General features: G+C 36.3%; 1 protein-coding gene across 3 annotated transcripts; it reads left to right on the top strand.

Annotated features, from left to right (window-relative positions):
- Positions 1 to 21,598: 21,598 nt before the first annotated feature.
- Positions 21,599 to 68,762, top strand: LOC129261274 (carbohydrate sulfotransferase 15-like). 3 transcript variants are annotated; one of them, XM_064099241.1, is made up of 9 exons: positions 21,599 to 21,712; positions 39,992 to 40,115; positions 40,997 to 41,145; positions 42,651 to 42,876; positions 46,890 to 46,985; positions 51,979 to 52,132; positions 63,057 to 63,210; positions 65,348 to 65,492; positions 67,531 to 68,762. In XM_064099241.1, the coding sequence occupies exons 2-9, from the start codon at positions 39,995 to 39,997 to the stop codon at positions 67,713 to 67,715; spliced, it is 1,230 nt and encodes a 409-aa protein (XP_063955311.1). In that variant the 5' UTR covers positions 21,599 to 21,712; positions 39,992 to 39,994; the 3' UTR covers positions 67,716 to 68,762. The 3 variants fall into 3 exon arrangements, with proteins under 3 accessions (XP_063955311.1, XP_063955312.1, XP_063955313.1); XM_064099242.1 differs by lacking the exons at positions 21,599 to 21,712; positions 63,057 to 63,210; positions 65,348 to 65,492; positions 67,531 to 68,762 and adding exons at positions 32,992 to 33,077; positions 57,306 to 57,517; XM_064099243.1 differs by lacking the exons at positions 21,599 to 21,712; positions 63,057 to 63,210; positions 65,348 to 65,492; positions 67,531 to 68,762 and adding an exon at positions 32,992 to 33,077 and having other exon boundaries at positions 51,979 to 52,261.
- The last annotated feature ends 3,327 nt before the right edge of the window (positions 68,763 to 72,089 follow it).

Below are 72,089 nucleotides of genomic sequence, written 5' to 3'. Positions count from 1 at the left end.
TGGCCAAGTTTTTCCATTTTAAAGATGAAAAATTTCTCACTCGGCCGCTCTGCCCCGCGCTTAATCTAATTTGGCCTTGACAATCACTACGTTTAGCTTATTGCAGAGGTTAATTTATATCCACTGCGTAATGGGAATATGTTTATAATAATTCAATTTTTTAATATAAGATTCCAATGACTTTTAAATATGATGATAACTATGGACCTTAAACGAATCAAACATCCTTTAAATATACACTTTCGTGAATATGGGGGAGGGGCTGTCATAACTTGGAATCTCTGTGGAAGCGCAGGAATTTTTCACCAAAATATAGGCTCAGTCTTCTTCGTTTCTTCCGAAGAAATGGCGAAGCATAGCTGGTCACTTTCACTTTCCTCCCCAGGTAAACATTGATTCTACTAATTTTCTTTAATTTGGATTTATTTTCAATTACATTTGAATTGCTTTCAGATAATTTTGAAATTATTCTGCAACATCTGTCGCAAATGAATTTTTTTGATTTTTGATCTGGTGTCACTTTAATTCCCAATGATTCGACAGCGTCAGCAGTGGTGTAATCACGGTGATCCAATTTTGCATTCAAAGATCTTCTTTTATTAGGATGATTATTCAAATTACGGTCACAATTACAACACCAGTAGTCAGCCATAATTACTAAAATGAATTAATGAATCAAATAAAATTACCACCAGCAATCAGCACACCTAACGTTATACATGGCAATATACGAATAAAATAATACGATACGATACACTACACGAAGATAAACGATACTAGTTATAATCGCGATAAATCGAGACATGAAAAAGTTAATAACGATAATGACGTCATTCAAGATGGCAACTTGCAAGAAAAACCGTCAGGTCAGGTGAAAATGTCTTAGATGACAGATTTCTCAATCATCCAGAGGATTTTTTTCAATAACTCCGGCCCAAGGTATGCAATTAGCTTAAGTTATCTATATTACACTGATAATGGAAACCATGAAAATGTCAATTTTGCCTAAAAAAAGTTTTAAATCGCGATCTATAAAACGCTAGTTCACTATACGTTGGCTGTAGCCAGGGGCCCCCTCCGCTTCAGTCTATGTATGGTGAGTGAGCCAACGCAGTTCAGCGGAACAACCAAAATACAGAGACTGAAGCTTTTGGTCTAGGTTATGATATGCTGTTGTCCCCGATTCGATTCGAGGCCTGCCCTGGCTACCGATGAACGAACACGATTTTATTATAATTATAAAGGCCTAGGCCTACCCAGTTGTTGTGTGTCCGGACCACTCCTAGTACCAATGAGGTCCAACATTACATGTATGGACCTCATAGGCGACATCAGTAGTATTTTTGGTTAGAAATCTCTGAGAACAGGATATTTATATATTATATCACAAGTACAAGCTATATTCCTTTCTCTTATTTAAATTATAATTTTATAGTGTAAATGCATCGTTAGCAACAACAAAAAAATGAAAGAAATGAAGGGGAACTTACATTTTCACGGCTTTTTCCTGATTTTCTGGGCAGCTGCTCTTCTCTTCTGACTCGCGATCGTAGCTGATATGAAGATCACGTGATTCGCGTTCTCGTCAGCTGATCGGTTGGTTATTCTTTTCGTCAGACGTTAATAATATATATTTTATAATGCTAGCATTCATCGCTAATTTAGGTGAAAGAGATTGAAGTTAAACAGCGCCAGGTCGGAATCATAATTATTTTGGAAGAGTGTATTTATACACTCGATCTCATACCTGACGTAGACGGCGCTATTCAACAAATGCACAATCTTCAATATAAAAAATAAAACAGAAAGAACGCCTTGAACACAGGCCAAAATGCCTAACGATTTCTCCGCGGCATTAACAACTATCGTAAAGGGCGCTCCATTTATCAATAAAGATGGATGCTAAGCTGTCTATGGCGACAAAATTTGCCGCAAATATTTACGAAGAATTGTGAGAAATGGTCTGAAAATGCAACAAAAGAACCGGTGAGTACCGATTAAACATTATCAATTTATTTAATAGAACATATTTAATGACTACAATGTAACAATTTCTAGATAATATTGCTTAGTTCTAAGCTAGGGCGGCCCAAATGCGCGTGAGTGGAGTCCCAGTTTATTAGCACGGGTAAGTATTGGGGTGTCGCCTAGAGTGGTCCGGACAGGTTGTGTGTCCGGACGATCAATTTTAGAAAGTCATTTGGAAAAAATTACAAGCGAAGTTTCATCAAATTTTAGTACAAAATTTTAGAAAATATTATAGAGAACAAAATAGAAGATGATTACAACTATTGAATTCATATTTTTAGTGTAATCTTAAGACAAAAAAGAAGGCTTCAAAAATATAAAGTGTCCGGACACCCGATCCCCCATCCTAATAATATGTGTGGGACTGAACTCGGTCTGAAATACACTGTGACTGTGAGTAGATTCTATTCTAACTTAGACTAGAGTCTTAGTTCTAAGTAATTTAACACTTTCTCACCATTTTCTACAGAACTTCTCCGCCTCTTCCGGCCACCAGAATGACCAGACCTTGTAAGACATGGCTCCATCTCAACTTTATATACGGTACGTGGGCTAGATTTTTCAATAGCTAGTTAGTAGTTGGGAAAATGCAAGCTAACAATAACATTCTAGGCCTATTTGAAAGTTTGAAATTTGTTTCGGATCGATCGCGAGCTCCGTATGACGTCAAACGGTCTAGATGGCGCTCTTCGTATCTCTGTGTCTCTCCAACATGAAGATTGTTTGTGGAAAGGGCAATTGAGGTTGGTTGGATCATGATGGTTGGTGTTCATTTTTTCAAAAATGTATATGTAATGTCATTTTTTAAACATTATATGTATTATATACATTTACATATATATATATTCAAATATATTCATCTTCTCTACATTTTTTTCTCGTTTCGCTTATTTGTAGTTTGTTTTATTTTATTTCTTTTTAAATGAGAATTTATCTCCCTATTTCTTCCGTGCATGTCGCGGGGCATGTCGTGGGTTCGAATTTTCCCCGTTAAGCTGGCTTGGCATGGTACGTAGGCCCTATTTTATTATTCAAAAGCTAAATTAATTTATGCTGCTCCTAGAATAGCTGAGTAACTGACGAACTAGATCGAAAAAGATGCTTTCATCGGTTTATCCTAAGCCTGAACTTAATCCAACTCCTCTTCAGTCGTGTCTCTGGTGGTACTTCTAATCCCCTCCCAGTAGTAAATGAACCCGTGACTGTGGGGGGGGGGGGGGCCGGGTGGGGGCGGGGGCGTGCATACAAAATATACAATCCCTGAGTGGTATCAATAAGATTTCCTAATTGATGAAATAAAGTAAACTACATCGGTATATTGCCTAGAGGATGTAATGGACTTGTACCTTCGATTTATATTATCAATATCAACTAATGGAGCTATTTCCATGATTGACCCCTGATCCCCTGATAGTTTATATCTCTCCTCCCTAGCTCTTCTATATTTAGTTCATGGGTTTTGTAGTTTTGATAGATTCTGCATTTTATATCTTTAAAAAGTACATTTTCCTTACACACTTTATACAGTGAATGTGATGATGACAAACATCTAGATATAAGCAAATTTCTGTTTGTTTCATATTAAACAGTAAACATGCATTCTCTGTATTCATAGCATTTATAAGGAACAGTTTAACTTTGCCTATTCAATGGCGCACTATTATGCAAGTATTGTTATAATTCACATATACTATTCATAGTTTTAATCGCATACATTCGTAATTCCAAAGCTTCGTTATTCCGAAGGTTCGGATATTCCGAAGGTTTGTATTTCCGAAGGTTCGTAATTCTGCAGGTTCGTTAGTCCGAAAACGAAAATGATGATCGTAATTCCGAAGGTTCGTTAATCCGAAAACGAAATGAGGTTCGTAATTCCGCAGGTTCGGAAAACGAAATGATGTTCGTAATTCCGAAGGTTCATAATTAGTCCGAAGACAAAATGAGGTTCGTAATTCCGAAGGTTCGTTAGTCCGAAAACGAAATGAGTTTCGTAATTCCGAAGGTTCGTTAATCCGAAAAAGAAATGAGGTTCGTAATTCCGAAGGTTCGTTAGTCCGAAAACGAAATAAGGTTCGTTAATCCGAAAATTAAATAAGGTTCGTATTTCGAAAAATGAAATTAATTCACTTTGGTAACAAGAACAGTACAAGATAACAGGATATTATGCAATAATAGTAACAAACGATGATACATGTGTGTGTTGTGGCCAAAGCATGTATTGCATTAAGAATAGACGCCCGGATCAAGCATATAGGCTTAATTTCGATTTTATCTGAGCAATAACATTGCCGCCTACATGCATTTGGTTTGTTATATACCATGGTCAGTGAAATGTGATGGAAAAGATGGTTAGTAAATTAATCTTTCTGCTGTTATTTTAAATGTGATATATAAAATTACACATTTTTATTGTGAATTAGTTCACACACTTATTTAGAAAGTTTTTAAACAACAATGAGTGCCATTGCAAGGATATTCTATTCTAAATCCTGATTTTTCTGTTAAAAATAGGAAATATGCAAATGAGGTAAATCATGTGATCAGCATCATCAGAATTACTGGTATTACTGGTCTTGACCAGTTCAATTTCAAACAATGCATTACTTTAGACCAGTTGACTATATCAGGGGAATATATCTTGCTTTGATCTTAATCATAATTAAAGGAAATAATTATTTTAATGATAATGTTAATACTTGATAAGTATGATAATATTAATAATAATTACAATATCAATAACAATGATAACAATATTAAGAATGATAACAATAATCATAATAATAATAATAATTATAATAATAATAATGATAATTATAAGAATGATGATAACAATGATAAATGATAACGATAATAACTTTCTCTGAATTGCAAGATTCATTTTCCATAATTCCTCAAATGATCTAACTTGAAATAAAGTCATTTATTGGACCAGTAACACCAGTTTGATGAAAAACAATTTAAATGGTATTATACTACTTTGCTTCAACTGGAATGCAATTGTTTGAACTGGTCTCCAGTTGATTTTTACTGGTCCAGTTAAAAATCAACTGGTCCAGTAAACATATACTGGAAACCAGTAAAAATCTACTGGAAACCATTTATTGGACCAGTAACACCAGTTTGATGAAAAACAATTTAACTGGTATTACTACTTTGTTTCAACTGGAATGCAATTGTTGGAACTGGTCTCCAGTTGATTTTTACTGGTCCAGTTAAAAATCAACTGGCCCAGTAAAAATATACTGGAAACCAGTAAAATTATACTGGAAACCAGTAAAAATTCTTACTGGTCTTACTGGTTTTTCCTTCTGGGTAAGCAAATGGTTTAGGGATGCAGGGGGTTAAGTGTGTTGGTCGCGTGCGAGTAACCTCCAGATAATAAGATTTGTATTGGAGGGGATGTAATTTTTAATAAGAGCTTCCGCTGGTAATAAAGATAAAAATAATACTAATGATGATCATAATAATCCAAACGATGATCATAATAAAAATGGTAATAAAGAATATAAATGTTGATACAATTTCATTGATCGTTACGCCTAGTTTTAACAATGTTAATCCTTTTTTCATGATTACAAAAAATGCTCGGAATGTTTACTTTTTATGTGGGGCGTTGTGGCCCAGTGGATTAGTCTTCTGACTATGAAACAGAGGGTCGTAGGTTCGAATCTCAGCCATGGCGTAATTTCCTTCAGCAAGAAATTTATCCACACTGTGCTGCACTCAACCCAGGTAAGGTTAATGGGTACTCGGCAGGAAGAAATTCATTAAATGCCTTCCTTCCGGCGCCTATATAGGCAGCCCAGCTAAAGCCGGGGTAATAATAGTAGCAAGGCCCGCTGGGATCGAGAACAGTTTTCAGAACTGAAGTGGCTTCCCTGGGTAAATAATACCAATATCATTATTATGTCTTATTAGGCCTACATGAAATTTCCAAAAGTTTGAGCTCGTGATTCGCTCGCAACATCTCACAAGGATGCCCTTTAACGGTAATTAGGTCCATAATTGACCAAAAGCGAGTTTTACAACTTCAGATTTGAAAATTTTTACGCTTGCTCGCGAAAAATAAAACCTAGATATATATCTTATCAATCAGAAATCAATTAAAAAAACTTTGCTCACCTTAATTACTACAAAACACACAACTTCTTTACACAGATGATAATCTCATAGTGAAATATCCGTTTGCACCAAAATGCCCGTTTTGGCATATAAGTGCACCTTTTTTGTTTGGCTTTGCCCCCCCCCCCCAAAGGAAAATACGTTCCGCCGCCCCTGGTTGAAACATGTATCGTCTTCATGGCTAACTGCAAAAAGTCCTTAACATGTCCCTTTTAGATCAGGTCAGAACTTATTTAAAATTTCTGCTCGCGCTTCTTGCTCGCAGTTTACATAATTATAGGCATCTTGTTTTAAAGATCACAAACATGATCGCGGGTACATAGTTTACACAAATATTATTAACTTCAACGCAGCTGCGGATTCAGTATAAACGAAATATTTTGAGACAGCACAACATAGCAAATGTGCAAAAAAAAGTTGTAAAAGTCGCCAGCGAGCGAAGCGAGCCAGAAAATTTTGGCCTTATAAGTGATTTTGAAATTAAATTCTGATTGTGTGATAGTAGCTTTGAAAATTTAGCCTAAGTAAGCATCAAGAGGCATTTTACTGTAAATCAGCGTAGCTTTTCTTAGGTAATTAGGACATGATATAGGGGAATATAACTACTAGCCCTTGCTTATAAATATCCATTGGCTAAGGATTTTTTTTGTCCCGATTGCGACCATTATTGTATATAATTTAGCAAGCTTCCACTTTTCTTCCCGTTCTTTATATTTCTCAATCCTCGGCAACCCAGTCGTGTTATTAATTTCTTTTCTTATTTTTCTTGTCCCTTTTCTTTATATTCTGATTTTCCAATTTAGCAGTCTGCCCCCTGACGAGTCACAACCCATGCAAAGGACGTATCCCTGCCCCCTGACGAGCTTGAAGACCTTTTTTGCCCCCCCCCCCTGACGAGCTTGAAAACCTTTCTTTTTTTTTTGCTTGTCAATTTTTTTTTCTGGTACGAAATCCTTTATTTGTGATTAAAGACTTTTTTGGGGGGCTTGTCACATTTTTGGCGGACGGTTTTGCCCCCCCCCCCCCCCGTGGAAAAAATCCTAGGTTCGCTACTGATGGGAGTGAATGAATTAAAGCATTTTGAATGGTAGAGTATATATTCCCCAAAGAGTGGATAGTGAGATTTGCGGTTACACCAAGAAGGTTGGTCCTGAAAAGGACTTGGTTAATATTCACCGGTTCAAATTATTTGTAAAGACTCTTTAATGATGTATTGTATATTGTAATGATTTTCAAAGCTCTTTATTGGATAGAGTCAATTTTTTTTTCTTAAGAGATGCACAGGCAGAATCATACATTTTAGTTCCATAGTCTACGATAGATAAAATAAGTCCTTTTTATAAGGATCATCATCAAAATTTAATACTTATTCCCCATGATGTGCCGAAATGCAACGTAATAAATTCAACCTTTTCTTACATTTATCAATAATCGCATTGATATGGACAGACCAAGTAAATTTAGAGTCTAACCACATACCAAGAAATTTAAACTGCTTACGAGGCAAAATGTGCCCATTCATTTTCAAAGTAATATATTTCTTTTCTTTATTGCTAAAAACTAAAACTACATACATGGTATCATTGGTATGGGAAATATTCAATTGATCTCCTGCACCAAATTTCGAATTCATGGACACGATGGAGGGCTCCTTGCAGCTTTTGGCGAACCAGTTCTAAGTTGGAGCCAGTAAACCAAATCGCGATATCATCCGCGTAACATGATAAGTTAACTCCATTTTCTTTAATCTTTAAGTCATTTAACAGCAACGTAAAAAGGACAGGACTTAAAGAGCTCCCTTGTGGGATACCATGTTCTAATACATAATTTTCTGACATACTATGGTGTTAACTTTAACATTACAATATCTATTTTTAAGAAAGCTCTAATAAAAAAAGCACAATTATCCGCTAACATCTTGACAATTTTTTTTTTAAGAGACCTTCTTTCCAAAACGAATCATAGGCCTTTTCCAGCAGGTCTAGAAAACAGCAACGGTATAGTTTTTTCTCTTTCAACGCTCAATGTATATTTGTTTTGAGTCTGACTAAATGATCTTTGACGCTACGATATAAACGGGATCCTGATAGGATATAGTATCCAAAGACCACGTCCGTATGAGGCGCCGATTGTGCCACTATTATATAGAACAATTATTTGTTATATAATCATTATTTATTAAATAATAACTATTATTTATATATAATTTACATTTTATTTGTAAATAACTACTATTATATAAAATAGCATTTCTAATTATTTGTATATAATTCCAAGTAATACTTCATTATTTGTAAATAATAATAGTTCGACATTCCATTATTTATAAATAATGATTATTTGTTTTTCATTATTCATAAATAATGATTATTTGTTTTTCATTATTTACAAATAATGATTATTTGTTTTTTCATTATTTATAAATAATGATTATTTGTTTTTCATTATATATAAATAATGATTATTTGTTTTTCATTATTTATAAATAATGATTATTTGTTTTTCATTATTTATAAATAATGATTATTTGTTTTTCATTATTTATAAATAATGATTATTTGTTTTTCATTATTTATAAACAATGATTATTTGTTTTTCATTATTTATAAATAATGATTATTTGTTTTTTATTATTTATAAATAATGGTTTTCGTTTTTTCATTATTTATAAATAATGACTTTACATACTTCATTATTTATAAATAATTGCAATTCGTTTTTCCATTATTTATAAATAAGTTGTCTATTATTTATAAATAATAATTATTTATTAACAATGCCAGTGCACATTTCTTTATTTATAAATAATTTGTTGAGTTTTCCATTATTTATATACATAATGATTATTTGTTAAATAATGAAAACGTCTACTTCATTGTTTATAAATATTTTTTTCGAGTGCACCATTATTCTCATTATTTATAAATAATCATTATTTAATGTTCGAGTTTTCCATTATTTATGAATAAAGATTATTTGTTAAATAATGAATTATCTACCTCATTATTAATAAATAATGAAAATTCATCGTGTTTCATTATTTATAAATAACAATTTTGTTTCAATATCCCATTATTTATAAATAATCATTATTTGCCATTATATACAAATAATCATTATTTATATACAAATAACCATTATTTATAAATAATGGAAAACTCGCTATAACATGCAAATGTGGGACCGCCCATGATATGAATATTCATGATGCGATTTCCTTTTTCGTGATTTTTCTTCACAAATTTTTGTCCATTTCCTCTTCATAATGACATTTCTTGAAGCAATTTTCTAGGGATATGGTCTGATTGTAATATTCTTCATATTCTATATAACTTCGTCTTCGTAGAAATATCAAAAAGTGTAATTTTATACGATTTTTCCTACAGTTCACAATCCCCATAGGCGCGCGTGTATTTCACATGCACAGTGACATGCAGATGAGACAGTCGATGATGTCCGTCACTCACTATTTCTTCTGTTTTTTATTGTTTGAATCGTGGACCTGGGAAGCGGGGGTGCTGGGTGCTTCAGCACCCCCAGAAATTTTCCAGGGGGTGCTGCGTGTATTATTTTCTATAGGCAGCACCCCCACGAAATCAGGTTCCCCCTGCATTTTTTAAATATGTTATAATGTACATTATTATCATATCCGACAATCACAAATCATTTACTTCTGTCTTTCACACATTTTAATAACATCCCTGGCCCAGTCCAAACGCGACTCAAACAAGGTCCGCTCTAGTAGGTCCATGCTCCGATCTTCAGACGACCATGGTCTTTTCTTTTTTTTTTCTTTTTTTTAAACAAACAAGTGCACACCAAGTTACCAATAATGCATATAGCATTTCCATTTATTTGAAAGCAGGATAAAAGAGCATTGTAGATTAAATGCCTTGCTCACGGGCATAGGTGTCGCGGCCGGGGATCGAACCCCGGACTTTTTTACGTATAGCCAGGCGAATTAGACCACTCGCGACACGCGATCACCATACACACTACTCGATAGCAGGGATCGAGGGACATGGGTGTGCCTGGACTTCCAGGTTTTATGTCGAATCGAGTGTGCGCGCGCCCGACCGCCCGTCTTTTGTATAAACAATTACTAGTCAGATAATAGAAATCAAAATTCACAGTCTTTTTCGCCCTGCCCCATGACCGTGGGAAGCGGGAGGTGATGAAACACCCCCAAAATCTTGGAAAGAGCATAATTTGAATTTAAGTAAAACGCTTGCGAGGAATGTTGGGGTAATCAATAAACTAAAATCGTCATTTCCTGTGCATATTTTAAAAGGTTTGCACCAACACTTATCTTACCTTACCTGAACTACGGTATACTTGCATGGGGTAATTCGTTCAATTACCAACTGGATAAATTGTTAATTCTTCAAAAACGGGTATTGCGAATAATTTGCCATTCTGACAGGTTAAGTCACACAAACATGTTATTTTTCAACAATAAAATATTAAAGGTGCATGATTTATATAATATCTTCTTAGGGTGTTTCATGTTTCAATTGAACTCAAAGCTCTTTCTCATGCTTTTACATCACTATTCCAAAAGAATCAACATTTGCATACTTACCCTACCCGACAGTCGTCATTCTTTCAATTGCATGGGTTGAGAACAGTACTTAGGAAAAGAACGATAGTATATACTGGTCCAGTTTATTGGAATTCCTTGGATATGACACTTAAGCAACTACAAAATTGTAATATTTTCAAACATCACTTGAAAGCAAAGCTTCTTCTTCGATATAATGAAACAAACTGAAATTGCTATTTATCGGCATGCTCTATTGCATTTTTGTCCACAGAGCTTATCATCCAGAAGTTTCTTAAATTCTGCTGGATGGCAGCTGCTTACTTTATTTCTTTTGTTCTTTTATTTCTTTGTTTCTTTCTTTCTTTGTTTTTTGTCACGTTTCTGTGTTGTGTTGTTTTTGTGGATGTAATTTAATTGATAAAATGTTGTCACGTGTATTATAATTAGTTATATCAAAAGTAATGCATAAAAAAGGGAACCTTATCTACAAGCATTCTGCTTCTAAGGTTTCCTCCACTTTTCCGTTTTATGTACTTAAACATGTATTAATATGTAGTGATTAAGAATGCTTGCTATTTGTACTTATATATATAGTCTACGTGTGTAATGGTTGCTCCGCTTAGTTATGTAAGTTAAGTTATCAAAGTTTTGTAACATAACGGATTTGTGGAAATAAAACCTAAATGAAAAAAATTACATTTTTTACAGATTTGACAATAAGGACCAACTTGACTGAACCAATGAAACAATGCTAATTCCACATGTTCAGGGAGGAATTAATCGTTGTTTCACTTGACAATGAGGAGAAAATTAGAATATTTCATATTTCACATAATAAAATACAAAAGAAATAGCGAGTGGATGATGTCATGTCTCCTCAATTGCATACCGACCAGGATGTGTGTATAACTGTTTTGTAAAATCAGGCGAAACTTTAAAATGTCATAATTTTCTTATTTTACATCCGATTTTGATGAAATTTTCAGTGTTATGCTCGTTGGATTTTTCTCTTTTTATTCAAATCAACTTTTTGTTGGGTGGACTTGTCCTTTAAGCAATGCTAGATCCATAAATGATTATGTTCTTCCGTTGGAATCAAGCTTGCTGCTCCCCCATAGATGATTGCATGCTCCCCGGGCAAATATCTAATTATGTCATTTAATTCCTCTATTTCAATCTTTTTACATGGATAACATTAATTAATAATGGAAATAATTCCTTTCTTTAAAAAGACATCTACTATTTGATATTCAATATTCTCTTGAAGTTTCATTACCTTGAAAGTGATGTCTTTTTTTAAATATACACAACAAAAAAGTAAGTCCCCCCCTTAAACAAACATCCATAAGTTTCGAACCAATGCGAGTTTTTAATATATTTTTACATGAGCGTGTAGGTAATTTTATAAGCTACCCTCTGAGTAAATGTCATGGACGTATTTTATGTCATGCTTCAGTGAGCACCGCCAGAAGGCAAAATTGTCACTTTTTAAAAGTCACAAGCCAAATATCATGATTTTGATTCCACTTTATTGGAACGAATTCCACATTCTTATCATGAAAAATAGTCAGAAGGCTTGTAAAAGGTACTTTCTAAAAGACGATACAAGGTTTTTGTTAGATTTCACGGTTGAATAAACACAAGTTAAAATTGTCTATAATTGGATTTTTACACATTTCTATCGACAAAAATGATCGAATATGATGACAGTCATTTTTGGGAAGAGTATCTCCAACAATATTCATCGTTTCACGGATCAATGAATATTTAATGAAAACAAAAAATACGAATTTCAAATATCATAGGCAAGAATTGTTTTATTTTGGTAACTGAAATGATCTTTCCTCAACTTTTTTGTTATGTTCATGACCAATTAACATGCTTCAATGACTCAAATGCATTTAATTAAACATTCACGCCTGAATGAACATGTGGAATGCGATTAGCTATGGATATTTGTCACAAACCTCCTTGCATCGTTCATTTGATTTGATTTTTATGAAAATCCCGATGTCTAATGCTTCAGTGAGCACACAATATTCGAAAATTATGCAAATGAGAAGAAAGTTTAAGGCCTTGGCCCCACTCTCTGCCATATCGAATGATTATTTTGGTGTGCGTGCCATTTGGATAGTGTTAATCTGAAGCTATGTGCGAAGTTTCATGAAAAAATTGTTGGCAGAAGTAACAAAAACCGTCCATGAAACAAACCCTCATTTCATTTTTGTTAAAATGTTGACTTCCTCTCTCATAGACATTGTGTACACTATGGGTGCATAATGGTCAAGAATAAGTGACCCCTTATTTAATATGGTGGATCTTTTTTCAAGGCTGTCTTTAGCGATGTCATTTGGCAGTTATGTTTATCAACCTATGGGCAGAATTCTGTGCAAAAATGAAATCGATATGTTTATTCATGGATGAGTGAGCATGCATCAAAGTGGGAAAAGAGGCATTTTAAAATGTCACATACTCATTTTGAGGGGGTAATTAAGTGAATAATGGGGGCAAATTCGGTTTCAAATGTGACTTAATTGCTGTTGTTTTTATTACTTTTTTACTCAATCGATGAATCTCATTTTTCTTCAGGAGTTGCTTAATGAGCGTAGAAAACCATCGACGAAATTTCATATTTTAAAATTATTCCGTTCAAAAGTCACAGCAATTTGATTTAGGGGGAACTTACTTTTTTTGTTGTGTATATATGGCCCGACCCCCAAACCACCTTTCCTATACCATCATGTCTGTTTCTACAAACACAAAAGTAATTAGGAATAAACGACACATTAAAATAATTAAACCAAGTTTCCTGAATACATATACCCTCTGGGTTGGAACCCAATGAATTATTATCAAATATAGATAAATTAAAAAGTCCGCCCCAAGCGAAGTCATGCCCTGTGCATTCCACTGGACTATTGCTAAATCAGAAGTGGACTGTTTTATTTAAGGCAACACTTAACCATTTCCACGGTTATATATGTCTTTAAGAAATTACGGCTAGCATTGACTACAGTTTCCAATAACTGATCATCATTCTCAGACTGTGGCAACTTACGGGTCACAAAATAATAAACGTAATGAAAGTCAAGGGTCGCTACATTCATTATATCCGCCCGTTTTTATGTTAGAACCGATATTGCTATTCATGCAGTCATAATGTCATCGCAGCTCATAGACAAGACCAATATGGGGAAAATTTGAGTTGAAGAAGCATTTTGGGGTAAAAGTTGGGAACCGGTCTTTTTCACCAAATTTGAATGTGCTGAATCTGATCAGACCGGTTCCCAAGCCAATTTTTCATGTTTTTACTACCTAATTTGCATAAACAAAATGGCTGCCAAATTGACTATTTATAATCTTATTTCTACAATATTCTTTTATAATATTCGCTTTCACCGATATGGATACTGCAAAATCCTGCATACATAACATGTACCATTCAGGAAAATTTGTTATCTCTGTTTGCGGCTAATTAATTATGCAAATTTATGCATATTTTGCAAAAATGTGCTATAATTTGATAATTACTCCTAAAAATTATTCTGGGTACAAATAGCATTTGTATTATTATGATAAATGTTTGGCCCTTAAATGTAATATTTAAGTCAATTTTTATACGTATTTCATTATTCTTTGATATTTTTTATGTTCTTGTATTTTTAACCATCTTCTTTGTATATGTTTGATATGACCTTTAAAAAAATAATATCAATGGCAGACAAATAGTAAGCTTTAATCATTGAATCATTTGATACACTTCTTTTGCCACAACTGTTAATTGTACTCAGGAACAAACACACACACATGCTCCCACACTTGTATATAGAAAGTAATATACTTGCAAGGTATATTATACATGCCCAATATAAAACAAATTGATGCTGATCCTATAATCATGACAATTACCAAATTCAATGAACCCGTAAGAAAAGAAGAATTTTGAAGTTAGAAAATCTGTAATCATGTTGGAATGAAATTTCTTGAAAAATTTATGTTAAAATGTCTTATATATCCTTTATAATTAGATAACAGACCCAAGAATCAATCAAACGTATGATTTATGCAGTGTAGTTTATCAATCGGATATAAGTATCAGTACATTGTTAACATCATTGTAGCAAAATTATATCTTTGATTCGGCTCCATCAGAACGGCAATCATGACAGTTAACAAAAGAACAATTTGTAATAAAGGCAAAGGGTCTGTACTACCGGATCACTTACTCATTTTTTGGTCATTACCGATTTATTTTTTTCCCCTGAGTCAACCATCAAAGTAATAACTGAATACCACAGCTTCTATCCAATCCTTGCCTTTGAAGATTCTTTGCCGAACGATACTGAATACAGAAGAGGAAATAATAAAAATAGGGGGCTAAACATAGATTAGATCCATGGTAAAAAACATGGGCAAAACAAGAAGGTTTCCAGCCCAGTCACTGCCCAATGCAGAACAAATTTTCACACTGCGTCCTATGGTTGAAAAGTGCTAGGGATGCCTGAGGAAGGTAATCCAGAATGGAGACAGTTTGCAGAAGTCCAGTCTAGAGGTTATCTGGTCATGGATGATATTTTCCGCACCACCTCATGTAAGACAATGTCCGATCTCAGCAATTCTGTGAAGCTGGTAATATGCAGATTGGCAGACATGTAATGTGTGTTTCTTCATGCTCATTGTTCTATCAAAAGACTACGCCAAGATATCTAGCCTTGCATATTGGAGATATATAGCTTCCTCACCTATTAAGACTGGAGTTGTAGTCATAATAATTACGCATATGGAGATGACAGAACAAGATACTTCGCTTTTAATCGTTTAGCTCAAGGAAGTTGACCATCATCCAACATCGAATCCTCAATGGCAGCACCAACAACAGCAGCTGCACGAACCTCTGTATCTTTAACTTTTGGATCAAAAGTGAGGTATACAGCTGGATGTCATCAGCATATAAGTGTATACCAAGACCATGTTGCCACATTATAGAGCCAAGAGGAGTGATGTAAAGTTTGAAAAACACGGGACCAAGGACAGACTCCCAATGAACTCCATAGCAAAGGGTAGTCACAGGAGACTGCATGCCATTGATGAATACAGCTTGTCCTCTGTTGGAAAGGTAAAGGGAAAGCCATTGGAGTGCAGAATCATCAATTCCAAAACAGACTGTCAGTCTCCCAAGAAGAATGACATGTTCAGTGGTATCAAAACCGGTTGACAAGTCAAACATAACTTAGGCAACTGCTTTCTTCATAGAAAGAGATCTCCTGGCTCTACAATCGAAGAAATTCTCGACCTAGACTTTGATGGTGATATCTCAGACTCGCATGCAGCCTATCAGAGCTGGGTGAGCTATTGGATGCTGTTGGGTTTAATACCGATCAAAAGAAGTGGATTAATAATAACCTACAGGAACACCAAAAATGTCAGGAACCCACCATCTTCTGAAAGATATCTTCGTTATCAATTATAAATAGTCTATCTTATGAAGATATAAAGATGTGTGAATATTAGAAGTTCGATAAATGGCAAAGGGGATATTACACAGTTCACTGCGGTATTGAAAGGTGCACTCCGAGCATTTTAACACCTGAAACAAGATCTGGTCAGACAGCAGATTCTCTCTCAAGACAAAAGTTTAGGTTTTCTCTATGGATCTGTGACATGAGAATCGGTCATATCTCAAGAACACAAACACGATGACTTCGATCCGAACTGCCTCCGCAGAATACTTGTACTAAATTGATTTGATTTCAACAATAAGAGATCACTTTTATAATATGAGGCTGCCCTATCAATCAAGCCATCCAATGGAACACCAGCACGATGATAACTGACATTTGATCATTCAACACCCCGAAGGAAAAAGTGTATATCAAGCTGGGGGGAAGCTGGATGCCTCTAAGTTGGATGAAGCGGCAATCCTTGATAGGACAGGTGCAGTACTGCATTGGAAAAGATATATTATGGAGATGCACATGTAATCAGTTAATGAAGTCCAATTATCAAAATTTGTTATTAAAAGGACATGCAGTGACTTATTCGTTGTGGAACTTTAGAACACCAGAGTCTGGCTTTTAAAACATGGAAAACGGTCTAATTGATAGGCAAAATGAGACATTAGATGGTTTATCAATATGTGGGTTCAGTTCTGAGAATTTTTTTTTCAAAATTGGGACAATTTGACAAGCATAATGGAGAACACACAAGACATCTCATTTTCAGCAGACTGTTTTCTCTTCATTTTGCTAAAGAAAAACGCACTAAATATATATATATTATATACATATATGTGTGATAAGATTCTGTTGGTCGGGGAACATAACTACTCCAAAGGATATTAAATGCAACTGATTGACTATTAGGAGTTGAGATTTACAGTACTGTCATGATTCAAATTTAATAATCCATCATCTAAAATTGTAAATATGAATGAATTGATTGATATCATAATTCAAAAAAACATTTTATAATGAAAATTTAAGCAATTAATAGTGACATTCCCTTGAATACAGATAGGTTCATGAAATTCGTTGGATCACCACCAGTGTGCTTTTAAATGGGAAGGCCCTCCCTGCAGGAATTTACCTTTGTATGCAGATGTGAGTGTGGGAGTCGGTGCATCTGTTAATGCCCATGGATATATACGAATACAAACCTGTAAAAATCATTGAAACTAATTATTGTCTGCCATTGATAATCAATACTTTGACAGATCCCATAACAAAACATGCAGGAAACAAAAGGTACAAAATACAAAGAAATACATGAGAAATTCAAAAACAATAAAATACATTAACATTCACTGTGATATTATATTCTAAGGGCCGTACAATTATTCATAATGATGCAAATGCTATTTGTACCAAAAAATAAACATTTGAGCTGAAATTATCAAATTAAAGCATAAGTATCCAAAATATGCATAAATTTGCATAATTAATTAGCCGGAAACAAAAATAACAAATTTTCCCGAAAGGTACACGTATGTATGCAGGAATTGGCAGTATTCATGTCTGTGAAAGCGAATATAATTAAAGAACATTGTCGAAATAATATTCTGAATTGTCAATTTGGCAGCCATTTTGTTTACGCAAATTAGGTGGTCAAAACATGAGAAACTAGCTTGGGAACCGATCCTATCAGATTCAGCATATTCGAATTGTGTGAAATAGTCCGGTTCCCAACTTTTACCCCAAAATGCTTCTTAAAGTTTATACAGGCCTCTTTTTCCAGAATGGCTCTAGTCTATCATTGTATAGGCCTATATGGGGACGCACATGATCATTCATTTAATTTACACCGTTAGGTCGATTATTATGAGGGCGATTCCATGCTAGAAAAATCAGCAATTTTCACAACATTTTTCAGCCTGCTGTTCAAACGAACGAAGAACTTCAATTTGCTTTGTGGTAATATTAAAGTACTACTGGGTAGACACGCAAAAAACTGACAACCAACAAAAATATGTCGTCCATAGGTGAATTAGAGCTTAAAATGTTGCGTGTCGTACAGGACATTTCTGCGTCCCGTGCGACACACAACATTTTCACCTATAATTTACCCATAATCAATTTTTTTTGTGTTGGTTATTAGTTTTTCACATGATAACCCACTGTAGCTTTATCATTGACAAAAAAAATCATATTTTATTGCTCAAGCATTCGGCTAGGAAACTAAAAATCAGAAATTGTTGTCGAAATGTCCCTTACTACACGTATGGAATCGCCCATGAAAATAACAGGAGTCCCGGGTATAATGTAAACAAAATTGAGATTTATAGCACATAATTTCAAGGGGTTACGCCCATCTTCCACTGTAAAAGTTTGAAATAATTTCAGGTAAAATCCTCTTCAGTGATATATGAATAATGTGTATATGCTGTGCGTATCGACTCCAGTCATCCGAGCTTCACACAAGCCACTTAATATTTTAAAAAGTACATTTTTATTATAATTTCTATGTCATATGATTACATTTCACGGTTTCATTCACACTTTTAAACACGTGGAAAGCATAAAACAAGGTTTTCTCAGGTTAATATTATGTAAAGTAATACCCAAAACAAAGACTAGGCCTATGATAATAGTCCAAATGTTTTGCGTAATTCGTCACTTCACAGATAGGTTTTAAGTAACCAATCAAAACAAATATGAAGATGACGTCATATAGGTTTGGAATTATATCCAGTTGAATCTACGCCCATAATTACTCCCAAAGTAATATTTTTTTGTAAAAATAAAGCACGCAATATAAATTCCTAATGGACCTCTAGGAAGAACAGAGCCATTATATCAATGGCTCTGAATAGAGTGATCCATCCGTATATTTTTATGTGCATGTTTATTTATTTATATTTAATCTCATATCTTGTGCAATGTATTTTATTGTGATTTTCATATGGTAAATAAAACCAAACCAAACAAAAAAATACTTTTGGCGCACTTCGAGCTCATTCTGGCCCACTGTGCGTCGGCTTATAACATGGGGTTTAAATCAGGCTGGTAGATTCCTATCCCTCCTAACAGAATATTGGCAGAGGTCAATTTGGTTGAATAAATTCAATTCACCACCAGTAAATTGAAATAAAGCAGTGCGCCTCGAATCTAAACATGTCACGTGAGCTTAACCAGCCGTAATCATAACATAACCATATTCAATAGGCGTATAGCAACGAAAACAAACACTGTCGGGCATAATTTTGCAAGATGCTCGTCACAATAGAGAGATGTAAGATATCTCACCCGAGGTAAATTTTTATTACAATGGTGGCAAGAGTCCTTGAATAGGCCTAAGGAATATATTTATCTTACCTCAATGCTGATGTAACACCTCTAGCATTTAATTTGATTTAACAAAAAAAAAATGTAAAAGCCATAAAATGAATATTGTTGCGCTTAATGAACACACAAAATTACTTGAACGTTTTTCCCCTTTAGAAATGCATCGAACAATAAAGGGCTATAAGCAGTGGCGTAATTACGGGGGGGGGGGGGGCATGGGGGGCACGTGCCCCCCCCCCCAATCGGCTGACCAAAAAAAAACGGGGAAAAGGCGAAAAGAGGGAGAAAGGAAGAGAAACATAGTAGGAAAGAAGAAATTATTATCTATTATAATGTTATATTATATTATAATTGTGTTATGTTACATTACATAAGAAACATTTTCATCATAACTTTATAAAACATAATTTGCTCAGGGCCTATGTCTTCATTGTTCATGGTGCTCGCATTGTCTGCTTAACGAGATATATAATCCTATACTAAAACCTCCCATTTTCAAGTCAATATACACCAAATATATTTCCTCGCACTTCGAGTTATTATTGTTTTATGTAGTGACATATGCTTCTTTTTCTTGACTACTTAAAGTGATTGCCCCATGTAAAGGTCTTTAAAAAAAATTCCTGTCCGTGATTATGTTCGCATTGGTGCATTGGTGAGATATGTCTGCTCTCCATGAATTCCTAAAATCAGTCCTAAAAATGTCCCTTTTCTGATCTGATTATCAAAAATTTTCGGCTCGCTCTTCGCGCTCGCATCATTTGGTTAGTGAAATACGTATGGTCTTAGTGAATTCTTACAAGCAAGCCTTAGAATGCCCCATTTCAGGTCTGAATTATCTAAATTTTCAGCTCGCGCTTCGCGCTCGCATTATTTGACCAGTGCGATACATATATCCGTTAAATGGCACTGTCCTTAAAATGCCTCTATTTGGTCAGTATACCTGGCAAATGGGCGCGCAAAGCGCGCTCACTCACTGACTCAATTTTTTTGCTGGTGCCCCCCCCCCCAATGCCGTGACCCACGGTACGCCACTGGCTATAAGAGTTTTGAAAGAGTTGGGTGCTGAGCCTTAAGTGTTGAAATAAGATAATCGAATCACCACCATATCCAGAGAAGCAAGTCGACCTAAAAAAGGGGGTGGGGCTGACCATGCACAAAAGCAAAATCGGATGGTCATACGTTTTTTCACATGATTATCGAAAAAGTGGGGGCTTAAGCCCCCCACCCCTTTCCCCTGGTTCAGTGGCTCCTCACGAAACGGGGCTATATTTAATGCTTTTTGTGCAAAATCAGGCGTGTCATGCTAACGGCACATTAAGTATTAAACACGATGTAGTAGACCTATCTCCTTGTGCCTTTCGCCAAATAGAAAAGGATAAGAGATGGATTATTACTTCCTTTTTTTCTTTTGATTTTTAAATTGTTTTATTTTCGCACTAAATTTAGACCACTTTCATGATTGTACTGTTTCAATATAATGCTAAATGTATAAAGAATAAGGATGACCAACCTCCCCACCCCTGAGGCCTCCTCCCCCGAATCCGCTGCCCCTGTCATAATATTACCTCAGACATCCTCAAGAAAGCAAATTCAAATTCAAATTCAAATTCATTTATTTCACTTCCATCAAACAAAAACAAATTGTATACCATATATAAAACATAAATATTTGTATCCGTTGCAAACAAAATTAATTATACATATATAGTGAAAAAAAAAAAAAAAACACTTAGACGATTTGGGCAACACATTGTAGGTTTTAAATATATATACTATTTTTCAATAGAAATTAAATTAAGATGGAAATGGAGGGACCCACTAAAAAGCAATGCTTGTACAATGTGGGCCCCTCAAGAAATAGATAACACAACAAATAACAAAATAACAAAGTATAAATATACACTGTACGAAAGTTTAAGAGTTGGCAGATAATATGTAAATAAATGTGTATACAGTGATAAAGCAATTTTCTTTTCTTTTTAACGCCCTTTTTTCCAACAATATCTATCAAACAGCCTAGCCCTAAACAAAACAGACGAGATGGCGTGTAAAGGGAGAATAGGTGCGCATGCGCGTGGGATGAACATGTAGCAAAACAAAACAAATAATCGCTGGCGTCCTCCGCCCGGCGGCAGTTATCCACTCACTATCAGACTTCTGCTCCGATCGAACAGTCTACAAGTTTTTCATTCATCAGTGTGAATTGGAAAGTAAAAAATTCGCATGCTGTAAAAAAGTGAGTTCTAGTTTTACATATTTGTTTTCTATAGAATTTTAAATTTGATTTCTTGCAATGAATTTTTGAACTTATCATTGAAATTAATAGAGAAAACAAATTATTATGTATAGTGGGTGATTTTGATATCAACATAGTAAGTGTCACATCTTGCCAATATGTTAACGATTTTCTCCATATTTTTTTGACAAATTCACTATTTCCTTTAATCTAAAGCCCAACTCGAATTACTAGTTCTTCAGCAACGCTAATCTCTCAAATCGGCAACTGTATCTGTTCTGTGGGTGTGTTTGACTTGGAGGAGCCAATTGGTTGAAAAGGACGACTGGAATATTACATTTTTTTGATGGTGGTGTCGAGTCGAGTTGTGTTGTGCTATGCTGTTTCCTTTTCGATTTGGGACTATCTTTTGGATGTATATAGGAATTACGATTTATACCTTGGATCCTTTTGGATTTTGCTATTGCTAATTTGGGGGAAATTCGGATTGCAGAAGGGTAAGCTGACATTTTTGGGCCTTTTACGCACTCTGCACTTAGATATAGCGAGGGTTTAAATTTCCCGCCAAACCACAAATGGCGGGCGCCACTGGCGGAGAATCTAACTCACTGCAAGCCCCCAGAGGAGGAGGGAGGTTTCCAAGTAATAAGAAAACTAAAATTAGCCAAGAAAAGATTGAGAGAAGCTAGTTTAAGTGATGTTGAAGAGCTGGCAGCGGATACCGATTTTGGCACACCGCCGTCAACTGCTTTCAAAACAGGAATAAATGCCCCAAAAGCAGACCACCTAAAGGTACTCTTAGTACCCATTGATAGAAATAAAAACATTAGTGTAGTTAATGAACTAACTGTCAAGAAGGATATTGCAAAGGCTTGCAGGTCTCCCCCTGACTTCATTAAGTTTGTACGTGGTGGGAAGGGTCTCTTAGTAAAGTGCAAAAATGAGAAGCAACGTAAAGCCTTAACTCAGATACCAGAGATTGGCAATATTCCGGTCAAATTAGAGGAAAAAACCTACGCCTCGAAAGGGGTCATATTTGGAATTTCTCTAGAAACTTCTGAGGAAGATATTCTGAAGGAGCTAGAACAAAGCAGAGTAGTGAAGGTTGAGAGAATGAAGAAACGAATTGAGGGTGATTTGAAGCCCCTAACAGGGGCCGCGGAACCGGGGGGGGGGGGGGCTTCAGCCCCCCCACTTTTTTCCAAAACCGTGTACAAAAACGTAAAAACTACCATATGATTGTGATTTTAAGCATGGTCAGCCCCCCCACTTTTGGCTCAGCCCCCCCCCCCCCACTTTGAAAACCGTTCCGCGGCCCCTGCCTAAAGACAGTATAATATTGCTCTTCTCTACCCCCAAATTCCAGAACATGTTGAATTTTGCTTCCAGAAAATAAGAGTCAAGGAATACATTCCACCAGCACCCAGGTGCTTTAAATGCCAAAAATACGGGCATTTAGCAAGTGGATATAGTGCTAAGGAAAGGTGCCCCAGGTGTGGCCTAGGGCATTCGCCTAGAAAATTGCGAGCTGGAGCGACAACATTTCAAATGTGTAAATTGCAATGGCAACCACTCAGCTGCTTATAAAGGTTGCGAGGCATCAAAAGTATGAGGCGCCGAATGTACCATTATTATATAGAACAATTATTTGTTATATAATCATTATTTATTAAATAATAACTATTATTTATATATAATTTACATTTTATTTGTAAATAACTACTATTATACAAAATATCATTTCTAATTATTTATATATGATTCCAAGTAATACTTCATTATTTGTAAATAATAATAGTTCGACATTCCATTATTTATAAATAATGATTATTTGTTTTTCATTATTTATAAATAATGATTATTTGTTTTTCATTATTTATAAATAATGATTATTTGTTTTTCATTATTTATAAATAATGATTATTTGTTTTTCATTATTTATAAATAATGATTATTTGTTTTTCATTATTTACAAATAATGATTATTTGTTTTTCATTATTTATAAATAATGATTATTTGTTTTTCATTATTTATAAATAATTTGTTGAGTTTTCCATTATTTATAAATAATGATTATTTGTTAAATAATGAAAACGTCTACTTCATTATTTATAAATAATTTTTTCGAGTGCACCATTATTCTCATTATTTATAAATAATCATTATTTAATGTTCGAGTTTTCCATTATTTATAAATAAAGATTATTTGTTAAATAATGAAATATCTACTTCATTATTTATAAATAATAATTTTGTTTCAATATCCCATTATTTATAAATAATCATTATTTATAAACAATTTTTACAGTTTGCCATTATATACAAATAATCATTATTTATATACAAATAACCATTATTTATTAAATAATGCCATTATTTATTAAATAATGCCATTATTTATTAAATAATGCCATTATTTATTAAATAATGGAAAACTCGCTATAACATGCAAATGTGGGACCGCCCATGATATGAATATTCATGATGCGATTTCCTTTTTCGTGATTTTTCTTCACAAATTTTTGTCCATTTCCTCTTCATAATGACATTTCTTGAAGCAATTTTCTAGGGATATGGTCTGATTGTAATATTCTTCATTTTCTATATAACTTCGTCTTCGTAGAAATATCAAAAAGTGTAATTTTATACGATTTTTCCTACAGTTCACAATCCCCATAGGCGCGCGTGTACGGTAGGGACAACCGGTGAATCGACGGAGTGCTCTTCATCGAAATACTACGTTGGTTGGTCCCCGGAAGTGGCGGGCGGAATTTAGCCCGAATCCTCGATGGAAGTCGATCAAGTGCATATGAGCTGAGAGAGTGAAATATCAGTGTACTTGTACAGGCCCTTCTACTTTTTATAAATATTTCTTGTTGCTTTTTTTGTTAAGTTAATTTTTCCTGGTGTAGAGATAAGTTTCAGTTCTAATAATGCACTTCAAATACATTTTGGAGTGTCTGTTTGAGGCGTTTGGGGCGATTTCACCCTGGCCCCAAAATGCTCGCAACGACAATTAATACGGGGGCATGATGACCCCTAAATTTTTAAAAACTTATTTTTCTATTGAAAATTATCACAAAATTCACCAAAAGTGTGCACGAAAGCCTTCGTATTTCACTTTTAAAACTCCGAAAAGTGCCCAAATGACAAGCTTGGTCGCTTCGCTGTGTCGCTAACTTGAGAACGTTTACGCGTCTGCTCCCCCCCCCCCCCCCTCCTCCGAAAGAAATTCTGTATACGGCCATGCTCTAAAGAGCCTGGCACATTGATTTATGTATACTTTCATTTTCATTATTTTTATCTCATTATCAACATGGCCTTATGCAGAATTTTTTCCAGGGGGGCCGGGGCCGGAGCATGACGCGCGTAAACTTTCTCAAAAAAATCTTGAAAGCGAGACAGCCACGGGACCAATTAAGCCCAAATGACAAGCTTTGTCGCTTCGCTGTCTCGCTTTCAACTTGAGAACGTTTACACGCGTCTGCCCCCACCCCCCGTAAAGAAATTCTGTGAACAGCCATGCTCAAAAGAGCATATGGCACATTGATTTATATATGTACTTTTCATTTTCATTATTTTTATCACATTATCATCATGGCCTTACACAGAATTTTTACCGGGGGGGGGGGGGGGGCAGCTAGGACGCGCGTAAAGTTTCTCAAAAAAATCTTGAAAGCGAGACAGCGACGCGACCAAGCTCAAATGACAAGCTTGGTCGCTTCGCTTTCTCAAGATTTTTATGAGAAAGTTTACGCGCGTCCTGCTCCCCCCACCCCCCCCCCGGAAAAAATTATGCGTAAGGCCATGATGATAATGAGATAAAAATAATGAAAATGAAGTATACATAAATCAATGTGCCAGGCTCTTTAGAGCATGGCCGTATACAGAATTTCTTTCGGAGGAGGGGGGGGGGGGGAAGCAGACGCGTAAACGTTCTCAAGTTGAAAGCGACACAGCGAAGCGACCAAGCTTGTCATTTGGGCACTTTTTGGAGTTTTAAAAGTGAAATACGAAGGCTTTCGTGCACACTTTTGGTGAATTTTGTGATAATTTTCAATAGAAAAATAAGTTTTTAAAAAATTAGGGGTCATCATGCCCCCGTATTGTCGTTGCGAGCATTTTGGGGCCAGGGTGAAATCGCCCCAAACGCCTCAAACAGACACTCCAAAATGTATTTGAAGTGCATTATTAGAACTGAAACTTATTTCTACACCAGGAAAAATTAACTTAACAAAAAAAGCAACAAGAAATATTTATAAAAAGTAGAAGGGCCTGTACAAGTACACTGATATTTCACTCTCTCAGCTCATATGCACTTGATCGACTTCCATCGAGGATTCGGGCTAAATTCCGCCCGCCACTTCCGGGGACCAACCAACGTAGTATTTCGATGAAGAGCACTCCGTCGATTCACCGGTTGTCCCTACCGTACACGCGCGCCTATGGGGATTGTGAACTGTAGGAAAAATCGTATAAAATTACACTTTTTGATATTTCTACGAAGACGAAGTTATATAGAAAATGAAGAATATTACAATCAGACCATATCCCTAGAAAATTGCTTCAAGAAATGTCATTATGAAGAGGAAATGGACAAAAATTTGTGAAGAAAAATCACGAAAAAGGAAATCGCATCATGAATATTCATATCATGGGCGGTCCCACATTTGCATGTTATAGCGAGTTTTCCATTATTTAATAAATAATGGCATTATTTAATAAATAATGGTTATTTGTATATAAATAATGATTATTTGTATATAATGGCAAACTGTAAAAATTGTTTATAAATAATGATTATTTATAAATAATGGGATATTGAAACAAAATTATTATTTATAAATAATGAAGTAGATATTTCATTATTTAACAAATAATCTTTATTTATAAATAATGGAAAACTCGAACATTAAATAATGATTATTTATAAATAATGAGAATAATGGTGCACTCGAAAAAATTATTTATAAATAATGAAGTAGACGTTTTCATTATTTAACAAATAATCATTATTTATAAATAATGGAAAACTCAACAAATTATTTATAAATAATGAAAAACAAATAATCATTATTTATAAATAATGAAAAACAAATAATCATTATTTGTAAATAATGAAAAACAAATAATCATTATTTATAAATAATGAAAAACAAATAATCATTATTTATAAATAATGAAAAACAAGTAATCATTATTTATAAATAATGAAAAACAAATAATCATTATTTATAAATAATGAAAAACAAATAATCATTATTTATAAATAATGAAAAACAAATAATCATTATTTATAAATAATGGAATGTCGAACTATTATTATTTACAAATAATGAAGTATTACTTGGAATTATATATAAATAATTAGAAATGATATTTTATATAATAGTAGTTATTTACAAATAAAATGTAAATTATATATAAATGATAGTTATTATTTAATAAATAATGATTATATAACAAATAATTGTTCTATATAATATTGGTACATTCGGCGCCTCATACAAAAGAAGCACAAGAAGTGCAGCAAATTAAAGTACAAAATCGCATTTCATATGCACAAGCAGTGAGACTGCGCTCTGTACAAAACGAGAAAATTAAGCAGGAAAAACATCTAGTAAACAAGGCAGGAATTAAAAAAGTAGCAAATGCAAGTAACAGAATATTCACTCAGAAAGTAAATGTAGATTCTGATCAAAAGATTGGCGACAAATCAGCGCTTTCCGTTTCACGAAGGCAATTTTGTCTTCCAAGTCCGCGACATCGTTTGATATCGATAGTATCGGAAAAATATTTAGTCTTCATCGTCACCTGAACCTTTTATTTCTGAATGACGACTTTACATAAAATCCGATATTTCAATAAAAGGAGATCAAATAATGTTTTATTTATTACTGATAGTAGAATTGATGTATGGAGCTTACTTTATGAGGTTAAAAGAGAAAAAAACTTTAAAGATTCACAAACATAAAAAAATAAAATCGAAATTTTCATTATTTCCCTATTTAGAACACGGTGTCTTTTTAGAGACACCTTTTATTGATATTTCAACGAAAGAGACCCTTGTCCGACATAAAAATTGATTTAACTAAGTAATTTCGACATTTATGAGTTCAATATTCTGTATTTTTATAGAATACTTGTATATAATGATAATTTGGCAAATTATGCGTTAATATGTTATTTGTTGAGGTAAATATAGGGTTTGAATGGAGTAAACAAAATCAACAGTGTCTGATTGTATGAGACTAAAAAGGAAAATATGAGAGGCTGCGTGTGAAAAATCTAATTTATTTATTTTATTTGTCAGATATAACGCAAGAAATACAAATGTGAGTGTTTAGAGTATAAACATACCTCAGTTGCATGATGAGTAACAGAAGAAAATGAAAATATGAAAATTGCTGCAAACATGTCCAAGTGGATAAAGTAGTACTTTGCAATAATAATTAAAACATAGAAAAGGGTGTGAATCAATCCGCAATGGAAAAATACTTTTACAGAAATAATGCTAAATATGACAACGATCATAAACGCTGGTCATATTTAAAGATGATCACTTAATTTATGGAAGTTTATATAAGAATATAAGGTTTAAGAAATAACATAAAAGATTTAAAATGCGCCTCTTCGTATGGACTTTCCATAATCTTTTCTTTAATGAACTTATCTTCATTTGTAATGATTGTGATGGATTCGTAAGCTATATAGGCTTAATTTGTATCTTAAATTCAATATTAGCTGCAGGTTTTTTGTTTTGTTTCACTGTTTCAAATCCAACAATTAATTTTCATTGATTAAAATAAATCTCAGCAAAAAAAAATAATTATAATGAAAATAAAATAAAAATAAATAAATGATTTAGCATGTTTAACATCTTAGTTTTGTTTGTCTTGTTTTTTTTTTGCTGAATGTTATTGAACACGTTTTTTACCTTACATAATTTCTTTTAAAGAAATTTGTTGTTTATCTTTAATGAGAAAGCATGACTGGGGTCGGCTAAAGAGATATAGTGCCGCCCATTTCAAGTATTTCAAGTTTATTTTTTTAATAGAAAAGGGGTGGGGATAAGACGGAGGGAGAATAGAAGAAAACATATTATTTAAAAAAATATTTGGCCCTATACATTACCCCCGGGAATAATACATGTACCCCGGAGAAGTTAAAATGACATCCGTTTTTGGTCGTCCTGTCGTGCAAAAAGACGACCTGAAATTGATGACAACTATAGCCCCCATATAAAACATAGCTTGGCACCATCCCAGATAAAATGCATCAGAGTGCAACCAAAAAAAATGTTTAGAGGTGATATGTCAGTGTGGCTTGCCGTAAATGCATTTTCTCTCAATGCCGACGGTGGCGGGCGGTGTGCAAAGAAGATCATGCCTACGTAGGACATGTCTGAAGGTGTCTTTCCAAGGTCAAGGACCATTCTTCGTATCGCCCAAATCGGCTTTGTGAAACAGTTGAGCGATATCTCGTTCTTACGTAGAATGGTTCTACGAAAGACCCTTTCATGCAACAGGCCCCAGCATTCTCCAGTGGAATGCACAGGGTCTTGAATGTCACGGGGATGAGTTAATTCGATTTTTGAATCAACAAAAAAGACCCTTAGAAATGATTTGTGTACAAGAAACTTGGTTAGAAGAGGGGAGGGTCATGCAGATACCAGATTACGTATGTGAATATAGGAATAGAAAAGGGGGTCCCGGGGGGCTGCGCTATATACGTCCATTCCTCACTAAACTACAAAAGTGTTTTTAAACACGATGATCTGGAGATCGATCATATCATTAGACATTTTATTGTATGATGAGGTTTTAAATGTAGTTAATTTCTACAACCCGTGCAGCAAACTTAGCACAGATTCGCTGAATGAACTCTTTAGAAAGGTGAAGGGGAAAAACATTATAATATTGGGAGACTTTAATGCCCATAACACATTATGGGGCAGTAAAAAAACAGATGCAAATGGTAAAGTAGTGGAAGAATTTGCAAACGAGAGAAATCTTGTTGTCTTAAATGATGGAAGTGCCACTAGAGTAGACTACCACACGGGTAACTTTTCTTGTTTGGATCTAACACTAGCCCCTCCTTGTACAGCGAACAAAACAACGTGGCAAGTCCTGAACAACAGTTTTGGAAGTGACCATTATCCATTGTTAAGCCAGTTGAACATACTGAAAGGGAATGGTACGCAAACAAAGATCGACCACTCCCAGTCTATCAGTTCAATGTTATCCACAAAGAATGTAAATTGGGATGAATTTAGGCGGCAAACTGATGAGCAATGGAATACTTTACAGGATGGAGGCAAGGTCATAGAGTTCGATACTTTCATGGAATCAATTAAGATTACCCTGGAAAATTTGAAAGGACATCGAGCTACCAAGAACATTAAGAAAAACCTTTACCATGGTGGAATAAAGAATGTTCCTCTAGAATAAAGGAGAGAAATAGAGCAAGGGGGGGGGGGGGCACTCGACCAAAAAAAAGTGGTGGGGGTATGCCGCGGGCGAGACAAAAAACGGGGGCCTTGGAGCGGGCTTATTGTAAAAAGGAGGGTCCTCGGAACGGGCTTCGGAACTACAAATGTTTGTGTAAACGGGGGTCCTTGGAACGGGTCACCTGCGTGCGAGTGCGTATGCATCCCTATGGAACGTGCATGCAGCTGGGCTGCGGCACTACTGCCGGGCGCGCTAGCGCAAAGGCGATGGTCAGACAGCGAGCTGCGGCCGCAAAATTGCGACCGGAACGGCGTAACGGAAAATATGCGAAGCCCTGGAGCGGATTTTTTTCTTTTTTTTTCTCGTGAAGAAGAAAATGCTATGCTTTGGAGCGGCTTTCTTTGTTCTTTTTCTCAATAAGACAAAAATGCTATGCCTCGGAACGGAAATTTGAGTGTAAAAATGGGGGTCCCCTCCGCGGCACATACCCACTATGCATTATATACTGAGTGCCCCCCCCCCCCCGGGGGGGGGGGCAAATTGAAAAGTTATGTAATACCCCCTCCAGATTTATTGGAGGATTTCAAGAAGAAAAGATCTATTGCCCAGAAAACTTTAAGGCAAGCCAAGAGAGTTTACTGTGAAAAGTACTGTCAAGACATTGATCGTTTTACCCCTTTATCCGAGATCTGGAATATGATTAAAAGGATCAATAATGATGGTATTTCGCACAGGAAAAGCATTGTTCTCATGAGAGAGAATAGTTCTGTTATTACTGGCAATGAAGTTGCGGATACTTTTGCCAGTCATTTTAAAAACATAAACGATAGTTTTAAGGGCAAGGATTTTACCCCTGAACAAAAAGATATTGTTACAAAATGTGAGGACATCATATTATTAGTCGGTGATGCTAATGGTAGTAGTGTCCTTAATGAACCCTTTACGATGTATGAATTGAGAATATCATTAAAAAAATGTAAAAAGTCTTCTCCAGGCAAAGATGGCGTTGGGTATGAAGTATATAAAAATCTCTCACACAAAGGGAGAGTGATAATGTTAACTATAATTAATAACATATGGGAAACAGGAATTGTTCCCATCCAATGTAAGCATTGCGTCATAGTCCCACTATTCCTAGCCTCTTGTCAGGCCCTGTCGGCTGCTTTCCGAGCGAACATGGCAAAGCAAGGGAGAGAGCGAAGCAGAGCGCCGCGAGACAGGGCCTCTTGACATCTGACCCGAATTTCACCGACTTTCTTTTGTTTTTTATTGTTTTTACCAATTCACCGACCAAAAACTGGTCGGTGAAAATCATCCAATGAGAGCGCGAGCTGCTATGACGTCATATTAAATATTCATGAGCTCATCTTGAATGGCGACCCTTGGATTCTTGGCGAAGAGTGACGACGAAATATCAAAGAGCGCTGAATATGACTCTAAAATGCTATATATATTGACCGATTTAAGGATTTGCAAGTCGATGAAATTAACTCTGCACTGAAAGGACGAGATGTCTTTGTAAATCTACCCACAAGATATGGAAAAAAATGTAATATTTCATGCGATTCCACCGGTCGAACCGGGGCGTCGATTATCGATCTCCGCTGGGAATTGACTCGAGTCTGACCAGCGGCTGAGCAGTATCTCCCGGGAAGTTTCGGGGCGGTGATGGGTCTGTTACGGCCAGTAGTAGTAGTAGTAGTAGTAGTAGTAGTAGTACCACTATACTTGTAGCATTTTGCTGGTTATATCCCCTTTAGTGTCCCGCAATTAAATGAATCCCCTGCAGAATAATGGACTACTATACTATATAGTATTCCGAACCCAAAACGAAACAGCTCTGACATTTCATTGGTTTACTCGGTGACCGGTAATATCATGACTCATGTATATTCATTAGGAAGACGTTCCTCATGAATATATAATTCAGTTCAGATGTCAAGAGGCCCTGGCTCGCGCCAGGCCTAATTCGCTCCGCGAATTAGGGAATCCCTCGCTTCGCTCGGGGAGCAGCCGCCAGGGCCTCGACAAGAGGCTACACTATTCCCGACCTTTCGTTTGAGGACGCGCACGCTTATTTACGACGGTAGTTGATTTTGGAAGAGACTTTTGGGCCCGTCATCATGGTCGTAAAATTCTGTCCTGCAATGCAAATTGTGTGACATGAGTTTTTTTTTTCGTTTCGCATCTGCGACGGAAACATTCAATATGCGTTTCGTGTGCAAAATTCTGGTTGCTACTATGGTAACAGCGATTTATCCGATTTAGGACGACTTTCCAAATCCACTTTTGGTTCCTCCCAGAGCTCGAGAAGCCGCCCGGGGGGCCCACTCCCATTGAATAATGGATACCAGGCGCGACCATACGTAAAAAGGGAAAGAGTGGGGGAAGTACGTTACCTATAAGCATATGTAGCGTTATAAGGGTGTCAAAAACGATGATTAAAATACTGAAAAACGGGATATATTTCCAATACTTGTAGGGTGTCACAACCCAAATACTTAAGAGATGCATTTTCATAATCTGGAAAAGACTTACTTCCATTGTTTAGGGTGCTTTTCAAAACCCCATGGTCGCGCCTGGTATCCACTCATCAACGGAAGTGTACCCCCCGGGAAATCCCCCATTTCTGCGGAAAGTAAAACATACTGCCCATTACATTGTGTGCTAGAGGCATATCGTTTGTGTATGAGGAGCAGGCAAATGAAGAAACCCCGCAAATTTAGATGTTTTTTTTCAGACGGTTTATGGCCTATTGCATGCTGTGTATATGTCAACGCATGCGAAAATGGTTCCGGCTGCTGGAGAGGTGATCTGACTCATGGAATCAATTGCCAGTGATTCACCAATAATGTACATTAAATGCAATATCGATTCGATGGACTGTAATGATCTATATCTAAGCCTTAATGCGGTAAGTTTTTCCTTACTCAATATGTACTCGATTTGTCTGAAAAACCACTTTCTTATCCATGTCATAATGTACATTTCGCATGTCTCCAGCCAGCTGGAGTCATAGCCATGATACAGGTACAGTCCTGCCGCGAGCTCAGGCAGGCAAATGGCATGGCATGCTGGTATCGTAGAGCTATTATAGCTCCATGCTGGTATCGTATGAAAGAGCTTTGCACACGAAAAGCAAGATCTGTAGGGCCTGTAACACAAAGCTTAGCAATTATTGTAGAACAGCTATTTTCTACGTTTGATTGTATTGACTGTAACGTACAATCAATCTGAAAATCGAGTCTATGATTAATCGTTAACTTTTGAGTTACCCGACTCTAATCTCGCGTTGTAGAGGATTGCGAAAGAAACCACACAAGGAAGCTACAGACGTTTCTTCCTACAGGCCTATCGCTCTAAATGCCTGTTTCATCAAAATAGTTGAGAAAATCATCAAAGAAAGAATGGTATGGTTTACGGAAAAACATAGTTTATTACCAACTTGCCACAGTGCTTTTAGAAAGGCAAGAAGCACAAAAGACAATATAACCCAACTTGAAAATGACATTCAAAAAAGTATTGGGAATAAAGAACATACCCTGGCCGTTTTCTTTGACATGGAGAAGGCTTATGATAGACTATGGAAGGAAGGCTTGATTTATAAACTGAATAAACTTGGTTTCCAAGGCAACATAGTTCAGTTCATATGGAACTATTTAAGTGGGCGCTCTTTCCAGGTCCGGGCAAATAAGTACCTCTCAGTTATACAGGACATAGAGGAAGGGCTACCCCAGGGTAGTTCCCTAAGTCCAGTCCTTTTCAATTTAATGTTGTCGGACATACCAATGGACGAATCTGTCAATATTTCTGTATACGCAGACGACTGTGTAATATGGAAAAGTGGAAAAAACATTGATTTTCTAAAAAGAAAAGTACAGTCCTATGTGAATATCCTGAATGAGTGGTTCAACAGATGGGGTTTTACCCTTTCTAAAGAAAAATCTGTTACTTTGCTTTTTAGTAACACCATGGACCTATTACGAATGGTAACACTATCAAATGTGTACAGATTGAATTAGATGAGGTCCCCTTACCACAAAAGGATGAACATCTATTTTTAGGAGTAGTACTGGATAGAAAGCTAACATGGAGACCACATGTAAATATGATTGTAACAAGAGCAAAAAAAGAAAATAAATATAATGAAAAGACTAGTGGGAACTAAGTGGGGAAGTAGCTATAAAAGCCTTTTGAATTTTTATAAAGTGGTCATCAGGCCATTGTTGGATTATGCAGCAGAAGCATATGATTCAGCTCATGATCATGTGAAGAACTTCTTGTTGACTATTCAATACCAGGCTTTAAAATTGTGCACAGGGGCGTTGCCGGGTACCTCCCTGGTATCCTTACAGGTAGATACTGGTGAATTACCACTCGATCTGAGAAGATATATGCTTAGCAAGGTTTACAAAGCAAAAATAAGACAAAACGCCAAACACCCACTCCAATCTTCATTGAAAAACTGTTGGCAATTTGAATATGAAAAAAATAAGAAAGGCTAGCACGTAAAACCTTTTGGTTTAAGAGTTTTGGAAGATGAGATATACTACACAACTGAATCATTTCAGTCTTATACACCCATGCCTCCTTGGCATCTCTCTCCACCAGAAGTGTGATTGAAGCTGCATGAGCTTGTGTCCAAAAGTGATAACGTTTTTTTATCAATACAACACAACTGTGGAGTATATTAATACAAAGTGGAATTGTGGAAAGAGAATCTCCATATTTACACTGATGGTTCTAGAGACCCGGCACACGGCAACGCCTCTGCTTGTTTTTACGTGGCTGCTATGCGGGTAATCGAATGTAAAAGAATGCAAAATTTTATATCATCGTATAGATCGGAATTGGTCGCCATTGTCTTGGCACTACAGTGGTTGGAAAATTTGAATGTATATAATAAAGTGGTAGTTTTTACTGACTCTCTGAGTGCTATTGAAGCGGTGAAGGAAAACAACGATGATAATTTCGTTAGAGAAATCATAATTACCGCTACTTGTCTAAAATACAAAGGTACATTGATTTGCTTAGAGTGGATTCCACCTCACTGTGGGGTTAATGGAAACGAAACGGCTGACTTCTATGCAAAGGCAGCCCTAAAACAAGAAATAGAGATTAATAATGGTTTGAATATCCAAGAAACAAAAAAGATTGTACTAGTCCTTGCAAGAAACGAATGGCAGAAGAGATGGGACAAGTCAACTTCAGAATTAAGAAAATACCAGAAAGTTGTCTCCGAAAAAACACCCTTTGATTATCTATGCACAGACAAAAGTGGTGAAAAAATGATTCACAGATTACGTTTGGGAGGTTTGGGTTTAAACGACTTCCTTTTTAAGACAGGAAGACACACAACTGGAAAGTGTGATTTCTGTAATGAAAGAGAAACGATATACCACTTCTTACATGTTTGCCCTAGATTTATTATTCAACGAGCACTATTACTTGCTGAATTAAATGTTAACAATATCGGTTGCCAGGATGGCAACCATTACAACAGGGTGTAATCAAGACTAAATTGAATAAATTGTAGCAAATCATTATATTTCGTGATGATACTTTTTGATCAAGGTGTATAATTGGCATAATTTGGGGGGTAATTTGTTTATGATGTAATTGATGATGTTTTCACCTTATTAGTCTATGTGTGCACCTTTCTTGTCACTTTCACTTTATCATATGGCCCTTGAATGTCAGTATTTACTCTACTATAAATAGTTTTAAAAAAAATGTTCATATTGATCTGATTTGACATAAATTTCACTTGCGGAAATTCGATTGAAGTTCTACGAGGTATCGGATAGAGCGCCCCTTGCTCACGTTTGAGAGACATAGGGAATACAATTTTTTGTACTCCTGAGACGCCCTCGAAATGCTCCTCGAGCGGGCTTGTCAGGATAACGTGCTGTACAGGGCAGGAGAGATGGTCTTGCACGATTTCCTAGGAACTTTTCTTTCCTCTCTTTTCCTTTATTTTTCTAACTGATATAGATTCAACAAAGAAATTATTCTGTTTTTGGAAGAAAAAAAAAGGAAAGCATTTTTACAAGGCAACAATAGTCAAAACTGACTAGTTTGCCTATTCAAAATAACAACAACAACAACGACAACATTTTCACCAACAAATCTCACAACACATTCAGTGGTACTATTTTTGCAGATAACAGTGATAATCTACCCATTTACTGTATTCACAGATATTATCAACACAAATTTAGATTCGATTATTACTAAAGTGCTAAACGTGATATTAATGAAGACGATATTATTAGACTCTTAGAAATGCTGAAGTCTGCTACTTGGCAAGTTGATTATGAAAATAATGATGTTAATTACATGTACGATAGCTTCTTTAATACATTCAAATCTTTTTTATGACGAGTGTTTTCCAATAGTTTAAAAGGTAAGGAAATGCAAATGAGACAAATGATGGTTTAATTCAAAATTACGAAGCATGTGTAAAAAGAAATGTCGTTTATATAAAAAAATATATTAAATGTCCTTCTTCCATTAACGAACGCTCATATATATCATTTAGAAACAAATGTAATAATGACATAAAGAAGGCCAAAAAGAAATATTTTCGAAAACAATTTTCTCAAGTACAATCTAATATGAAACAAACATGGGAATTAATCAATAAAACTAAGGGAAATAATGTTAATTAAACGGAATATCGATGAAATTGTAGTTGATAATCGACCTATATCTAGTGATATTGAAATTGCTAATGAATTTAATAATTATTTTGTTCATATTGGTCCATCTTTGGCTCAAAATAATAAATATTAAGATTCTCCGAAAAAGTCGTTTTTTCGATATCTAGATCGAAATGATAATTCTGCCTTCTTCTTGCCAATTACTCCTAATTTTTACAAACAAGTTAATCAATTATGACAGAATTAATGTTTTATTAGATAACACCCCTATTGTTAGATCTACGTCAATAGTGAATTATCATGAAATAATCATATTGATAATATTTGTACCAACATTTATAGAAACATCGGTATATTAAACAGACTCAAATATTATCCCACGACAAAACTATTAATGATTTATAACGCCTTAATATCATCTTAGTACCTCCAATACTGCAATATTGCCTGGGGTTCTTCTACTAATTATTCAATGTCTAGATTATTACGATTAATAAAAAGGCTATTATAATTATTTCTCGTTCCGGTTACCTTACTCACACTAAACCATTATTTTCTATGTATTATTTACAATGCCTCACTTCTCTCAGGTATTTTTCCTCATTATCTCAAAATAGATTAAGTTATACCGGTCTATAAAAAGGGTTTATGTGATAATATGAGCAACTATTGACCTATTTCTGTACTATCCGTGTTCTCAAAGATTCATGAAAAGTGTCTTCATAATCGTCTTCTTAAATATTTTGAGCATCATATTCATCTTTCTAATTGTCAGCATGGCTTTCGCTCTGGATACTCTACATCTTCTGCATTAACTGATTTCACGTTCAAAGTTAGTAAACCCTCGACAATAAAAACAATTTAATAGGTTTGTTTCTTGACTTAAGCAAATCATTTGACACATTAAATCATTCCATTTTGTTCTCTCAGATTATTTGAAAGTTATCTCACTAATAGTAATCAATATGTTATCGGCAATAATCAAGAATCAGTTTCTAATACTACAACATGTGAAATACCACAAGGTTCAATTCTTGGTCCCCTATTATTTCTTATTTAATGATATTATATGTCAAGCTTCTAGCAAATTGCAATTTATTTTGTTTGCAGACGACACTAGTGTTTTTCAATCTTATTCTTACCTTCGATAATGAGCTCTTGAAATTAAACTCTTGGTTGATTGTTAATAAGCTTATTTTGAACGTGAATAAAACGCATTATATGATTTTTACAAACAAGTTAATCAATTATGGCAGAATTAATGTTTTATTAGATAAAACTAAAAAAAATATATATTACACAACACCCCTATTGTTAGATCTACGTCATTTAATTTTTTTTTTTTGCACACCTATAGTTACCAATAACGCATATAGCATTTCCATTTATTTGAAAGCAGGATAAAAGAGCATTGCTCACGGGCATAGGTACCGCGGCCGGGGATCGAACCCCGGACTTTCCATGTATAGCCAGGCGCCTTAGACCACTCGGCCACGGCATCTCCACAAGGTATAACTAGAACTGCAATCGTATCAGAACGATGTGCATACATTGACGCCTGTGCTTTGAAAGAGTGCAAAAACAGGAGATAGAGAGAAAACTCTAGGTGATATACATTTTCCAAAAAATATTAGAGGGCGCTATTTCATAAACGAATAGTCACTGATGCGTAAAATGACACAATATTGAAAGTCACTGTTCTTTTTTCCGTGGTGATGAGTGAGTTTCTCAGCGGTTTCTTTTAATTGTTTTCACGCACCTTAACATCAACATTAACATGGAATCAAACACACCTCTGCACAAACAAACACATTAGAAACAAACAAACATGCATGGGTATTTCAAACCATTACTCAAACCAGGTTATCTCACAGAACCATCACTACATAAACCACAACAAAACATAAAAAAATGAAGAAGCAGGGGCTTGATTTGAATGGATTTTTCAGACAAAAGAATAATGTTTTATATTGACCCTTCATGACTATTTCTGCCCGTTTTGCAGCTTTTCAATTCAGACCTCGTCCAGCACCTATGAATCCTGCTTTTTTCGTGATGGCATGATGATAACAAGCATATGTATCATTTTAAAGAGAATTCAATGGTCTTTTGAATGATATCAAATATGCATTGTGGAAAATTGGAAGTTGGGAGATATTAATGGCCAAACTCAGATTTCCAAACTTTTTTGCTCGTTTTGCAGCTTTTCAATTCAGACTTCATCTAACACTCTTGAATCCTGCTCTTTTCGTGATGGCATGATCATGACAAGCATGGTATCATTTTAAAGAAAATTAAATGATCTTTTGAATGATGTCAAATATGCATTGCGTAAAATTGGGAGTTGGGAGAAATTAATGGCCAAATTCAGATTTCCAAACTTTTTTGAGGGGTTTATAAATTTATAAAAGAAAGATAGCCCTTCCCTTTCCGTTTTCAAAAGGAGACTAAGATCATATCTATTTGACAACTACAATACTTAATTTATTTTCTATATTACAGACTTTGTCGTTAATTACGTATTTATGTTTTCTAGGTGTTGTATATTGTAAGTGTCCGTGTATAATTTGTATTTTGTTCTATTGGTGGCAGCACCAATGAGGCTTCTCTGCCTTCTAAGCTGTCTCCTCATTTCATAAATTATTTCTAGTTCTTGTATATTCCAATATGTTTTGTAAATGCTATTTTTAATACATGAACGTTATAAATGCATATGAATGAATGAAAAAAAAATGGTGCAAATAAAATCATAAACAAAAAATAATCATTATTTTGATAACTGTACATCTGCTCAGTTTGGTTTATCTCCCCCCCCCCCCAATTTTCCATTTGTATAATGATAATAACAATAATGATAATAATAATAATATAATAGATAATAATGATGAACATAATTATCATGACATATATATATATATATATATAAGTGTGTGTGTGTGTGAGTGTGAGTGCGTGTACGATGGTGTGTGTGGTGTGTGAGGGTGAGTGTGTGAGCGTGTTTATGAGTGTATGTATATGTATGTGTATACAGAAAAATCATTCTTTTCATTGGTTTATTAGACTGTGCTTAATACCTCGGGGTAGAACTTGAAAGCTTTCAAGTTACGTTTAATGTGCTATATATTATGTATATAATTATTAACATCATCATTTTTTTTATCGGCAGAATATGGCAATAAAAAGTGACATGTATGTTGGTTTTGCTTCAGCCTTAATATTCTCTGGAATGATGACGTTCTGGTACATGTATTTCCAACCGACGAGTTCTCGCGTCTCTTCTCTCCGTTCAGGTACCCTTTTCTGTCATGAGCTATCAAAGTGCAAGTTCATGCACCCCAACAAAAATGGATTTAAATAAAGGGACAAAGATTAAGCATGCAAGCATAATGCTGAACATTTCATCAAAATAAGGATGTAGCCGTAAAAAAGTTGAAATATGTTGCAGTGTTGCTTATTTTTACACAAACCGGTTATAAGCACAACGCAATTATATGCAAAAGAGAAAGTCCATGACGTCATTCACTCACTATTTTTTTTGTATTTTACTGTAATGACATATCGATTTTCTCCATTTTTGCACATAACCAATAAGGATGCCTCTTTGTGAATTAAATCGGTTGAATCAAATAGCCTCACATATTCATGGAAGATTCAAACCATGTTTCCATTTCCTAAACTCTTACCGCCCTTTTACACGGTAAAAAAAAATCGTAATTTTAATAATGATTCCAGTGAAAAATAAGGCTAATGACGAATATTTAGCACGTGTGAAACCACACTAGAACATGATTATAATCACGAACGCTAATCACATAAGAACACGGCCGGGCTGCCGAGGATTAAAAATATAAAATAGGATGGCGTATTGTACGAAATCTATAACAGCTTGCTAAATTTCATTCAATAAAAACAAAAAAATTACTGAATTTCGAGAGGTTCCTGAGGTACTGCCTGAGCAGTGTCCCTAGCCAATGGCTGGACATACCACTTTGATTGCATAATATTGTCAGACTTGATAAAGTATTTAGCTTTATTTTGATACCAATTTCACGACAGTATATCTCAGTTTAACTGAGTATGTTAAGGCGAATGGCAATTGAAAAAGCGTAACAACATCACCTTTTTTGTGAGGCGAATTCAAGACGCATTTACAAACCATACTTTTTTACAGTTTCTAATAAAGGTATCACATTGCGTACAGCAGCGAGAATCAGGAATTCGACAATTCAACAAGTGACCTGGATTGAGAAACCAACGACGCCCGATTTTCGCCTGGAAAACAAATGTACCCCGAAGGACCTTTTCAAACTAGGAAAACCGGTAAGAACCCCCTGACCATTAACCCGTTATATTAGAGACGATTTGATTTCACTGATAACACACATTCCCCATAAAAAAACCCGACTACTAGTTAACTCGTACTTGGTCTCCAACGGGTTTCCAAGACTTTGCTCATGTCCACTTGGCGAGATATCGTATGAGTAAAAGGGGATAGGTAGGCGTTGTCCAATATGTTTTTTGACGTAATCTATCTAATCTATAAGTATATAACATCTATTTTAAATAGATGTTTGTTTTAATATCTCGTTCCCACTGTCGCACGATCCAATACGAACACTACGACTCTGAACCATTCAAAAAAATTTCTACGATCAATACGATTGCCTTGAATGATTTGATACGATCTTGTACGTACTGATACGATCATTACAGTGACTACACTATTAAGACCACCGATTTCAATCGTGGCGCGAATCCAGTGCATGTGAAGTGGTTATTAAAACTTTAAAGTTCTTGCTCGATCACTTTTTTGGCCGCAGATGCTTTTCACTCATTACGCTTACTGTGCAGCATAATGGTTCAAAGAATTAAACCGCTTCTCTGATATTAATATGTAGTTTCCACTGTCACGATTAGCGGAATTAGTGATAACATTCGATCCCATTCCTCATTATTTAGTAACAAACCACAACGGTACGTAATGGTCGTATCCGAACGTACATGCACGTACCAGATAGTCCTAAATCAAGTATCTGATCGTGACGTTCGTATCAGGTATTTACCTAACCGCGTACTCAATCGGCACAATCCCATCGGAATGTATTCGATCAAATCTGAGCGGGAAAGAGATCGTGGCACCTGAAAAGGAGCTACGAAAGAACAATCGTGGCGTTCGTACAGCGCGAATCGTGACAATGGGAACTATGCATTAGCGTACCTACGGGGGGGCGGGGGGCAGAGGGGGCAGACTGCCCCCTGACGAGTCACAACCCATGCAAGGGACGTATCCCTGCCCCCTGACGAGTTACAACTGATCCCTGACGAGCCAGAAGTGGCTCCTTTGAACTTGATGACCTTTTTTTTTGCTTGTCAAATTTTTTTCTGGTACGAAATTCTTTATTATTGGTTGAGAACCTTTTTTTTTTGCTTGTCCAATTTTTTGGCGGACGAATTTGCCCCCCCCCCCTTTGGAAAATCCTAGGTACGCCACTGGAACTATGTATAAACAAATTGTAAAGATCGGGAAATTGTTTTCCCTCTGCGAATTGTGCGCTCCAAAAAGAGTGTAATCCCTTTCCTAAAATTTCATACAGGTTATGTGGATTCGAATCACTGATAGGTCACGTGATATTTCATTGTTGCATTCTAGGTTCTGATGTCACCTCGGTGAATATGATTTTATATTTACTTTCTGGGCAGGCAAAACTACCCTGGGTTTAGCCTGACAAGCTTTTTACAGCGATTAGTATTTCAAGGAACAAATTCCTGCCAGGTATCCATTCAACCAAATTACTTGAATATGCTTACTTTCTATTTACTTTCAGGGATTTTTCGAGAATTTACCGAATGAATTTCTCCCGGGTTATAAAGGCCCGTGTTTTATGATTAAAAAAGGAGACAGGGAGGTGCTGCGCTGCCTGCCTCATTTCTATGTTATCGGAGTTACGAAGTGTGGAACCACTGAAATGTGGGCTAAACTGAGGTTACACCCTCAAGTCTCCGTGTCTGGTGTTGTCAAGGAATCCGATTGGTGGTCGTGCAAGAGAACCCGTAAGTTATCATGTTTTTTTTTAATTGTTAAATCTACTCTGATGACAATTATATTAATATGTTAGAAAATTATCCCCAAATAAGTCATTACGGATTTTGTAGGTTTCCCCTTTTGTCTAACTTATACTTTCTTCCGTTTACCCGCATCGTTGCCCGACTCGGACCTCCCCCCCCCCCTTCTCCCAAAAGTAAATAATAATAATACAAAAGGGAGAAAATAAATATTTTTTAAAGAAGATTAATATTAGAATAAAATATGAAGTTAAGAGCAAATGAATTTTTTTTAAATGAATGAATATATAAATAGATAAATAATAAATAAATAAATAAGTAATAAATAAATATGGAATGATTTAGAAGAGTTATAAAGCAGAAAGTTCTAAATCGCCCACCTTTGGTCCATTTCAACATCATAAATGCTTCAAAGAAGACAATATTTAGTTCAAAGGAATGTAAGAAGTGCCAAAAACGAATATTTTTAAGAACAAATCGAAGAAAACAAGCATGACTCTCGAAAATTGTGGAAGATTCTGAAAGGTTTAGGTATAAACAGTAAAGGAACATGTGATAAAAAAAACGTGTCCAATGTGAATTAAGTCACGATAAGACTGAAATTGCAAATGAGTTTAATCGTTATTTTATTAATGTGGCCGACAAGTTAGTTTGTAATTTTCCAGTAAAATACATACAATTTCATGCAGAAATTGACAAATTTCAAAAGTTCTATGAAGAAAAAGGTATTTTAAAAGTAGTTTTCATTTTCCCCTGTTCCAGAAAATTTGTTTTAGATGAACTGAACAAGTTGAAAATATCAAAAAGTACTGGTCTAGATATGATATCTGCAATATTTCTAAGAGATGGGGCAAGAAATTTGTACAAACCTTTGAATTTATATAAATAATTTATTTCTTATGTCTTCTACCTTTTCTGATGATATAACATTTGCAAAATTTACCCCGGTACATAAAAAGAGAGATGAAATTGACGTTGGTCATTATAGGCCTATAAGTGCATTAAGTGTGGTGACGAAATTTCACATGGGCGCATGGTATATGAATGGTTCTCTTAGACTTACAAAAATCCTTTGGTACTGCAGATCATAACATACTTTTAAAGAAATTATAAGTGATGGGTTTAGACTCTGCATGTGTGACATGGTTTAGATCATATCTAACTTTCATCAAGTTGTTACCATGCAGACGGTTCTTTCTGATTCACTGCCTATTAAATGCAGAGTCCCTTAAGGAAGCATTTTCGGCTCCACTCTTTTCATGTCTTACATCGATGATAATTATGTGTACTTGTATTAACGAATCTGAATTAATTTTATATGCTGATGATTAGTGTTTTAAGAATTTTTAGAATTTTAAATCGCGCTTCGCGCTTGCATTGCCTGTTCGACGAGATACACATCTTGCTCTATAGGCTGATATGGAGCTTAAAATATCAAGTTTTGAAGTCAACAGTCAAAACATATTTCAGCTCGGACATCGAGCTTTCATTGTTTTGTTTGATTTACAAATTGATTTTTAAAAAGTGCTCTGTAAAATGTCTGTTTTATAGTCTGAATATGACAATTTTTAGCTCGCGCTGCGCACTCGCATTATTTCCTTTGCCACATACATTATTGTCTTAGTGTATTCCATAAAATTTTCAAAATATCAATTTTCAGGTGTGATTGTCAAAACATATCAGCTAGTGGTGCGTGCTCGCAGTTTCATTGGTGATATTAATTATATTCCAAACTACTTAAAATCACCTTTTCATGGCAGTTTATCAAAAATTTCGGGTCGCAATTGGCGCTCGCATTAATTGTTAAAAATATATTAACCCATACATCGTATTCTTAATTACAAAAGTACTTTTCAGGCCTTGTTCTCGGTCTAAAACGTGCTTCAGATCAGAATATCAAAAATTTTCTGCTCGTGCACTCGCATGATTAATGTCGAAAGATCCCCAATTACCCATCCTTTTCAACATTCACAAAACCTGAATAGCATCCCTTTTTTAGGTCTGAAATCTATCTATTTTTTCCGCTCGCGCTTCGCATCAATTGTTTAGTTTTATACCTATCCCGTTCATGATTTTCACAAAGTGCATAGAATGTCCATTTTCGGGTCGGAACGTTAAAAACTTGCAGCACGTGCTTCGCGCTCAGATTATTTAATTGTTGAAATATGTATCGTCTTCATGGCTAACTGCAAAAAGAGTCATTAACACGTACCTTTATTATCAGGCCAGAGCGTATATTTCTGCTCGCGCTTCGCATTCGCATTATTTAGTTACATATGCATGCATCTTGTTCAGGATCACAAACATTACCCAGAATGTTCAATTATCAGGACAAAATGCATGAATTTTTAGAAATTTTTTTAGCTCGTGCTTCACGCTTGTACTATCTAAATAGGGGTTATGAGATTATTATATATTTTTGTTGTGTTATTGGGAAAAAAACTAAAAAGAGATTATTTGGACTACCCATTCAAAGAAACAAAAAAAAAATCAACTTTGAGTGGCCGATCGAGGGAATGTGGGTGAAAAAATTCGCCCCCCCCCCCTATTAGCGAGAGCTGGATCTGCCCCTGAATAAAATGTCTATTCGACTATGCTAACGCGGCTTGGTACGGTAATCTGGATGTGACGGATAAGAAAAAAGCTAATAATTATTCAAAATAAGATTCATAAATGTTTTAGGCCCAAGAGCACATGTCGGATGTAATGAACTTGAAAATGCAGGATTATTCCATATAGATCAAAGATCTAAACAAGTAGTATTGTACCACGTGCATAAGATATTCTATTCGGAAACATTAGATCATTACATAGCAAATAATTTTACTCGTGCATCAAATATCCATAGGTATGATACTAGAAATAGTATGATTTTAATTTTGTATTACCAAAACGTGAAGTGTATAACGGGAACACTTTTCATTTCAATCGCATCCAATTTTGGACTGCTCTTCCTAATCAAGTAAAAGCTGTTAAAAAATTTCCTCACTTTAAGATTGCATTAAACAAGCACCTAAAACTGGAATCTACTCGAGAGCAGTATTACCAGTTAAAGCACACATTTTGTACAGTTGGTTTCTTTTTTCTTTTTTTTTCAATCTTTATTGATCAAAAAATATATCACAGTACAAATCAAACAAATCAACAAGCTATTTACATGATTAAACAGAGCAGCACTTACGTACATGTAGGTATATACTTGTCAAGACAGATACATAAAACAAATTAGATATCAAATCTCCACTTTTTAAAATGTACAGGTAATTTACTATTTTTCTTCGCCAAAACATATTCAATATCCTTAATACCTTTGATACGAGCTTTGAATTCCACAATATTGGGTTTTTTTTAATTAAATTTACAAAAGTGAACATAGTATTTGAAAGCAAGGAAAATGAATGTTAGAAAATTATCACCTTGAATACCAAAAATCTTTACAAAGGGGGAAAGGATAATATTCGAATGTTGTTTTTGGTTTATTATCAATCACAAAATATATGTACAATTGTTTCAGGGTCTCTTTTACAGAATGAACAGTTTGGGGAATCTTTTCTCTTGATTTTAAATAGAAATGCATTAAGGGCAATTGTCTTATGAAACACCTTGAAATAAAATGATCTGAGGCGGCTATCAATAGTACTCTTATACAGTTGGTTTCTAGTAATGTAAATGTAATGTAAAGGTATGTTAAAATATATTCTTGTTTCATAAAACGTAGATTATTGTTTGTTTCAGGTTTTTGCAAATTATTTGATTGATGGTTATGTCTTTCTTACTATGTTCCAGTACTTGTCGTAGTTTATACATTTTGTTTTTACAATATATCAATGTTTTATACTATCAATAGAACCCATTGGAAATAAGCCTTTCGGATTTCATGGATTATCATGTCAAGGTATTCTTTAACATCATTGTATCCTATATTACCTGTGATATTCTTGACGAATAAAATCAATCAATCAGCTAACCAACCAATGAATATATCATTCTGAATACTTTAGGTTCAGTGCCTTTCTCAACTTACCTGGATTCAAGATCAGCGAATATGGTAGAACGGTTTCAACAAAATGACTCCCTGAGAAATTGGCTTGTTACAGGTAAGGTGTATCCCCCTTGTTTCTAAACCCTGCAATGCAGGATAAGACCAGGGGTGGTGGTTTGAAAAAGATAAGTGTGACTAAAAGTGGCAATTAAATTCCCAGTTGCGTTTGATATATCAAGATTATCACCGTCGTAATACATCCATCTCCCGCCGAAAATAATGGATCTTCTTCTCTGGTCACTATACAAGTCCTGTACAGTGGAGGGTACAAGATATGAATTTTGGGTTAAAAGACACTGTCTTTAGCAGTGATTTGGAAGGAGGGGGTAAACCAAAAGGTAGTGCATCGTCTGATCCCCCCCCCCACACACACACACACACACTCGCAGGCAGTGTCTCCATCGCAGTTGTAGCCCCATTTGTGCACGCACAAGGATTTTGCACTGTCCTGTTCCAGACCGTAGGCGATTGGGAAAAGGCCAGGTTGGTGATTCCTCACTTGAACCTGGGAGAGTAATTCGCAAGGTGTTATGAGAGCTTGTGCGTCACAGACTAGAGGTGGTTGAACCATGTAGGGTGACCCTTTGATTTTGAGCAGAGCCATCGAGGGATTCAGTCTAGTGAACAATGAAGGTAGCTACGTCCTGTACGTCATCCCTCTTATTTGCAAGTTCATAGTTAAAGAGTGGATGAAGAGGGTTATCTCCCTGCTTATTTTTTCCACATGTGCTTACACGTCTCTGCTGATGGGTGGAGGGGCAATACCAAACAGCCGGCAAAGAAAATCTACTCTTGTTTGTCGCAGACAGCCTGTAATTGCTGCAAAGCAGCATTCAGGGTTGGATCTGTATTTGTCGCTTGGGATGACCTACACCAGACAAGGGCTGCGTACTCAGCAGTTGAGTAGCATAGTGTAAGAGCTGACGCACGGATGGTTTTCATGGTTTTGGCATCTGTTCCCCATTTCGTGTTGGCAAGCTTCTTGAAAATGCTGTTCCTTGCTCCAACTTTAGCCTTTGTCTTTGCGGCATGTTCTTTCTTTGTAAGGAAACGTTCGAGGTGACGACGAGGTAGAATGTCTTCATGTTGTGTTCCAACCATTTTCCATACCATCTGATCCTCAGTGTCCGGTCTGCATGTCTGTTCTTGAAGATGGAAAACACTGAGTTGGGTTTTCTCTTGATTTGCAGCGTAGTAAAGAGTCAGGCCTGCCAGAGCATGGCTAACTGCTTTTTCCATCTCTTCGAAAGACTGCTTCTGCGGGGCAATGCAAAGATCATCATCATACAGGGAGCTTTCAGTACTTGCATTCATGCAGATGTTAAAGAGGAGTGGGACGAGGACGCTTCCTTGTTGGACACCATTTTTTCCTCCGTCGTCTGCTGCTAAAACCACCAAGATTCACAAAAAACTTCGGTTTAAGAGCATGTTCTGGATCAGCTTTGTCAGACTAATGCCCTTCGTCATCTCAAAGATTTTTCTCGTAAGGATTCGATGATTATAGTGTCATAAGTTACAGAGAGGTCGGTCTACGAAGGCTGCTCCAGTTATCAGCCCTTTGTCAAATCCGTCGTCAATATACTGTGTCTGATTCAGCAGTTGACTAGTACAAGGCTTTCCTGGCCTGAATCCTGCCTGTTCCGAAATGAGGAGCTAATCCACAAATGGAGCAAGATTTTGTGTATGAGCCTTTCAAAGAGCTTGTATGTGTGACAGAGAAAATGGTCTCTTTTGGCTGGCTGTGTTCTTACCTGGTTTGAGTAAGGCGACTACACTTCATTTCCGCCATATTTTGTGGCATTGTGTTTTCACTCAGAGAGTAGTTTAGCATGTCAAGCAGCCATTGGGGTGCAACAGGTTTAGAACTTTTAGGTGATATATCCCGTCATTATTGAATGAAATGATTGATGAAAATAAGGCCCTGAGGGTCGTTGTTTTTGTGTTGTTTGGTTTGGGGTTTTTTGTTGTTGGTTTTTAAGTGCAGACATTTTTTTACTTTTATTTAATTACAAAATATACCTTTTTGCTTGTCATGGTTTTTTTTTTTTTTTTTTTTTTTTTTTTTTTTTGGGGGGGGGGGAGGGGAAATGCCGATATCTATTTTCGTAGACTACACCGCATCAATTCATTTTATTAATGCAAGTCCAATCACAATAGACAGCTGAGAGGTTTTCGTCGAAAGTTGGTGAACCGGAACACTAAGGTCACAACTAAAAAAAAATTTGCCTGCTCGGCGACCGGGCGGCGAGTTTTTAGCCAATTTCGTCCGGGCACCACTGGTTTTGGGGGCATCACTCGGTCGCCGCTCAAGATTTAGCACGGAGTTAAAATTCTTGCGGCGCCTGCTCACTTTTCACTCGCCATCCTAAATACGCTCGGTGCCCGGTTGGTCGCCGTCCGAGCGCCGACGTAATTGAGCTGTCACCGTCGACCGATTTAGGTAAAAAAATGAACTCTTTGGATCAAAGGCTGTCGAGCGGTCACCGGCTGGTTGCCGACCGCTCAGAGATTGCTCGATGATCTCGCCACGAATTCTAGATCGGTCGGGCTATTACTTAAATTGACTCGGATGCCAAACAGAAAAGTTCCCCGATTTAACCCAGATTTGGGCTTGAGTAATTGCTAATCGACAGGGCACTGCTCGACCACCTTGAAGTCTTTACAGCCCACTCGACTTCTACAAAAATCGTTGGGCGATGCCTGAATTCAAGCGGCGCTCAAGCAGGCTACGATAGCTCAGTCGGTAGAGCGGGGGTTTCGGATTCCGGTGACCCGGGTTCGATTCCTAAGTGGTGCGCTAGTGCCCTTTGGTAAAGTATTTACGCTCATTACCAGATCCCTCGGGGGGGGGGGGGACCGTACGCCGTTGGTCCCCTGGTTGCTTGCTTACAGGCATTCGTGCTTTCTTGGCAGTCAGGTAAAAAACCTCGGTATAACTAATCGGTCGATCGCCGCTCTGAATTGTGACCAAACCTAAAGATTCGGACAGAACAAAACATGCATTTATGGTGTTTGTCCAAGGTACAGGACGACACTTCTTTTGTTATTCTCTGATTTACGACAAAGGCTGTTTTGTCATTTCAGTTTTTTGACTAAAGATTCTCTGTGTTATATAAAGCGTGGTGATTATGCGTAGTGATTGAAAAAAATTGCCGATATATTAACATGTGATAAAGGCCTCTTTGCCCCTTAACTCGGTGACCACATAGGGCGTATTAAGCGTAACAAGGCACAGACTAGCACTTATTAAACAGAGAGGGTCTCCAATACACAAGGCATCATAGGCTGCACATTCAGACCCTTAACTCGAGTTTGCACAGCAGACTACAGAGCTACCGCCAAAGATCCCGGGGGGATCAATCTGCACGTGCTGATTTTTTTTTTCAAAAAAGGGGTAGTTTTGAAAAACTGGTCAATGGTCAATCGCAGGGTCAAACGTATTTAGGGTATGTTTTTTTTTTCAAAGCTTTTTTTAAGACAAGCCAAATGTGTTTATGGTATGTTTTTTTCCCCCAAGCCTATTCCCCGGGGTCATATTCTGGCGACAACTTGTTTAGGGACCAAAATGTGTAAATAAAACCTTCGAAAAACTTGTTTAGGAGGTTATTTTGCACACAGAGAAAAACTTGTTTAGGGGGTGTTTGGAAATAATTTGGCCACGCGTGTATACAACAATACATTTGAACCCCCCCCCCCCCCCCGGGGAAAGATCTAACACAGCTACGTCTTTACAAACCTTAACAACAGTAGAAGGATACTACCCTTTGCAGGCTAGATGACTTTGTTGCAATGCATGACATTGTTTGGGTTTTTTTTTCGATATACACGATGTTTTATGATTGTTTCATTATCAATTTGAAGGTGGTGAATCCAAGTCTGAGTGATGCAACTCACGTAGCCTCGAGCATTTTCCTCTAAATTTTGGCAAAATCCAATGTGGCCACCAATGTAAAATCACCCACGGAAATAAAAAAAAATATATGCACACAATGTCATATTGACTGTGAAGTGCCTGTAGTTATGACACTGGAGTGAAATACTCTCTGAAAACATGATTTTGGATAAAAAAAATCTTCATTTCGCAATATTCAAAATTGCCACAACAGACCCCTGCAGCCCGCGGAACTGTTTTGAAAGTGGGGTTTGGGCCGAAAGTGTGGGGGGCTGACCATGCAAAAATTCAGATGGTAATTTTAACGTCTTTGTACACGGTTTTAGAGCCCCCGCAGCCCCCCCCCCCCTGTTTCCGCTGCCCCTGCCCTGTATGCCATATAAAGTAGAATATGAATGGAGGAAAATAATAAGTTAGAAACATAAAATTCATATAATCGTTATCTATGGGTAAAATATTTTCTGAAAACAGTATTTCTAACAAATTTATTTTGTCATGCAAGATATGAAATGCGGAATTTTAAGATTTAACATCTTGGACGCCATATGTAATAACGGTATAAGGCTACGTCCAATTTGAATGGGATCAAAAATTATTTTGACAGAATTTGGCTTTGCTTGAGTATAAAATACATAATTATTGTAATGTATGAGTAAAATATTGTCTGGCAACATGATTTCTAACGCGACATATCATTCCGTTTGCCATGTAGGTGATACATGCTCTATTTTAAAATTCAGACTGGCCGTAGTAGACCCTAACTGTATAGTGGCAGTGCGAATGGGAAAACTAATTTTCACGAGAATGAACAAATTACCATCTATGAGTAAACTATTAAGCGTGATTTATAACAAATTGTATCGTTCCTTTTGCCATATAGGTGATAAATACTGCATTTTGAAATGCATTTTGAAATTCCAAATGACCGCCATAGGCCCATAAAGTATGTACAACGTGAATGGGGACAGATATTTTTTGTTACAGAATATTGATTTGCTTGACTATAAAGTGAATATAATTGTGTTGTATCATCATTGCTATATTTATCATTATTATCATAACTACTACTATAACTATTATCATTATTATTATTATTATTGTCATCATCATCGGCATCATTACAATAATATTGTTGCAATTTATGCATTTCTTTCAGCGGATGGATCTCCGACAACTATCTATGAATTTGATAACTGGAGAAGGTTCTACGGCAACAATTATGATGGTCCGAAATGTACTGCAGCGGACGTTCTTTTTGCGGCACACCCAACGGCAAAGCTCATCGTAACAATTCGAGACCCGGTCTCAAGGTCGGTTGAAGCTAAACTAGAAAAAAAAAGACGGTGTCTACCATTGTGAACCACGGTGTGTTAATAGTGTGGAGCACAATGTGAAATCACTTTCACTGATTTATATGTGAGAATCACATTTTCACATAGTGCACTGTGTGAACTCACTGTGAACTTTTATTTTGTAGAGGCGTCCACATGGTGAAATTATCTTAAAGGGGTATTCCAGGCTGAACATTCTATGATTTGTACAGATAAAGAATAAACAAAACACTAAAAGTTTTATCAAAATTGGACATGGAATGATAAAGTTATGACATTTTGAAAATGTGCATTATTTTGGTGAAACAGTTCTAGGCATGCATGTTTTCATGAATATTCTGAGCAAGCTCATCAAGTCATATCCCCACTTGTTCTTTTGTATTTTATTACATGAAATTATATCTATTCAAACTTGTCCTCCTAGATCTTAATTAAATCGATTTAATGTATTAGATATTCATTGCTGCAACTTATTTCATTTCAAGGGGGACAGGTCATAAACTCATGTATGAAAAAATATGAAATAATTATGACTACATGTATTTTATTACAGAAGTTGCAATTTTATGGATTTAGAGGAATTTCTTTAGCATCGATAAAAAGCTATTTATAAAATAGAAAACAATTTGTCTGTATAGATGGTATTAATTCTAGTCTGTTAACACTTAGCACAGTTGTTCCGATGGGATCCATTTTGGGCCCGTCATTTTTTTTAATTATATGTTAACGATATGCAATATGCAAGCCCTAAGTTTTGTCCAATCATATTCCCAGACGACGCTAATCTTTTTGTAGCGGGCAAAAACGTAAATGAAATATAATCACTTCTGAAATACCAAAGCAGAGTGAGACTATAAGCGCCGCTTTTCCGACGGCGGCGGCGGCGTCAACACCAAATCTTAACCTAAGGTTAAGTTTTTGAAATGACAGCATAACTTAGAAAGTATATAGACCTAGTTCATGAAACTTGGCTGTAAGATTAATCAAGTATTACTGAACATTCTGCTTGAGTTTCAGGTCACATGATCAAAGTCAAAGGTCATTTAGGGTCAATGAACTTAGACCATGTTGGGGGAATCAACATCAAAATCTTAACTTAAGGTTAAGTTTTTGAAATGACAGCATAACTTAGAAAGTATATAGACCTAGTTCATGAAACTTGGACATAAGATTAATCAAGTATCATCAAACATCCTGTGCCAGTTTCAGGTCACATGATTAAGGTCAAAGGTCATTTAGGGTCAATGAACTTTGGCCAAATTGGGGGTATTTGTTGAATTACCATCATAACTTTGAAAGTTTATTGGTCTAGTTCATAAAACTTGGACATAAGAGTAATCAAGTATCACTAAACATCCTGTGCGAATTTCAGGTCACATGACCAACTTCAAAGGTCAATGAACTTTGGCCATAATGGGGTATCTGTTGAATTACCATCATAACTCTGTAAGTATATTGGTCTAGTTGATAAAACTTGGACATAAGTGTCATCAAGTATCATTGAACATCTCATGCGAGTTTCAGGTCACATGACCAAAGTCAAAGGTCATTTAAGTTTATTGAACTTTGGCCATTTTAGAGGTAATTATTAGATTGCTGTCATAACTTTCAAAATTTATAGATATAAAGGTCAAATGTCATTTAGGGTCAATGAACTTAGACCATGTTGGGGGAATCAACATCAAAATCTTAACTTAAGGTTAAGTTTTTGAAATGACAGCATAATTTTGAAAGTTTATCGATCTGATTCATGAAACTTGACCATAAGAGTAATCAAATATCTTTGAACATCCTGTCCGAGTTTCAGGTCACGTGACCAAGGTCAAAGGTCATTCAAGTTCAATGAACTTTGGCCATGTTGGGGTATTTGTTGAATTACCATCATAACTCTGTAAGTATATTGGTCTAGTTGATAAAACTTGGACATAAGTATCATCAAGTATCATTGAACATCTCATGCGAGTTTCAGGTCACATAACCAAAGTCAAAGGTCATTTAAGTTTATTGAACTTTGGCCATTTTAGAGGTAATTATTAGATTGCTGTCATAACTTTCAAAGTTTATAGATATAGTGTATAAAATGTGGATATAGGGGTAATCAAGTATCACTGACAAGTTTTAGGTCACATGATCAAGGTCAAATGTCAATGAACGTAGTATTGTATCATATGAATGGTGTTTTTTGTGAATAATTATTTTATAGTAGTTTTCAAAGTCAGCACTGCTGCTATTTTGAATCGCGTGATGCAGGTGAGACAGAGGCATTCCACTTGTTGGCTAACAAATTACTTGTAAATTCTCAACAACAACAAAAACAAATTATATGATATTCAAACAAACAAAATAAAAGCTATCTGCACAAATTTGTGACGTTACAATTAACGATTTTCATATACAACAGGTTTCAAATACCACATTTCTTGGAGTGACAATTGATGGAAATCTTACTTGGGCTCATCACGTTAATGCTATCCTGCGGAAGATCTCGTGTGCAGTTGGTATATTGTACAGAATATAACATTTAATTCCTTTGAAAATATTACTCAATATATGTAATGCTATTATTCTTCCTCTGTATCGTATTGTACTTTGACTTGGGGACATTGTGCTAAAACTCTTCTTAATAATGAGTATGTATAACAAAAAAGGGCAATACGTGCAATTACAAACTCTCACCCAAGAACTCCCTCTGATCCTCTTTTTAGAAAATTGAATTTTCCATATATACACGAATTGCAAGTTGCATCAATTATGTATATGTATAATAAAAAAAACTTGTCACTCCACATTTGTAATGATATGTTTCAAATAACAAAGGATGTTCACCCACACCAGACTAGAAATGCCAATGATCTGTATATTCCTCTGCTAAAATATCAGACTTCACTTCACGAAAGTCAGTGAAATATTTTGGAGTAATAACTTGGAATGCAATACCAGTTGACATTAAAATGTCCCCATCTACTGCCTCATTTAAAAGAAAATATAAAAAAATATATCATGAAGTAATCTTAAGTATCTAGTAATGTATACAATTTGCCCATCACAATTACATATATACCCCCAGCTCTCTTTTTTTTTCTTTATATATTTATTAACATATATACAAGTTAATATACAAACACAATACGCTTACAGAACTGCCTACATACATGTTATAACAACAACAAAAACCTTATGCACTAATGAATAATAAACTAACTATACATAAAAACACACACGTTTAAGAGTAAATTGTATAGATAGTAAAAGCACACTAACTGATCTTTATTTTGTACTATTCACTATGGTGTTGGACCCCCGTCTATGAAAGGCCAATGGCCTCTGCTGGCTCCCCCATATTCTTGGTATTTTTATTCATAAGTCATTTGTTGCATATTGATTGTATTATATGTTTTTACAAGAATTTGGAATAAATGAAATGAAATGAAAATGTAATAACAAAAAAAAAGTGGGAATGTGACATTACCACCCCACCTACTGAATATTCATGAAGTCGCGACGTGCAGTCATGTATCACTGTTTCTCAAAATGTTGCTAAACCTGAGATTTCAATCACTTTCTTTATTTGGTATCAGACTTCAATGACATTTTCGGCATTTTTCTCAGTGAATTTTACTCGATAATTATTTTCAGCCTGGGGTACCCCTTTAATGGCTGAATCTCGCAAGCGCAGTGACTTAATGAACCCACAGTTTTGAGGGGGCACGGCATGGGAAATGTGGAAAAAACAAAATCACGAGCGAGGGTACGTGAGAGAAATTTTTTGACCTTTCTGTAATGAAATTCTTTATGATACATAATATTGAAATTATATGTAACCAATAATATCCTATTTCATCCTTTTCGTTTCATTCCTGTTTCTCCTCATTTTATTTTTCTTGGTTGTAAAACTTTTGAGGGAGCCCCCCCCCCCCACACACACACACACACTCAATAAGTGCACTAGTGCTTCAACGTAAAGCCTAACGCTTGTGACCGCTATTGTATGAAATTTATCGAGTTTCTGTAGACTTCATAAACAATGGTGATTCAATTTTTTTCCCCAATAGGCAGAAAACCCTGTAATTCTGGTGAAGTGGCAAAATGGATAAATGTAAGGAAATTGACCTACATTTGTTTTGTTTGTTTGTTTGTTTTTTTTTGCTTGTTAAATTACTCGGGACCCAATTGCCAGCAAGAATGGTTACTCTAACTAAGCAAAATGAACACAATCATCTCCCCTATGTTATGATCTGTCCGTGGCTTCCGGTACACTCTCGCATAACCTTCAAGATTCTTCTCATTGTCTACAAAATTAATCATAATATGGCACCAAAGTATCTCTAAGACCTAGTCTACCTTCGTAAAGGCGTTCCTCGTCGTCAGTCAGATCCCTTCGCTTATCTTTTTTTTTTTTTTTTATATAAGTATTCAAACCACGGCCCTCGCACAAAGACCAGATCCGGTGATCGTGCCTTTTCTGTTATTGCCCCTGCACTGTGGAACAAGCTCCTAACCCATATTCAAAATGCTACCTCTATTGTAATTTAAAAAAAAATCACCTTTTCTCAACACTAGCATAGGTGTTTTTTTAATGGGTTCATTGTTTACTTTAGTCAGCCCACCTGTGCGCTTTGAAACACCCGTTTAAAGCGCTCTATAAATGTTACCATTATTATTAATTATTATCATTTTAATGAAAGCCCTTTTTTATTTTTTTCATTTTTGCTTGTCTAATTACTTCAGCAATCCCTGTTTAAAAAAGTTCCCAGGGCCCTGTAGTCAACCCCCCCCCTTTGCTCCCCTCATTTATCATGTTTATTAGTATTCCGGGACGATCAGGGGTGTTTCTCTCGCATTCTGTTCTTTTCGTCCCTCTCCCTCTTTTCTTCACGTTTCCCGTTTCTTCTCCTTCTTTTCTTTCTTTCCCTGTTCTTTTCCCTTTTCTTTTCCCCTCTTTCCCCTTCTTCCTTTTCTCTCCATTTCCCTTCCTTCCTTTCTTTCTTTCTTTCCTTCTTTCCTTCTTTCTTTCTTTCTTTAATCGGGCCCCTTCTCCTGTTTTATTTCCCCCCACCGGAATTCTTAAGGCAGCACCCCCCCCCCCACCTCCCCTCGTCCAGTTGTTACTCCACTGCTTTCACCACCACTATCATCACTTTTTTGCCTACAGATTGTATTCTCATTATTGTCACTTCAATAATATAGAAGGATCTCCCCAACAATTTCATGAAATGGTACTTGCGAAAATTGAAATATATAAAACATGTCGGACAAAGCTGAGTGCACGTGCATGTTCTTACACTGGATTTGCGGTGAGGTATTATTCGATTCATTTATCTAGGTAAAACTTAACACCGATTTGGCTAAAAGGAGACGGAATAAGAATAAGTCTCCAAGGGATGTTCTCTCATCTGATCCTTTTGCCATTTTGTGACTTTTGATCCCGGGAGGGGCACTCGACCAAACAAGTAGTGGGTATGTGCCGCGGGCGAGACAAAAAACGGGGGCCGGCCTTGGAGCGGGCTTATTGTAAAAAGGAGGGTCCTCGGAACGGGCTTCGGAACGACAAATGTTTGTGAAAACGGGGGTCCTTGGAATGGGTCGCCTGCGTGTGATTGTGGTTTCACCCCATGGAACGGGCATACGTGCATGCAGCAGGCCCGGCGGCACGGGCGCCGGGTGCGCTAGCGCAGATGCGATGGTCGGACAGCGCTCTGCGGCGGCCGCTTTTCACCAAAATTGCGGCTCATTAATTATTGTAGCAGATCAATACGGCTGGAACGTCGTAACGGAAAATATGCGAAGCTTTGGAGCGGATTTCTTTCTTCTTTTTTCTCGATAAGAAGAAAATGCTATGCTTTGGAGCGGCTTTCTTTGTTTTTTTTCTCAATAAGACAACAGTGCTATGCCTTGGAACGGAAATTTGAGTGTAAAATTGGGGGTCCCCTCCGCGGCACATACCCACTATGCATTATATACTGAGTGCCCCCCCCCCCCGGGCTTTTGATTCCGGAATCAATTGATTTGAGGGGCTGCAGCCTCCTTGTGATTCTACCAATCTCTTAATTATTGACACGTGCTTAGTAAAGATTACTGAAGCTAGCCTGTGTCAACATTTTGTTAATTTTGACGGAGTGGAATTAGTGCGCTTGCATAGTTTGATAATTTTCTTTTGGAACCAAGTTTATATATATAATATTCATGACGATGTGCATACATGTATTACTGTTTCTAAAAATTATGCTTAACCTGAGATTTCAATCACTTTCTTTGGTATCACACTTTAGTGACATTTCCGGCATTTTGCTCAGTGGATTTTACTCTATTTATCTAGATATAATTATTTTCAGCCTGGGGTACCCCTTTAATGGCTGAATCTCGCAAGCGCATGAACCCACAGTTTTTAGGGGGCATGGCATGGGTAATGTGGGAAAATTTATTTTTTTTTATTACGAGCGAGGGTACGTGAGATAATTTTTTTGACCTTTCTATATATAATGAAATTCTTTATGATACATTATATTGAAATTATACGTAACCAATAATATCCTATTTTATCCTTTTCGTTTCATTTCTGTTTCTCCTTCATTTTAATTTTTCTTGGTTGTGAAACTTTTGAGGGAGCCCCCCCCCCCACACACACACACAAACACACTCAATAAATGCACTAGTGCTTCAACGTGAAGTTTAACGCTTGTGACCGCTGTTGTATGAAATTTATCGAGTTTCTGTAGACTTTACAAACAATTGTGATTCAATTTTTCCCCAATAGGCAGAAAACCCTGTAATTCTGGTAAAGGTGGCAAAATTGATAAATGTAAGGAGATTGACCTATATTTGTTTTCGTTTTGGGTTTTTTTTTTTTTGCTTGTCGAATTTCTCCGGACCAAACTGACCTTCAGTTTGTCATTTTAGTGAAAACTTTTATTTTTTGCTTGTTAAATTACTCGGTACCCAATGGGCAGCAAGAATGGTAACTCTAACCATTTAGCTATTAACAGAATAGCTCCATACTCTAACCAAGCAAAATGAACACATCTCCCCTATTTTACGATCTCTCTATGGCTTCCGGCACATTTTCGCATAACCTTCAAGATTCTTCTTATTGTCTACAAAATTAATCATAATATGGCACCGAAGTGTTTCCCTTCGTTCCTCGTCGTCAGTCAGATCCCTCCACTCGTTTTTTTTTTCATATTTTATTTATTTATTTATTTATTTAAAAACAGGGAAGCCCATTCAACAATGTGTTGGTCTCCCATGGGGCCCTGTGACAGTGTACATAGCATAACACAACAGTTATAACAATTCATTTACATAGCAACATCATAACATAAGAGAGGCATAAATAAATTAGTAAGTACATGTGAAGGAAATAATGAAACATACAATTGACAATAAAAGTACAATTATTTAAAAAGCAGATGACGTGAAAGTTATAAGACGTGTATTGTTACAATTACAATTAGCCAAAATCTGTAAAATTAAGAAAGTAAGCTGAAGTTGTGAGTCGAACAAAATAATAAAAATAGAGGGCCGAATGTAAATTACGTAAGTTAATGAGGTGCAGCTTAAAAAGAAGGGTCATGATTAGCTAATGCTAAATGCTTCTTCAAATGAAATTTAAATGATGCAAGGCTAATTTGAGATCTTATTTCAGTTGGTAGGTTATTATATAGGGAAGGACCGTCATAGCATAATGCGTTTTTACGGTATTCTGTGCGACATTTAGGGAGTACGAGATCGCCTCTTGCTGATTGTCGGGTGTTAATTTGGTGAAATTCACCAAGTTGGAGAAAAAACTTGCCAAAGTAGTCAGCAGATAAGTTGTGAATGCATTTATACATGAAGACACATCTGAAATATTTGACACGTTGATAAAATGGTAACCATTTTAACTCCGTAAACATATCTTTAGAAGGAGTGTACATGTTGCAATTTAGAATAAGTCTCGCAGCCCGTTTTTGAAGTTTAATGATTTTGTTGGTCTGCGTTTTTGAACGGTTTCCCCAAATTTCGCAGCAATAGTCCATTTGCGATTGGATTAAACAATTATATAATAATTTTATAGTGTCATTGTCTATAAATGGACGGATTCGTTTTATCATTGCCAGACCCGCAAATACCTTTTTGCAAACAGAGTTAACATGATCATTCCACATAAGGTTCTGGTCAATAACTACTCCGAGACATTTTATACTGGAGCAATGCTCTATCTCTGTCCCGTCATAGGTTAAAGAGATGCCTTCAACTCCAAAAGAATTTATTTTTGGTTTACTTCCAATAAGGATGAATTTAGTTTTGTCTACATTTAAACCTAATTTGTTATTAACTATCCAATGATGGATGTTATTTATGTCTTCCTGTAATTTTATTTGAATTTCATTAAGAGAAGAACCTGTACAATACAAAGTAGTATCATCGGCGTACATGATAAGACTCCCATTCTTTACCACTTTTACCATGTCATTGATGTATATCAAAAATAAGAGGGGTCCCAGTATCGACCCTTGAGGTACGCCCTGATTTAAAATAAGTTGATCAGAATTAGATTGTCTAATTACAACATGTTGCTTTCTATTTGATAGGTATGAATTAAACCACGACAATGCAATAGGGGACAATCCTATAAGCTGTAGTTTATTTAACATTATAGATGTATCTACCGTGTCGAATGCACGCCTTAGATCTATAAAAAGAGCACCAACTACCAGTCCTTCATCGATGGCTTTTAGCCATGACTCAGTAAGTGCGCCTAGTGCTGAGGTCGTCGAGTGACATGGTCTGAACCCGAACTGTACTTCTGTTAAAACATCATTTGCAATTAAAAAGTCATAAAGTTGTTTGTGTACTATTCGTTCGATAATTTTACTGACAGCGGGAAGTATCGATATCGGACGGTAATTGGTCATCGAATTTACATCTCCTTTCTTAAATAAGGGGAGCATCTTTGCCTGTTTCCATTCATCAGGAAAGGTGCCACTATTGAATGATAAATTTATCAATTCAGTGAGGAACGTAATAATTTCATTTCCGGCACTCTTAAGTAATTTTACACTTATTTCATCTACCCCGGTTGCTTTAGAAATATCTAAAGTTGAAATTATTTTTTTAACAGAATCACAATCAATTTGGTCAAATTCAAAAACACCCAAGGTAGAAGCACACATATTAAGGTGACTATTGGATAATATTGAAGAACAGTTACCTGGATCAACGTTTGTAACATTTGGTAGCTGTTCTCTTGCCCCGGGGGGGCCACTTACATTGACGAGTGGATACCATGCGCGACCAAAAAAACACGTAAAAAGGATGTCTTTTTCAAGATAGGGCACGTTACGTACGTAACGTGATAAGGGTGTCAAAAACACAAAAATATTGAAAAAAGGGTATCTATTTCGCTCGGAAAAATATACGTGTTTAGGGTCAAATATGCAGGGATGATTAAAACAAAATCAAAATGTTTTATGAAGGATGTCCTTTTTGCCCCAACACTACGTGTTTAGAGTCCGATTCAGGCGCGAGATGTGGAAGGTGGGGCCGTACTAAACCAAAATAATGGTGTCTTAAGGTAAAACCGACGACCGACGGACGCGTGACATAACAATAAAATATCTCTGTACTTGTTTAGGGGTTCATTTCAGGGAATACTTGCTAAGAGTATCGTTTTGTTTCCAATACTTGTTAAGGGGTGCATTTTCAGAATATGGAAAATACATCGCTGTACTTGTTTAGGGGCTCAGTTCTGGGAATACTTGCCAATAGTATTTGTTTCCAATACTTGTTAAGGGTAGGGTTTCACACGCCAATACTTGTTAAGGGGTGCATTTTTAGAATATGGAAAATACGTGTTTAGGGTGCTTTTCAAGACCCCGTGGTCGCGCATGATATCCACTCGTCAATGGAAGTGGCCCCCCCGGGTCTCTTGCATTAAGATTAATAAGGTAATCATTAAAGGCATTGGATATGCTAACGTCATCTTGATAAGTTTGACCATTAATATGTAATGCACTTGGGAGTGCAACACGTAGTTTAGGGATCAGATGACGTATGCATTTCCACATACTTTTGTAATCATTCGAGTTAGACTTAATCTGTGACTTAAAATATTGACTCTTAAACATGATGAGGGGAGCAAAGGGGGGGGGGGGTTGACTACAGTCTTCAAACCACGGCCCTCGCATATGCACAAAGACCAGATCCGGTGATCGTGCCTTTTCTGTTATTGCCCCTGCACTGTGAAACAAGCTCCTAACCCATATTCAAAATGCTACCTCTGTTGTAATTTTCAAAAAATCACCTTTTCTCAACACTAGCATAGGTGTTTTTTAATGGGTTCATTGTTTACTTTAGTCAGCCCACCTGTGCGCTTTGAAACACCCGTTTAAAGCGCTCTATAAATGTTACCATTATTATTATTATCATTTTAATGAAAGCCCTTTTTATTTTTTCATTTTTGCTTGTCTAATTACTTCAGCAATCCCTGTTTAAAAAAGTTCCAAGGGCCCTGTAGTCAACCCTCCCCCCCCCCCCCCCTTTGCTCCCCTCATCATGTTTATTAGTGTTCCGGGACGATCAGGGGGTTTTCTCTCGCATTCTGTTCTTTTCGTCCCTCTCCCTCTTTTCTTCACGTTTCCCTTTCTTCTTCTTGTCTTTCTTTCCCTGTTCCTTTCCCGTTTCTTCTCCCTCTTTCCCCTTCTTCCTTTCCTCTCCATTTCCCTTTCTTTCTGTCTGTCTTTCTTTCTTCCTTTCTTTCTTTCTTTTTTCTCTTTCTTTTTTTTTTCTTTCATCTGGCCCCTAGCCTGTTTTATTTCCCCCCCACCGGAATTCTTAAGGCAGCACCCCCCCCCCGCCTCCTTCCCTCATCCAGTTGTTACTCCACTGCTTCCACCACCACTATCATCATTTTTTTTGCCTACAGATTGTATTCTCATTATTGTCACTTCTATAATAACAAAGGATCTCCCCAACAATTTCATGAAGGCGTACTTGCGGAAATTAAAATATATAAAACATGTCGGACAAAGCTGAGTGCACGTGCATGTTCTTACGCGAGAAATGATCGTGAATTTGTGGTGAGGTATTATTCGATTAATTTCTGTAGGTAAAGAATATGATAAATTAAATGCCAAGTCCACCCAAACTTTACACCGATTTGGCTAAAAGGAGACGGAATAAGAATAAGTCACCAAGGGATGTTCCCGGGGGAGGGGGGTAGGCCTACTCGAATTATAAAAATTAATGATACCTATGTGCCGCGCCAACTCGTAAATAGGGGGCTCTGGAACTATAAATCTTGGTCTAAAAATGGGGGTCTCCGGAACGGCTCAACGATTGCTAAAAGTGCAATGATCTGGAACGGACTATATAAAAAAAAACGGGGGTCTCCGGAATTCATTAGATCGTCTAGGCGCAAAACACGCGCGCGTCTTGCTAGATTCATATCGGCCCTGCGCAAGTTACTAGTAGCTGCGGGCGCGGGGAGCCGCGGCGGGCCGGCATAGTGGATCCGCGTCGATCGAGCTCGCCGCTCTGACCGGCTGAGTAGATCACGACGGGCGCTCTCTGGAGCGAGAAATCACAAATTTGAGGGTCTCCGAAACGGGAAAAAATTGGAATTTCTATGGCTCTCTGAATTGGTGATGCTCTGGAACGGAATAGGCTGAAAATGGGGGTCTCACCCGCGGCACATACGTATCATACATTAATTATACTGAGTAACCCCCCCCCGGATGATCTCTCCCCGGGGGGGGGGGGCACTCAGTATATAATGCATAGTGGGTATGTGCCGCGGAGGGGACCCCCATTTTTACACTCAAATTTCCGATCCAAGGCATAGCATTTTTGTCTTATTGAGAAAAAGAACAAAGAAAGCCGTTCCAAGGCATAGCATTTTCTTCTTATCGAGAAAAAAGGAAGACAGAAATCCGCTCCAAAGCGTCGCATATTTTTCGTTACGCCGTTCCGGTCGCATTGAAGCTGCAATTTTGGTGAAAAGCGGCCGAGAGCGCTGTCCGACCATCGCCTCTGCGCGAGCGCACTCGGCGGCCGTGCCGCCGGGCTAGCTGCATCAGGCACGCATGCCCGTTCCATAGGGATGCGTACAAACTCACACGCTGGCGATCCGTTCCAAGTACCCCCGTTTTTACAAACATTTGTCGTTCCGAAGCCCGTTCCGAGGACCCTCCTTTTTACAATAAGCCCGCTCCAAGGCCCCCGTTTTTTGTCTCAGCCGCGGCACACCCCTACCACTTTTTTGGTCGAGTGCCCCCCCCCCCCCCGGGGATCTCTCATCTGATCCTTTTGCCATTTTGTGACTTTGGATTCCGGAATCAATTGATTTGAGGGGCTGCAGCCTCTTTCTGATTAAACCAATCTGTTAATTATTGACACGTGCGTAAAGATTATTGAAGCTAGCCTGTGTCAAATTTGTGTTAATTTTGACGGAGTAGAATTCGTGTAGTGCGCTTGTGAAATTTGATAATTTTCTTTTTGAACCAAGTTCATATATATATATATATATATATAAGTGGTCTTACCAATAATTAAGACCACTATTCTGTATACCAAAAATGCTACTAAAGATTAATTCCCTTACAAAATGTATACCCTTGCCAAGCTTTAGGCCTATACGTAGGCGGCGGAAGCGGGAGGGGGGGGGACGTGTCCCCCCCCCTAAATTTTAGGTGGGGGACGACCCCCCCTAAATTTTTGGTTGATAACCTTTTTTTTTTTTTTTTTGCTTGTCAATGGGCCTATACATTATTTACCGCAGTCTTCTGAGATTACTGGAGGTTTTCTTATTATTTGGTTAAAACGAATCATCGCCCTTTCGGGCGGTCGGTCGGTCCGTAGCAAATCTTTCGGCCGATACGAACTACTTCCTCAGTTTTAACCGATTCTCATGAAATTTGGCTCACACATTGATCTTGAGGTGAGGACGTGCAAGACATATTATATTTTGCGTATTTTGGAAATCGTTTTGCCATGGTATCACATTATGAAAATTAGGTAAAATCTTGCTGTTCCAACTACTTCATCAATCCTCACCAAATTCTCATAAAATTCGGTACACATTTTTGTCTTGTGGTATGAAATTGCACTAAGAGATTACCATTAAATAACACTAAGAAATTACCATAAAATAACATCCAATCCGAATTGGACTATCATCATCATTGTAAACATTGATTATTATTTTTCTATCCCCAGCCACTACATATCGGACTATATCATGTTTTCATTCGAGACTGGTTGAAGGTATTTCCACGCGAACAGCTGCACATTCATCGACTTGATAGTTGGAAAGAAAATTGCACAAAGGTCTATTCTGAAATATTGAAGTTTTTAGAGCTTGGTAAGTATTTAGAGCACATCAACTAACGTAGAGGGCAGCTCCTGCTCTTCACCAATTTCACTTTTTCTTTCTACTTCACTCAAATTATTCTTTCTTTTTTATGCCCTTCCCCCTCCCTCCCCCCCCCCCCTCTCTCTCTCTCTCTCTCCCTGTTTTTATCATTCTCTTCATCAATCTTCGATTTATGAGATAATTTTATTTCTTAATTAGACTTAAGTTTTGATATAAAATACTGCAATTCCGTTTTCGTACATTTGCCGTTTTATATTGTATTTCATTAATTTGTGTAAATTGGCCAGTTAAAGGTATTGTTTAACTTTGTGAGCAGCCGATTTAAAAAATTCTCAAACCAAGATGTAACATGTGTACAAGTGCATGTATTAGAACTAATAAACCCTGAAAACAACCATTATTGAGAATGAAAAGCTAAAACTACAAGACAAACCCCGATTTTGTAAATAGGCGTCTTATAGACGCCTAAATAGTACACATAAGTGTATGGGATGAAATTAAGATGGTGTTTTCGGTCACTTTATATTTCAATTTTTGAAGCACTAAATAATTATTTTCGAACGCAATTTTTACTGGGCTTCATTTTTGTAACATATCACAGACACAGGTGACAAGTGTAACCTTCTAGCTCAGATTTTTTAAAAGTCAAACCAATGTTAACCAAGCACTTTAAGCATGTGCAGCTGGTCAAGTTTTATGAGTATTATATACAAATAAAGGAAATGGGACTGCGTGGTCTATAATAGTGGCCAGTCCATGAATATCTTCTTTTAATCTTGGGTTCTAGTCCAAGCCATGGCGTGTTTTCCTTATAAGCAAGAAATTTACCCACATTGTGCTGTACTCGTCAACCCAGGGGCCCATTGCATAAAACTTTTTACCTGAGAAAACTCTGGTAAAAACTGGAAACTAAGGTTAGTCTGATTTCTGCCAAAAACTCCAGTAAAAACAACCTGAGTTTTCTCAGGTAAAAAGTTTTATGCAATGGGCCCCTGGGTTGACGAGTACAGCACAATGTGGGTAAATTTCTTGGAATTACGAACCTTCGGAATTACGAAGTGTAACCCCCATTATTTACCACACCTGGGGCCTGTTGCATAAAACTTTTTTCCTGAGAAAACTCTGGTAAAAACTGGAAACTAAGGTTAGTCTGATTTCTGCCAAAAACTCCAGTAAAAACAACCTGAGTTTTCTCAGGAAAAAAGTTTTATGCAACAGGCCCCAGGTGTGGTAAATAATGGGGGTTACACTTCGTAATTCCGAAGGTTCGTAATTCCGAAGGTTCTTTATTCCGAAGGTTCGTAATTCCGAAACACGCTAATTGCCTATACCTCGATGTTCGTTAATCCGAAAACGTAAAAGGGTTCGTTAATCCGAACATTTGTGGCGTTATTCCGAAGGTTCGTTATTCCGAAGGTTCGATAATCCGAAAACGAAATAAGGTTCGTTGTTCCGAAGGTTCGTTAGTCCGAAAACGAAATAAGGTTAGTTAATCATTTAGTTTTCGGACTAACGAACCTTCGGAATTACGAACCTCATTTCTTTTTGGGATTAACGAACCTTCGGAATTACGAACCTCACTTCGTTTTCGGACTAACAAACCTTCGGAATTACGAACCTTCGGAAATACGAACCTCCGGAATAACGAACCTTCGGAATATCCGAACCTTCGGAATAGCGAAGCTTCGGAATTACGAATGTATGCGAATAATGGGTACCTGCATGCTATTTAATCCTTGAAACGCAGTGCGCGTATAACATCTGCTCTGCTAAGGCCAGGATTCTTTTGCTGAATTAGTATAGAATGCTTAGAGACTAATGATATAGTAAGTGTTAAGCGCTGCATAACAAGTATTATTATCAAAATTATTATTATCATGTATTATTATTATTATTATCATTATTATGAATGCTGTTGTTATTATTATTATTATTGTTATTATTAATATTATTATTATTATTATTATTATCATTATTATCATTGCCTTTATATTCCATGCCCCCCCCCCACCCCCGTCCTTCACAGATAGCCTACCAGTCGAAACATTAAGGAATATTTGTTCTCATGAGATTGCAAATTCAGGAGCTCGTAGGAAGGAGAAGGTAGGCCCTATGATGAATGAAACACGACAACTGCTTCTAGATTTTTATGCAGAACCAAACAAGGAACTCAGCAAATTGCTAGGTGATGATCGTTATATGTGGAAATAAGATGATGATTAAAATTTACGTCGATTGATATCTCAATTCAATTAAATTCAATTTCAATTTATTATAAACAGTGATAAATAAAACGAGTTCAGTGCTGTAGTGAGGAGACTAATCAATGCAGTGAATAATGCAATCTTTACGTTAAATTATTGCTTATATATTCATTGTACTGCGTAGATTTTTTTTAATGGTTGGCTAAGCCCTTTTTACTAGTATAATATTCTGATTGTGATAATTGAAACAAGCTAAAGATTGCAATTACAGGAATTGTACAAGTTTCATCTCAGAATAAAAAAATGCTTTATTTGCATTTACAAATAGAGAGCGGTAATAAATTTATTGTAGTAGAATTAAGCATATTATTGTTTTTTTTTCTGCATTCATAACATTTATGATGTAGAATTTTCTTATGATGTAGAATTTTTGTAAATTGAGCTTTTTTATTTGATTTTGATTGTATTTTTATGTAAATGATTGTAAAGGGTTATGCAATTCGGCTTTTCAGCCACTATAGATACCCTTGTTGAAATAGACCGTTTTGAATGAATAGATAAATAAATAAATAAATAATACATTTTTCATCACAAGCAGTGGCGTACCCAGGATTTTTCACAGGGGGGGCAAATTCGTCCGCCCAAAAATTTGACAAGCAAAAAAAAAAAAAGGTCTTCAACCACAAATAAAGGATTTCGTACCAGAACAAATTTTGACAAGCCAAAAAAAAAAAGGTCTTCAAGACTCGTCAGAGGGGACAGGGATATGTCCCTTGCATGGGTTGTGACTCGTCAGGGGGGGCAGTCTGCCCCCTCTGCCCCCCCCCCGTAGGTACGCTAGTGATCACAAGCATAATATATTGGTTAGTAATAGTTACTGCTTGTTTTTTTTGCATGTATCATACAAAAAACGAAATAAATGAAATGTTATTCTAAACAAATGTGATCAACTAAAAATTTGAACAGTCAAAATTTGCAAGAGAAGGGTTGTCATTATATTAAGCAGATTGATTGAAAAAATGACAACCCCTGATTAAAAGTCATTAAATTAATTAAACATTTATAAATCTGTTCATTATTTTAATATTACTAAATTTTAAGATGACTAGGATGAGGATGATGGTGACAATGGTGAAGATAAGGGACGTGCATAAGGAGATGCTGATGGTGATAATGATGATGATGGTGATAATGATGATGATGATGATGGTGATGATGATGATGATGGTGGTGATGATGATGGTGGTGGTGATGATGATGATGGTGATGATGATGATGTTGATGATGATTATGGTGATAATGATGATGATGATGATGATGTTGATGATGATTATGGTGATAATGATGATGATGATGATAATGATGGTGATGATGATGATGATGGTGGTGATGATGATGATGATGATTATGATGATGATGATGATGGTGATGATTGTGATGATGATGGTGATGATTGTGATGATGATGGTGATGATGATGATGATGGTTGTCATGGTGGAGTATTTGGTAATGATTAAATCAAAGGGAAAGTGCTTTAATGAATACATGATATACTGACACAGCAAATATACTTCAAATATTCTGACAATGATAAATTTAACTTTTGCCTTAAATGAGTAAAGAGATGAGCTTCTTTTTATAGAGAGTTCCATACATCAGGAAGATGGTGTCTTATGGATATCTGCGCAATAAGCAATTTGAGATGATTGAATTCAAATTCAATTCAACTATATTTCCACAATTAAAAAAATATATTCAAATCATTGAAATTAAAAGATATCTCACATGTGGAGGGTCAAAGAAAGTACAACTGCTTGTATAAATCTGCCCCATACTAAAAACCTCAAAAGAAATAGATACATGTAAAATTCACACATGAACAAGAACAATAATAATCATAACATAACTGTGAATAAGTCCAAGAAAGAGAGGAGAAAACAAATCCAGATTACAATAAAAGGAAAGCCGCGTTTAGAAGTGTTTTGTCCCAGAGACATGCACGTTTAAACAGATTAAGAGATTTACATAATTTAACAGAATAGGTAATGAATTCTAAACATGTTAAACGTAGTTATCGCCATTTCTTCTTTAAAAATAGAATAAATCATCCTCGATATAATTTTCCAATAAACTTTAATATTTTTACCCCCCAAAACACAGAAAATGACAAATGGTCTCGATTTCATTACAGATTTCGCATTGATTTGTATTTAAAACTTTCCACTTGTACAAATTGTCTCTAGAAGGTAATGTTTAATGTAACAGTCTGAAATTGAATTGCTTAATTCTGTTATCTTTTTGAATAATAATAAGAATAATAATGGACATTTAGAGGCGCTAAAAACAAAAAGTACCATAGCGCGTACAATGTATGAATAATAATTTAACATTTGCAATAGTAACTATATGTGTGCGTGTGCAGGGGCAGATCCAGCTTTCACCAATAGGGGGGGGGGGCCGAAAAATATTTTCATCAACATTTTTCTCTATTGGTAGCTATAATCTGGGGTTTTTTTTGGGGGGGTTGGTTTTTCATGGGGTAGTCCTAACTAAAGACTGATGTTTTAAGTATTTGTTAGTTTTTATTGTTATGAACAAGATATAAGGTATCTCATTTGGTCTTGATATATAATGCGAGCGCAAAGCGTGAGCTCAAATTCTTTGATATTTCGTGTCCTTAGACCTGAAGATTCTGAGCAGTTTTTATAATCATGAACAAAGATAAGTATCTAACTAAACAATGCGAGCGCGAAGCGCGAGCCAAAATTTTTAGTATAGTAGGTTTAGCGTGAAAAGGAACTTATAGGACTGTTTTAGTGACTAATGAAGAGGATAAACATATATCACTAAACAAATAATGCGAGCGCGAAGCGCGAGCTGAAAATTGTTGACAATCCGAACTGAAAACTGGACATTCTAAGCATTTTTTTTTAATCATGAACAGGACAGCCATCTAACTGAATAACTGATCCGAGTGCGAAGCGCGAGCTCATTTTTTTTTATATTTCATGTATTTAGACCTGAAAGACCTGCAGATTCTGAGCAGTTTCTATAATCGTGAATAAGATAGGTATCCAACTGAACAATGCGAGCGCGAAGCGTGAGCCGAAATTTTAATATAGTAACGTGAAAAGGGCCTAAAATGGTATTGTTTTTAGTGATTAATGAAGAGGATACAAGTATCGCCAATTAAATAATGAGAGTGTGAAGCGCAAGCTCAATTTTTTTTTTATTCCGACCTGAAAACTGGACAGTCTAAGTGCGTTTTTATTTAAATAAAGAACAAGCTGTGTGTCTCAAACAAATGAATGCGAGCGCGAAGCGCGATCTTAAATTTTTGATATACTGACATGATAAAGGGACATTTTTAGAAATTATGGTAAGAATTCCCAAAGAGGATAGGTATCTCACAAATCAAACACTGCGAGCGCGCAGCGCGAGCTGAAAACTTTGATATAGAGTCTAGATCTATATTAACAATTTGTGTAAATCAAACAAAATAATGAAAGCTTGATGTGCGAGCTGAAATATTGTGTGCAAATTGATGTCAGAACTGGATATATTAAGTGCCATTTAATTCTCTTGAGTGAGATTCATTACACAGGTAATGCGAGCGCGAAGCGCGAGCGAAAAAAAAAATGTAAAGTCTATTTTCCAATTCTTCCCCTCACCTTTTTCCCGTTTCCTTTCGGGGTCGGGCCGCCCGCTACGTGGCTGTAAATTACACATCATGGGTAAAAGACCTCTTTCTTACTTTTGTTTCTGTTTTCATTGTTTCTATCAAGTTAAAGAGTACACTTTTTCTGCAGGTTGCCAAAAATAGGGGGCGGGGCCGGCTCGGCCCAGAGTCCTGGATCTGCGCCTGTAAAGAGTAAACTTTTCTGCAGGTTGCCAAAAAACAGGGGGGGGGGCGGGGCCGGCTCGGCCGGGCCCACTCCTGGATCCGCGCCTGGTGTGTGTGTGGATTTTTGTATGTATTTTTCTTATTTACTATCTAGATTATAATTGTATATATTTTTCATCTCATTCTTCCTGTAATGTTCTGTATAAGGGGCCCCTCTCACAAGCTCTGCTTCTATGGGGTCCCAAACCTATCATGTATTCTCATTTTTTGTTAAACTGTGTAATATGTCTCTTGTTTTGATTGGTTTAAATAAACTTTAACTTGATATTCAAGATAAAAAGGGAAATTAATTATTGAGGAAAAAGGTATGTCTTAAGGGAAAATTTGAAGCCAAGAACACTGGAAGCATTTCTTATTGGAAGAAGGATAGCATTCCAAGTCTTGGCAGCTGCTGTAGCAAACCGTTTTTCGGCAGAGGAGAGTTTCGACAAGTTTTTTTTTAATCTTTTAATATTTACTGAGTATATAAATCAACAT

Source organism: Lytechinus pictus, chromosome 5, assembly GCF_037042905.1.
Source record: "Lytechinus pictus isolate F3 Inbred chromosome 5, Lp3.0, whole genome shotgun sequence".
Taxonomy (NCBI): Eukaryota; Metazoa; Echinodermata; class Echinoidea; order Temnopleuroida; family Toxopneustidae; genus Lytechinus; species Lytechinus pictus.
Note: the sequence above shows the minus strand (reverse complement) of the source record. Positions and strands in the feature narration are given on the sequence as shown.

Excerpts from the sequence above, each read along its gene's own strand:
- LOC129261274 (XM_064099241.1), top strand. The coding sequence starts at position 39,995 with ATGGCAATAAAAAGTGACATGTATGTTGGTTTTGCTTCAGCCTTAATA. Across the intron at positions 52,133-63,056 it reads ATTCGAGACCCGGTCTCAAG|ATTGTATTCTCATTATTGTC; the intron begins GTCGGTTGAAGC and ends TTTTGCCTACAG. Across the intron at positions 63,211-65,347 it reads GAAATGATCGTGAATTTGTG|CCACTACATATCGGACTATA; the intron begins GTGAGGTATTAT and ends TTCTATCCCCAG.